Here is a 51772-nt window from a genome sequence, read left to right as displayed (position 1 = left end):
TATTTATCTCTCTCAGATCATCATATAGTTCATTTCGAAGTTTTGCATCGAAGTATCAACCTTCATCTCCTTTTTTGTAATAGACTAAGATATGTTGATGAAGGTAGATTCAACAATCAACACATGTCTTAATTATATCTTGCCAAATAGTAATCAAAATTTTTTTTGTTATAATTATTTGTGTTTTTGTAGTTAAGTGTTATGTTTCTTTTTCATTTTTGACTTATAAATTGTTATTTTATTCATTTGGATGTGGGCCAAAATCCGTCATTAAGAGCACCCCTAAAAATCCACAATTAATGGGCCTACGGGATAACCAAGCACATGAACTAAATAGCAAATAGGCCTGACACATTCAGCTTTAGGCACCTGGAGCAAACAAGAAGATACAGACACATCAGACAAAGATGTCACCCCTGCATAAAGAGGTCGGTCGTTATCTCCTAAGGCAGACCTCCCTCCTAGGGGTGGGAATCGGGTGGGTTCGGGCTCACGATTTTCATGCACGGGTGGGTTCGGTGGGAGAGCAAGTCACCCGATCGGGATATCGGGTGAGTTCGGGCGGGTAAACATGAGCATGTGGGAGCCCGCAGCCCGATTATGCCCGAGTGTCCGTTCGGGCTTTAACGGGCTCGGGCAGGTCGGGTTTCGAGTTCCGTTTATATTAAACTAAATTAAAAATAATATACATAAAAAAACATAATTTAAAATATAAAAAATTAAACTAAATTTCATCCACTATATTTATTTAATCTCTACACAAAAAGTTACATCAAAAGAGATTTGTGTCCATTAGTCCATGAAATAAAAAAAAAATTATAACGTCACTGATCAAAGATCATATCATATGTAAACCAAAAAGAAAAAATAAATTATAAGTCTCTGATTAAGAGATCATAATCACATGTTCATGAAATAAAAGAAAACACTAACCATTTGGTGGTTGTGGAGTGGTGGTGTTAATGTTACAGGTGTAGTGGTGGTGGTATGCGGTGGATCGGTTGTTGGGGAGTGGTGGTCGTCGGCGGTGAGTGACTGTAAGTGTGAGTGAGGCGGTTTTAGTTTAGGTGTCGTTTGGCAACACTAAAATAAGTTACATTTTTGCTTATTTAAGTAGAAAAGTCAAAAAGTTAGTTTGGTACGCAAAAATTACCGACTTCATTTAAGTTAAAATTTGACTTTTTTTAAGTTAAAATTTTTAGTTTTAGACTTCAAAGTAAAGTAACTTTTTTTTAGACATGCATGAATTTTACTTGACGAATTTTTTTTGCCTATCTTCGCTCCACTACCACAACTAAACTTCTACCATATCATTCTACTCTCACCACCACCACAACAATCATTGCACCTCCCCCACCACCCTACCTCAACTACCACAACCACACCTTAACCACCACCTTCGTACCACCACCATACACCACTACACCTCGTCAACAACCACCTCGTATCTCCACCACCACTACCATCACCACCACCACCGTACCTTCACCACCACCGTACCTTCACCGCCACCACCACCACAGCCACCACCATACCTTCACCACCACCACGGTACTTTCACCACCACCACCATACCTCCATCATTACCACCTACATATCTTATCCACCACCTTTACCACCATCATCATACCACCACCACCATAACTTTGTCATTATCACTCACATACCTTATCCACCACAATCACCGTCGTGTCCCAACCACCACTGTATTTGCACCATCACCGCCACCGTACTTCCACCACCACCATACTTTCACCACCATCGCCACCATCATACCTCTACCACCACCGCTGCCACCATTATACCTCTCTACCACCATCACCATCAAACCTCAACCACCACCACACCCCATAACCATACCTTCATGGCACCGCCACTACCACCAATATCACCACTACTTCGTATACAAAAGTAATCGCGTAAATCATAAATAAATTCAATTAAAATCAAGTATCTCTATGAGTAAATAACAATTATCAAAAGTATATTGAGTTACCAAACTAACTTTTTGACTTTTTTTTACTTATAAGTAACATTTTTGTCAAATATACTTCTGAAACTTTTTTACATTTTTAAAGCAAAATAACTTGTACTACAAGCAAAAGTACTTCTACTTTTGTTGTCAAACGACACCTTAGAGAGAGTGGCCTTTAGAGAGGGTATATATAGGTTAGATATTTTGATCAAACGATTGATGATTCTTAGTCGTTGGATCATAAAGGGATTAAAGAAATATGTCTCGGGTAGCGGTCGCGAGTATCAGGCGCGAGTATTGGTCGCGAGTACCGGTCGCGGGTAACGGGTTTAGGCCGCGGGCGAGTAAGAGTTTCGGGCGATCGGGCTTGAATTTCGGTCGAGCAGATAGGGCTTGAATTTCGGGCGGTCTGTATGGGTTGGACCTCGGGTAAGACCTCCTACCCGATGTTCACCTCGCCCGCCCAAAATTTCGAGTCGGGTAAATCCGACGACCCGCGTCGGATCTCCTTCTGTCTCTGGGTCGCCTCGGATCGGGTGGTTAGGGTCGAGTTTCGGATTCTCGGACCGTTTTCCTGGCCTTACTCCCTCCCATATATCTGTTGTAGGCGTTACTGTAATTCAAGATAATAGTTGACCGAGAATATCACAAATATACTTATTAAAAGAAGGTTACGTAATCTGTATTCATGGTGCCAGCTTCATGCGTTACCCCATTAAAGACGACAGCTCGCCACCAGGTGACAGTTGATGGACCTAGAAAGTTTCCTAAATAGGTCTACACCCGCAAGTGCACGGGTGTCAAGTTATAATATTTCCGGAAAGACCGGTTCGTTCCTCAGAGACTAGTTAAACTTATTCTAAAACTAGGAAGTAATAAGATTTTTCAAGTGTTTTCATATTGATTTTAAAATAAAATATATAAATGATGTAGAAACGCAGCGGAATTAAAGAGATGAAATAACTAAATAAGAACAATGAAAATAAAGATCAAATAACTCTAAATACTCAACTTTATTAAAACTTCAAAGGGGTTTTTCTCTCAATGTGAGAATAATAGACAAACTAGATATCCTTTTATAGGATTCTGGACTTTCCTAGATAGACTTGAATTAGACTTTCCTAAATAATTAAAATACTGCAACTGCCTAAATAACTAGACTCAAATCTGAACCTTTCCAATTATTGGAAATATTAAAATAACATAATTTCCTAAACCTAAATTATCTAATAATCATACTAAAATAAGGACTTCCTAAATCTACTATCTCTGGCCGGTTGGTCCATGACCTGGTTCGGTCATGGAAAAAGTCTCCACGCCGGATGCCCCTGCATCAGCATCCCCTTCCTTCAAGAGGTTCGTCCCGAACCGTTTGTGAAGAGAATGTAGTTCCTCCGATCCATCTTCAATTGGCAATAACGTCACGATCTTCTTTTTCCATGGAAATTCATAAACATTCAAACGACCACGGTAAGTGGCATCAACATCAGATTGCCATGGTCGTCCTAATATGATGTGGCATAAATCCATATCGGTGACATCACAATTAACTGTAGACAAATAAGAAGAACCAATAGAAAGATTAATAGTACACATGTGATCAACCCGTGTAGTAGTACCCGACTGAATCCAAGCGGTTTTATACGGGTTTGACTTAATCATTGTAGGCATACCCAAGAAATTGACAAGCTTTGTAGAAATTAAATTTTCTACACAACCATTGTCAATTACTATAGTACACACTTTATTCAGTACTGTTCCCCGTGTAACGAACAAATTCTTTCGTTGAGATAAATTCCTCCCGAACGGTGTAAAAAGAACTTTCCGAGTTAGTAACATAACTCGATCACCGTTGTCTGGAGTAAGGTTAATACGTTTCAACTGTTCTTCATCCGAATCAGAATCTGATTTCTTCTCTATAATATTTGCTTTACCGCGAGAGGGGCAAGCATTAGAATAGTGTCCCGTTTCATAACAACGATAACACTTTACTGGTGGAGGTTTTTTATAAAGATTTTCAGCTACTGATTTAGTTCCCTCCTCTGATTGCTTTGGTTGATCTAACTCATTCGGTAAAGTTCTTACCGATTGACTTCTAGTACTGTGTCCCCGAAAGATGGAACGAGAATCTGATTCAAAAGATCGAGCTACACTGATACATTCAGATACGGAATTGAAAGACCTTAAATTAACCAAATCCTTAATATCATTCCGAAGTTCGTCTTTGAATTTTTCCACTTTCATTGATTCTGAATCGGGGAGATTAAGCCTTGTGATTAGACGTTGGAATTCCGAAGCATATTCCTCAACTGAACGTCTTCCTTGACGGCAACGCAAATAATCAACACACAATTGGTTCTCATAGTCCGGAGGGAGGAATCGGGAGAACATTAATGGTTTAAGCTCTAACCAAGAAGAGATAGGAGGTAGTTGTGATAAACGTCGATTTTCGGATTCCTGTTTCCACCAAGTTAGAGCAGTTTTAGATAAATAACCAGCAATACAACGTACCTGTTCAGTACCTTCCACTTGCATAACATCAAAGAAGATCTCGAGTCGTGAGACGTAATCTAAGAAATCTTCGATATTTATTGAACCATCATATGATGGTACTTCCATTCGAATACGGTAAGATGAATTTGGATGGGGACAATCGGTTTCGGTTTGTTGATGGTGGTGTTCGAGATTGGTTTTAGGGGTTTGAAAAACAATCGGTTGTCGTTGGGTTTGGGTGTTTGTACGGTGGAATGGTGTGGTTGGTTCTCGGGTTTGGGTAAGGGTTAGGTTGGTCTCTCGGTTTTGGGTGATCGGTTGGTATGGGTCTCGGTTAAGTGGATTTGGGTGAGGATCGGTTTGGAGATGATACGGTAAGGCTGGTTCGGTAACTTGGGGTCGAGTGGTGTTTGGGAGTTCTCGGAGTTGATAGGGTTGGTTAGGTGGTGGTGTTGTGTCGCGAGTTTGGGGGTAATGGCGGTTGTCGGGTTGTTGGTTTGGGAGGTAGGGATGTGGTTGGTATAGAGGATGGGTGTCGGTTCGGGTGAACGGGTTTTGGGTGTGAGGTTCGAGATACGTTGGTGAAGGACGTGAGGGACCAATAGGTTGGGATTGTTGTTGGTGTCCACTGTTGGTGTGTTGGTTGTTGGTTGGGATACGGTGTTCGGGTGATGTCGAATAGTGGTGATGTTCGGTTAGTAGGTAGGGTTCGGTTTGTGGTCGGTTTTGGTTTATGGTGGAATTGGTGAAGGAGAATGATGATGGTTGTGGGGTGTGGGGAGTGGTTGAGTGTGGAATGTTATAGGAGGGGTATGTTTTTGGTTTTACTGTAGGAGTCGTTGGGTTGTTTGTGATGAAGGGTGGAGGTGTAATTGGGCAAGGATTGCTAATGGTGTGACCGAATAGGGGTATGTTGGTATCGGTAGGGAAGCTTATAGGTGAAAACCGGTTAGGGTGTGAAGTGGTTGTGAGGATTGGTGGTGTATTGGAACCGATAGATAACGGGTTTGAAGTGTGGGAAGAGGGTTGATTGATACACATACCTTTGATTTGTTTTGAAAGATTGTTGATGGAATCGGTGAGTTGATCGAAACGTTGATCGATTCGTTCGAATTTTTCTAATGTTTCCTTCTTGTACTCCTTGAAACCTTCTTCCAACTTTTTACCTGCAGATAGCCCTTCTTTAATGTTGTCCCATTCAGATGAAAAGGTTGGTGTTTTCTCGTTAGTTGGTGTAGCGGTGATAGTAGTGTTAACCATGGTGATGAAAAAAAAATTTCTTGCTCTAGATACCACTTGATGTAGAAACGCAGCGGAATTAAAGAGATGAAATAACTAAATAAGAACAATGAAAATAAAGATCAAATAACTCTAAATACTCAACTTTATTAAAACTTCAAAAGGGTTTTTCTCTCAATGTGAGTATAATAGACAAACTAGATATCCTTTTATAGGATTCTGGACTTTCCTAGATAGACTTGAATTAGACTTTCCTAAATAATTAAAATACTGCAACTGCCTAAATAACTAGACTCAAATCTGGACCTTTCCAATTATTGGAAATATTAAAATAACATAATTTCCTAAACCTAAATTATCTAATAATCATACTAAAATAAGGACTTCCTAAATCTACTCTCTCTGGCCGGTTGGTCCATGACCGGGTTCGGTCATGGAAAAAGTCTCCACGCCGGGTGCCCCTGCATCAATAAAATATTAAAACAAATAAAAAGATGAACTCAAATGGGGGGAGAAGTCTAGGGGTTTCGGAATCTACCACATAAAATCATCTTTAGAACAAATAGTTAACTAGTCAATTCTCCCTTTTTTGTAACTCGGAATTTCAGATAATGAACTATCTTAATTCCGAAAGATGTTTTCATTTAAAACCAATAATCTATAACAATGTAATTGTTTATTTCGAAAAACAAATCTCTAAACTATTGTTTATCAATCAATAACATATATCATCAAAGAATCTAATCTAAGCATGATATATCAAATTTAAGAGTATAAACAATGAAAAGAAAATCAATTCTAAAAATTAAAACAATTTCAACTTTGAATCACAATCAAGAGAATTAACAAAATAAAAATATGTCTCTAAAGGTTCAAGTATGAGTTTCACCCTAAAACCCTAGATGGAGAGAGTTAGCTATTCATGTTGAAAGAGATAAATACCTAAACATATATAAGTAAGAGAGTAAAGAGAATCAACTTTTCTTGCTGCTTTTCAACCAAACAGACCCTAAGGGAAGAGTTTTCCTTTTGTTTTACGATTTTCCAGGAAAACAAACCAAACAGACCCTTAGGGAAATTGATATTCTCATCTTCTCGGAAACGATTTCCCTGTGGGAAAATTATTTTCTAACTAGTTTTCTCGTCTTCCTCAACTGATTTCTCTCTCTCTCTCTACTGTTTTCTCTTTCTCTTCTCACTCTTTCTGTTCACTCTTTATTCCAATCAAGAAGATCAAAATAATAATGAATTGAAGAAGAAGAAGAAGATTGTATTAGATGAAGAACAATGAAAACAATTCTCTCTCTCTACAAAGGTCTCTCTCTGTTTTTGCTTCGATTTTATCTCTTTCTCACTCTACAATTTCTCTCTGATCTTTATATTCCTATAAACTATTGACTCTGTTATTCTCCTTTCTCTCTCTCTGTAAAATATTTGTTGAAGTTCTTGAGAAGAGGAGAATGAACAAAGCTTAGAGTTCCTGGTTTTGCCCCCAGCCGAGATGAGATTATGAAGAATATCTCTCAGTTTGTATAAAGAAAACCAGTCCAACTTCTTTGTGTATCTCCCTTCAAATCTTCTTCTGAACTCTTTGAAAATATCTTTAGCCGAATCCTCCTAAAAGCAGTAACTACTAAATTTCCAGCCATGTCTCTCTAATATCTCTGATGAGAGAAGAAATCCCATGAAAGTTTCTCCACTTCTATCACTCTCTCTCGAAATATATCCATCTCTCCCTCAATCAAAAATCTCTCTTTCCTTCTTTGTATTTTTTTTTTGTTTCCAGCTTTCTTCCCTCTATAATCTCATCAAAATCTTCTTTAATTTCTCTCTCTATCCAAATATATGCAGCCCACCTTCTTCCTCTCTCTCTACTGTTCACGTTTCTATCTTCACTCTCTCTCTACTGTTCACGTTTCTAGAGAGTAGAGAGAGAATATATCAGCATATCCCCCTAACTCATGTTCTCTTATTTCCCTTTTTAATTTCTCTTTTTGAAAATAGAGTGAAAAGATAATGGAGAAGCAACTCAAAAATCTTGGGAATCAATCGGGACTATGTAAATCTCTTAATCAATCGGGACTATTGCTGGCAAGTGGGACTGATCTGGTGCTTCCGGACTATGTAAATGAAGGCGCAACCGACCTAGCAATGATGCCACGTGTCCCGTATCAGCTCTGACCGTTAGATCAAGTACTACGTGTACCGGGAGTTTTGTAGTATCTTGCACTGCATTATATGGAATTGCCGCCTGAAATAAATGTCAAAGATGACCCGCATGTTACAACCAGTGTACCGAAAATTATTCCATCTCCGTTGGATCGCCCGTCACGTGTCTCCTAGCTGACGTGGTCAATTGATTCCTTTTTTTATCCCAACTTTGACTAGCTTTATTTTATTCATCCGGACTCCGATTTGTCTTCTGTTTTTGCCGTTGGGTTCGTATTCGATTTTACTTCTCATCCGAGTATCAACATTGGCCGGAATTTCCAAATGACCAAAATGCCCTTTTGTGTGTCTTTCTCCCGTTTTTATCTACTTTTCGCGCTCAATTCCCTGGAAGAAACCTGAGCAAGAGAAAACACACAATTCATCAAAGTAACGGCTCAAAATAGGCTAAGGAACCCAAGTTAAAAGAATCAGATGGGGCATTTTCATATCTCATCAACAGTCATTCAAGATGACAGCTAACCGAGAATATCCCGAATATCCTCATTAAAAGAGGGTTACGTAATCCGTATTCATGGTGACAGCTTCATGTGTTACCCCATTAAAGACGACAACTCGCCACCAGGTGACAGTCGACCACACGACGCTATAAAATGGTTGAGGAAAGAATGATACAATGATTGGACAATCGATTAATAATTCATATAGCCTTACTTTCTCTCGGATAACAATGCAAACATATTTCTCTCTCATACATCACATCAAATATTCATCTGAACGAGCACCGTTACTGTCTTGCATCCACAAAATACAACACTTTATTTTCTGGAATCAAGCATTTACTTACTCTCTCATATCCAATCCTAAAGAGAACAATCGATTACTACTTCCTCGTTCTTACGCTCAAAAGGAGGTTGACCTTACTTTACCAAGGAGGCGGCCTATCTTCCTCTCTCCTAACAACTAGTTTACCAAGGAGGTTGCCTATTTTATCTATCATACATAGGATGCCTACTTTATCTCTCTTACAGAGGCCTCCTACTTCATCTTTCACACGGAAGATCACACTCCTAAGGGCCAACTACCACTATTACAAATGATTGTTCTTGCACATACAAGGTCGGTCACTCGTTGAGGCAGGCCTTCCACTTATATCCTCAGCACAGACCTCACCAGGGTCGCCTTACTCTATACGTTAATGACATACTTCATGAGTTGTCATAGTCTCTCTAGGCAAGTCAGTCTAACCCGTAGAGATCGACCTCCGACCCCTCAACGAGCCGTGTCATACTCGAACCATCCCGCTCGACGGTAACATTCCAAGAACATCATTCATGTGTTTATGATCAACATGGATAACTCAACACTATGTTCACTCTAAGAAATTCTCTATTAAAGTTGTATAAGAAAAGGAGAAAAATTCAAGATATTCAATACAAGGGAAGAAGTGAGTATATATAGTGAACAGAGGAGGTGGAGAGTTTAAGTTTGGCGAAGAGGTGCACCTAATGGTAAACAATCCCAAACCCTCATTTAACTTCATCCCAAAGCAAGGATGTAATTGGACATCTTATCATCCCTTTTAATAGGGTGTGAAAGAGGTTAGTCAACGGGTGAGTATTATGCCCGAAAGCCCGAACCCGATCCGGAACGCCCGAGTCCGAAAAGGGAACGTTAAGCCCGAAGCCCGGCCTGCCTTAAGATAGTGGGCGGGCCTAGGCTACTTTTGAAAAACATCTACCCGTCTTTGAAGCCCGACTAAGAAACCAGTTTGTAGGCACCCTCAGCTATGATCCGTGTGATAGTGGGTTTCTTCTTTTCCTCCTATATCCAACGACTAGAAAATAAAGATCCTTTCACCTTGACCGTTGGATGTATGATCTTGTGTTAGATCTATGTATGTTGTTTCTTATATGTATGATCTTGTGTTAGATCTTTTATTGTGATGAGTTGCATTAAAATTAGTGAAATTATTTCGGCTCAAATTTATTTTTTTAGTTTTTTTTGTTGTGAGTCAGCCCAAGACCCGATTCGCTCGGCACCCGAGTTACCCGCCATTGGGCAGTGCACATGGCGTGCTTTGTGCAGAAGATTGAAGTTTTAATCCAGCCCGCGTCCTCCCGTTTAACTAACTGGGCATTGAGTAAATTAGCCCGAAACACCCAAGCCTGAAACACCCGAGCCCGTAATATTGGTGCCCATGGGCGCCCAAGCCCAGCTCGTTTCCCACCCCTAGGTTAGTCTATCCTCAAGACACACATCACAATTAAGTATATGGCTCTATCCTCAAGACACACATCATCATTAGTCTATAGGCAGCCCTAGTGCCTCTAGCACTTAATATGGACATCCAAATATGTAACAAATAACAATTTTTTTTTAAAAAAAAGAGGAGTATTCTTTTCCAAAATGAAGTTATATTCTTTTTTCTGGAACAAAAATATATCACTTTCTTTTCCAACAAAAGAATATCACTTTTGTTTCGAACAAAAATAGTACTTTTTGTGGGAAACAAAAGTTTTGTTCTTTTTTTCGGAAACAGAATTATTATTTTATTTGTAAAAAAAGAGTGTTTTTGTTTCCAAAAAAAAGTATATAATAATTTTTTTGGAAACAAAATTACTACTATTTTCTTTTTGGAAAAAGAAATACTATTTATATATTTTTTGAAACAAAAATACTTCTTTTAGTCTTTTCCTGATTGTTTAGTATGTAATTGCTACACAAGGAGGATTTGGGAATTTTCATAGTGTTTTTGTAATAGTTAAGTAAAACCTCTTGGTCTCCTTTAATCTCTTTAACCCCCTAAGTGGTGTAGGGAACTGTATTACCTGAGTGAAGGTTGAAGGTACTACTTTAATTACATGTATTCATGACCTACCCAATATCATGTTGTATGAGGATGGAGAACCCAGTAATACAAATCTGGTTGGCCAGTTGAGTCTTCCAACATACAATGACTGTGACACTTCATCTAAAGTATTTTTGTCAACACTAAAACCAATGGGTACGGTAGACCGACGATATATGTTTGCCTTGTCTAAACCGATACCATGTAACGGATGTAAAAAATAATACATTAGTAGATGATCCATTATCGATTACATTTTTTTTACCAGGACATTACCAATAGTAATAGATAGGACGGGAGCGTCATGGTGAGGGTTGACGAGTCATATGACTTCGTTGCCTACGAAGTTGATGATATAATCATTGCAAGTTGGTGATGGGGCATCGACTGAGTGAGTTATAAGGTTGTGAGCTATCGTTGCGCTTCTTTTAGGAGCAGAGTGGCTTACTCCACTTACTTCAAAACATCTAGTGATCATCAAATATGTCCTTTTCGAGTTAGCTCCTGTGACACTTTGGGTTGCACTTCCTTGAGTGCTAGCGTCTTCTTGTCTGTTAGTATGTTAGTGAAGTGACCTCTTTTCAAGAGCTTTGTTACCTCCAAGATAAGGGATATACAATCTCTAGTGGTATGCCCGTGATCTGAGTGAAATTCACACCACTTGGAGTTACCTTTTTTTATTACTTCGAGTTTTGATTTTACTTGACCATCTCACTGTGTTGCCCATACCTTTGATCATGGCTATTACTTCACTGGGTTCTACATTATGGGTGTATCTGGAATTCTTGTTCTTGGAGGAGCATGAACCTTTCGTCAGTTCGTTATTGTGGAGTATCTAGAGGTGTCCATTCTCCCTTTGAGTTGGTGGCATTGGCGGGTACGGGTCTCTGTTGTTTATGTCATCTGGCCTTTGATCAGGTCTACTGGGTTGTCGATCACTAGATTAGTCGTCATAGGAATACCTCATTTTTTTAGTGGGCTTTATTTTCTTCCCACCTTATCTCTAGCCAGGCTCTAGATAGTGCGTTGTCTCAAGTGGTACAATCGAACTTGGTCAACTCCTTGTATAGTTCTCCATTATGGATGAAACTTTTCTAAAAGCATATAAGTCGTCTCGGGTCATACAATCAAACTTGGTCTAGGGTGGTACAATCGAACTTGGTCTAGGGTGGTATCATCGAACATGGTTTTTTACTTCTCATATTGAAGAAGTTTTCCACGTTAAAATTCTTTGTCTTATTTACTTTATGCCTTCTCAAGTATTGTTGTCATTGTCATTTATACTTTTCTCATAGGTTAACACAAGTGAGGGGAAATATTATTCCGTTGCACCATTGTGCGATATTTTTTTTCCAAACAAGTGGTATTAGAGCTTGAAGTTTGAGAGTTTGGATTTGAATAACATCAGTTATTGGTTTATTAGCGTTACCGCTGGCAAATACGGGAAGAATGATAAGTTTTAATGTCCAAATTATCATCTATGGAAAGGAAAGATAGGATATTTGCAGGGTCAGCCCTCACATTTTAGTGGCCCTAAGCGAGTTGTTGAACTGTGGCCCGTGTACCTTTTTCACGATATTTCTACGAACTTGTACAACTATTTACAATCTTTTGGGTTTATTGAGGATGATTAGTGTTGTATTCAATAAAGATAGTCCTATCATCTATTCAAAAATCACCTCATAATAATCTTCTAAGCCACCAGAATCGGGCAATCTACAAATCATTTTTTTAGATTCCTTTTTACTCAAACATTACGTTTGAAAGATAATTCAGTTATGTCTGGGCTGCTTCTTTTCGTTTCACCAAATCAATAATTTTATTGCATTCCTCTATAAAATGTGGTTCATAATCATCATTTTCATCGATAATATTAGTGGCTACCGAAAACACAAATATATCATTGATGATTATGTTATCTCGATTCCACACTTTACCATTACAAGCAAACTTTATAGATGTTTCTTTATTTGGAGATAACTCATGCTCTTCAAGAGCTCATGCCTCTTCTAGGGCTTCACCCACTTCTAAGGGTTAGCTAACGGTGTAGCTTGTTGATTTGTTGTCTCTTCTGAAACATTACTTGCTTTTGGTTAGTTTTTCTTCTTTCAGGGAACTATATATTTAGAACCGATTGGTCACCCACATTTCAGACGTGTTTTGGATGATTCGTTTGGTACAATATTTTTATCCTGACCTTCAGGGACATTTGTGGCATTTTATTAGGAATCTCTTGACGTTGTATTATCCTTTGTACTTCAACTTTAAATTTATTAGTACGTTGATCAACATGAGACAAATTTGGTGTAAACCAAGATAATTTCTTTTTCCTAATATTTGTTTCAGGCAAATTTACTCCCCCTAATGGCAGGAATACTGTCTTATCAAAATGACAATCTACGACACCTACGGTGAAAGTCTCACCGATCAGAGGCTCGAGATATCGAATAATGGAAGGTGTATCAAAACCAATATATATTCTCGGTCGGCGTTGAGACCCAAACTTTGTGCGTTGTGGAGTTGTAATAGGAATACATACAACATATCCAAAAATGCGAAAATGAGAGATATGTTAGGTTGTCGGCCCTGAACATATTGCAAATGTGAGTAACAGGTAATTTAGTCCTCATCAACATTGGTCTCGCAATCAGTTCGATATGCTTAATGAATGATTCAGCTAGACCATTCTGAGTATGAAGATGAGGTACAGGATGTTCAACATTAATTTCAACTGATAGACAATAGGAATAAAAAAATACTTAATGTAAATTCTCTTACTCCATCTAGACGAATTGATTTGATCGGATAATTATGAAAGTGAGCTCGTAAATGAATTATCTGAGCTAGTAGTTTTGCAAACATGTGAATCCGAGTCGAGAGCAGATTAACATGAGACCATCTAGTTGATGCATCGATTAGTACCATAAAATATCTAAATGGTCCACACTACGGGTGTATAGGGTCACATATATCACTTTGAACCCTTTTCAAAAATTTGAATGACTCGATATCTACTTTTGTTAGGGATGGGCGAGTAATAAACTTTCCCACTGCAAGTAAAATCTCTATCTATCAGAAATTTCTGGTTCTGAAGAAGGTGTCTCTGAGAATTTTGTATTATTCTACTCATCATGGTAAAACCTGGGTGTCCTAGTCGATCATGTCAAATCTTAAAAGTATTTGGATCATGTAACTTCTGGTTGACAATGACATATGATTCAACTGTTTTAATCTGTATAAGATATAACCTAGAAGAAAGAGCTTCTAGTCTTGCTAGAACACGCTTCTAGCATGATATACTCGAGGTGATATATAAATATTCTTTGTTATCCTCAGACCCAGTTTCGATGTGATACCTGTTTCGGCGTATATCTTTGGAGCTCAACAGAATCTTAAGCGATCAGGTTGAGTACAAAGTGTCATCAATAATTAGTTTAGTACCACGAGACAATATTATAGTATCTCTTCTGGAGCTTTCTATAAGGCTTGATGAGCCGGCAATAGTAATTGTATTTGCCTCAAATAATTTTAAGATCGAGAAATATTTTGTATTTTTAAGTATCGAATTTGTGGTCTCACTGTCTTTTAGACATGTAGGTATCGTCATCACTTTTAGATATGTTTCTTCCTAAATCCATACCTTTCATAAAATTAAAGAATATAATAGATTAGATTGGTGATTAAATGAGCTCAAGCTCATAGTGTAATGTATGAGCTTGAGTTTCCAGCCGTTGATCATATAAAATCAACCCACGCCAGCTGCCATCTCCTCAAACAACAAAGGCACAAAAGTCCATGTAATTACAAGCCCGCCCCGGCTACATAAATTTGCTCCCTCTTTTACTTTTTCTTTCTGTTGAAAAACTCCCTTTTGAATTTATTTATTTTTTGGACAAAACTCCCTTTTGAACTTGATCTCAAGATTCAGAGTAATCGTATAATCAATTTTTTACTTCGAAATTTTGAACTTCTGATTTGTGAAAAAGAAACAACTGTAATTAGTTTTAAGATTGGTAATACTTAAAAAATTTAGACAAAATAAATCTTCACCTCTTAATTCATTCATCTAGTTATGATTCTTAAAAAATCCTAATCAACTATAGTTTTGGTGTCATCCTGCTCTCAAATTCCATTAAATCATGTAGAGAGAGATAAACAAGTAATTTTAGGAAGTTGAGAGATAAAAAGAGATGGAAGTACACAAGATCCAGAAAATAAGAAAGTAAGATCATCTTCTTTCTCATGTTGCCTTCTTCACTTTTTCCGTATTCATAGATATGGAGGTTTGCCATAATAAAAGCGCTATAAACTTCCCCAAGAAAATAAAGATCCTAGAAAAGGATAGAGAGGAGATTGGATTCTCTCATTAGGTTTCCACAGCAAAATTTTCTAATTTCAAATGGGGAAGAAAGCGATTTTAGGACAAACCCCCTTTTGCTTTGTGATCTCTCATCATCAAATTTGCTGCTAGATTCAACTCCAACGCTTGCTAGAGTTTTGTCTTTACCTCCAAGACCTAACAACTTCTTTAATCACCCAATATGGCAATGTTGTAATTAAAGTGTTTTCTATGGCTTATTAACTGATAGAATTAGGCACCCTTTATATTTAGGTGAAGTACAATTGTAAATATCTAGGGTTTGGTTGATCCAAGGAAATCAATGGTCACAGGCTCAAGCTCATAATTCTCTCTATCATCTTGAGCTCATTTAGGGGGTAGTGGATTGGGACTTTCACAGACTTTTGTAGACAAAATGTCTCGTAGACATTTCAAGACATTTCGGATGACTTATTATAGACAACATGTCTTGGTGGACATATTCAAGACATTGAGTTTGTAGACAAAATGTTTTTATAGACATTTCGAGACATTTGATCCATAGACAAAATGTACTGGGGATCAAGATCTTGAGTCCATTGACAAAATGTGTGTAATGCATATTATATTTGTACTAATCAAAAATATATTTTTCGACTGTCATAGACATCTGTGAATATTTGTGGACATTGGTAGACATTTGGTAGACATTTATTATTTTAATATTATTATTATTGTTTAATCACATGAAATAATATATTTATACTAACAGTTCAAAAATATATTTTCGACTTTTGTAGACATCTCTGAATATTTGTGCACATTGATGGACATTTGGTAGACATTTATTATTTTAATATTATTATTATTGTTTAATCACATGAAATAATATATTTATACTAACATTTCAAAAATATATTTTTCGACTTTCGTAGACATCTATGAATATTTGTGGACATCGGTGGACAATTTATTATTTTAATATTATCACTATTGTTTAATCACATGAAATAATATATTTATACTAACATTTCAAATATATATTTTTCGACTTTCGAAGACATCTGTGAATATTTGTGGACATTGATGGACAGTTATTATTTTAATATTATTACTATTATTTAATCACATGAAATAATATATTTATACTAACATTTCAAAAATATATTTTTCGACTTTCGTAGACATCTATAAATATTTGTGGACATTGATGGACATTTGGTGGTCATTTATTATTTTAATATTATTGTTGATGTTTGATCACATGATGAACTTCAAATGTCTCTTGTTTTTTTAAACATTTTGGCCTCCAAATTTGTCTCAAATCCTTCACAAAATCTATCAAACTATAAAGTCTATCAAAGTCCGCGGACATCTTGTCTATAATTGAATGTCACAGGCATTCAGAGATTTGTAAATGTCTAGATTTGAATGTCTCAGACATTTCGGGATTTTCAAATGTCTTGATTTGAATGTCCCAGACATTTGGTGGTCATTTATTATTTTAATATTATTATTGATGTTTGATCACATGATGGACTTCCGCATTGAAAATGGTGGTTTTAGTTCGAATTCAAAAGATGAAATAGCTAATCTCTCGAATAGTACTGCCGGTGACAATGATCATTCCTTTCGGATTTCAGCATTGAAAAGTACATATGGTCATATCTAAGATGGTGATGAAGAATCAAACTGAATTTTACTAGTATTTGCCTATGAAAGCAACTTCGTGAGTTTGTGTAGTTAGGGTTTTTGTTACCACTCTTCTTCCGTCTGTGTGTTCATTCTTCGCTGGAACTCAAAGCTTCCATTTAATACAATAGCAAAATTCTCCCTTCTCAGGTTTCTCTATTCACATGATTCGTTTATATTGATATGATGAATTTGATTAAAATTCTAATCTTGTTAAGAGTAGATTTTGTCTATTTAATGACAGAAATGCTTATTCACAAAGATATTTGACAAGTTCATGCCCAAATGATGTAGCAAGTTCCTGTTGAAAATTTGACTGTTGACTGAATCACGACCGTTAAAAGATGAACGGCTTATAAAAAGAACCGTCCAGATTCAGTCAAATTTTCATTTAAAACTTCCCACACTATTTCGGCGTAAAATTTGTCTTTGTGAACCTAGATGTTATATTCTTGGTTGCTCGATATCCATTCCCCCTTGTGGGACTATTCTCACAAAAAGAAGACTGATTTTATTTCAACTTATAATTACATAAAGACCATACCAACAACCATAAGGCAAAAGCAAACCAAACCAGATTAGCAACATCAAGATGCTTACCCCCAAACTTAAAACACACAAAACTTCATCAAAATAAAGGATATCAAGAGATAATATAACCAAACCAAAATCACAGAAGACGTTGATCCTGATATTATAGCTCTTTTTACCGGTAGTTTCGGTAGATAGGACTGTACATACAACTCTCTGCATGCTTGACAAGATCCTGAGGGCGAGGGAGACGGGTAGCCACTCCTACAACGTAGAATGCATAGATAAATCAGTTCTAGATATTTGAACAAATACAAACTCCAACAAATTCTTTCTGATTCTCAAAGAAAAACAAGCAAATAGTCAAAAGTTCATAAGGAAATTGCTGGCAATATATGTGAAAGAGAGAATCATCATATTAATATGCAGGGAATCAATTTAGAATTAACTTACCGAGTTCATATGCTTTAGCAGCTACATTAGCAGCAATATGTGCTGATATCTTCCTGATATTTGAGAATGGTGGGTAAATCAGCCCCTTATCAAAGTGTTCTTGGGTCACCTGTCCGGCCAAAGCTTCCGCTGGAAAATACAACACAAATCATATATCAACTATGATAAGGAGCAGATTTGAAATAATGGTTGTGAAAAAACCCTCATAGGCCTGGAGAAAGAAACAAAGCAACACAGTGCGAGACAGGTAGTTTACATGCTTTGCCAAAACCCCCGGCAATACATGAAACTTTGGGGTTTAAGATATTTTGAATTTTACTCGAGAAATAAATGCATACAAAAACTCAAAAGTATATTAGTAAATTAGTCATAAATATAACTTAGATTCAGATATTTTAAAGAAAGCAAACACCACTTCAGTCTTTTTTGGGAGAAACGAAAATAATTAGCTGTCTTACAGGCTGCAAGAAGCATGTCATCGTGCACGCGGATAGCACCAGAGATCACCAAACCAAGACCAAGTCCTGGGAAGATGTAAGCATTGTTTGCCTGAATTAAAATAGAACACCATATAAGCAAATATTAAGGTCCAGGTTAATGCTATGACCGAAGTATCCAGGATGCCATTAAATAAGAACTCATATGTGAACTTCAAACCTGGCCAGGCACAAATAATTTCCCCTTATACTCGACGGGGTCAAATGGGCTTCCACTAGCAAAAATTGCACGGCCCTGAAAGATTCAATACAAGAGAGTTATACATGGGCAAAGGGTACTCTCATGAGCAAGAGTTGTAAGAATAAAAAGTATACGGATTTACCTGTGTCCATGTGTAAGCTTCTTCAGCTGTACATTCCGATTGTGATGTTGGGTTGGATAGAGCCAGAATCACAGGTTTCTGCATGCAAGTAAGTTGGTGTCAGTGCTACGAATTTCTTAATAATTTGAGTTTGTAATTCTTAATCCGTTGGATAAAGAGATATATACCTCATTAATGGAGGCCATGGTCTGAACTACCTCCTTTGTGAATGTTTTTCCTACTCCGGAAGAGCCAATTAGTACTGTTGGTTTGATTGCCTTGACAGCATCTAATAGTCCCTTAACAGGTTCATGTTCATGAGCCCACGGCTTCTTAAAGTGTTGAAGCGACTCTTTACGAGAGCTCACAATCAACCCCTGGAGGAATATTAACATCAGAAAACGAATAATACGACAAAGAACAACGGGATGGAGATACAAATCCTATCTACAGCCTTGGCGCAAGTTGTTGAGTTATTGGGTAAATTTTACCTTTGAGTCCACCAGCCAAATCTTCTTTCGAGTTTCCTCCACTGGAGAATTTGTCTGCAACAAGAACAGAATACGCTCTCTCACCAAGTTAAGACTTTCTCCAAGATATGTAATTCCAAAAAGAAAATCAAGGATGACATTTTAGCTTTTAAGTTTTTACCTGTCTCGACATTTCTAGAGCTATGAGTTCAGCTATACCAGTTCCAGCCTGAAATTACGAAACAAAATGATAAGATCGTATGAAGTATCAAACTGAAGCATCCATGGACCCACGAATAAGCGGTAATAAGAACTCACCTCACCAGCACCGAGGAATAAGAAGGTATGATCAGCTAAGGTTCCACCTACTGATTTCAGCGCTGCAACAATCCCCGAAAGTACAACAGATGCAGTTCCCTAAATTAAAAGAAAAGAAACAATTAAATGACTTCTCAAGGTAACTTAACGAATCAAGAAATTCAAACGCACTAAAGTCGTAATGTACCTGTATATCGTCGTTGAAAACAAGATGGGTTGTTCCATATTTTGCAAGTAGATCAAAAGCATTGTGATTTGCGAAGTCTTCAAACTAAGAATTGAAGTCAAATGACAAATAAGAAACAAATTATGAGGATTGTATGAATAAACTTCATCGATTACGTAACTATGAAATTTAATTAATAAATATCAGTGAGGTTACTAACCTGTATGAGGACTTTCTCCCCATAGTTTTGTTTAACCGCACTCATGAATTCATGTAAAAGGTCTTTGTATTCCTAGATCATGAAGTTCCAAACCACATATTAGTATTACAGAAATAAATCATTTATGCAACAAAATATCGTAATTCATGGTACAAAATGAAGGGTGATTTTCAGGTAAGTTCTATTTTACCTGGCCCGTTGCTCTCTTTTGCCTGAGCCCGATGTAGAACTCATTCTGCAGCAACTTTTCGTTGTTTGTACCAACATCAATAGTTACAGGCAAGCACTACAAAAACCCATAACAGAAACTAGTTAACATTATAAAATTTGAAAATGAGCTAACACCAGTGCTTCCTTGTAAGAGTATACTGTTCACACAGAGATAGTCAGTTTGGTCGACATCTGCACTGATTTGGAATTTCAAATAAATCGAACTGAATTATATAGCAAATGCTTACTGAAGAGGGTCGGAGACCTCCGAGAGCGGTGTAGAGAGCAAGTTTGCCTACCGGTATCCCCATTCCCTAAGAAGATATCAGACATTTGGTGTGATTGAGCGTTAACGAGTACTAAAAGCTAACAATAATTAAAGATAAAAAGTTGAGACAATTTTGTAAACAAATCACCTGGCAGCCGAGATCGCCTAGTCCCAAAATCCGCTCTCCATCTGTGACAACAATTACTTGAATATTCCTCTCAGGCCAGTTCTTCAATACCTCAAGTATCTTGCCCCTGAAAAAACAAGGCAGTTTCTTTCTAGTTTTAATCGAAAAATATGCAAATCAAATGTGAAACAGAAAATTGAATCAGAAATTCCTACTTTTCCTTCAAACTGATGTAAAGTCCCTGAGGACGTCTAAAGATGCTACCATATTTCTGGCAAGCTTCACCAACAGTGGGGGTGTAAACAACAGGAAGTAGTTCCTCGACATTATCAACAAGAAGTTTGTAGAAAAGCCTCTCATTCCTCTCCTGAGAAACATTACAAGAACATAAAATGATTAAATGAAAAACGAAAAAGTTAGTCCCTGGACTGAAAATAAACCACTATTTACTCATAATTGAAAGTAAAGAATACCTGAAGATCCATCATGGCCATATATCTTTGTAATGGAACTTCATATTTGCGAAGACTTTCCATCAGTTTCTTTTCCTGACGACCAATTCAGAAACAGTGATAACAATAAGTGATGGTAAAAGGAGAACACGGGACTGTCTCTATATTTATGAAGATACGCAATGACGATAAAAGGGTTGCTCTAAAGGGTTCGAACCCAAAAGAAAGTGAAATTAAGAAGTTACCTGAAGCTCTTGCGTTAACACGGTTGGAGGAAGAAGACCTCGTAAGTAATGAGCATCTCTCTCCTTTTCAGTAAAGGCCAGTCCTTTGTTATGATGCGGATCCCTCAGCAGTGAACACCCACTATACACAAAATCAAATTTAGACGATATATAACATAAATAACAAGTCAATCATGGCGAATTAAGTTCCATTCAATTGGGTTTACAGTGGCAATATATTACGTTAACTGATGTTTTCCGCAACCATTAGAGAACCATTTCATAAAAGCTTCCCAAACACTCGATTTCTGGCAAACCTCCATTATATTTTCAAGCTAAAGTTAGATCGACTTGATCAAGAAAGATCGATATATATAACGAAAACAAAACTACATGGAAGAGAATGACTGGGTTTCAGACTATATATAGCCCAAAATAAAGAGAATCAAACAGAATATCAATCTCTTGTACTGCGAGCAAAGAACAAGAAAAAGGAAAGGAATAAAAGGGGTCAAAAAGAAAGGATTAACTTTGCTTGCTCAATTGATCAAGCTCGATAAAATCGAATTATACATGAAAAAAATACATGATGAAAGAAAAAGGAACATCATATAACCAGATAACTCTTCTAAATAACTAGATTTCACTTTCTTAACTAAAAATTTCATAAGTTTAACAAAAACTCAAGAGAGTCAAGACAAATAAATCAGATAAAACAGATTCACTAACTGAAAGATATTCAATCAAAAAGTTCAATTCAGAAAAGAGATAATCTGCCTTCCCCACATAAAAGAAAAGGGTAGTTGAAAAGTTAACTTCATCTTCTTGTATGACCATGGAAATGATTACCCTAATGAATTTAACAATAACCAAGTAGATAAATTCTACCTTCTCTCTTACCTAGCAATTGAGACAGTCCAAGGGGTGACAAGCTGGTCCTCTGTGGCATGATCTTCCCCATAAACATCTTGAACTCCACCAGCAACACTGGATTTTGGGTCCAGGTCAAGAACAGAAGCACCATCTCTCATCTCTTTCAAAGTACTTTCCATTAGAACCCTAATTTTTCTCTCTCCTTCTCGACTGTTGCAGCTTATAAGATTCACCACTGCCGATGCTGAGATTTTCCTCTGCGAATGGGATAAACTTGAAAAGATACTAGATTATGATCTTTCTATTGAAAAATGATAAAAACTAAAGCTATCCAACTACCAACTTTTATACTCCCCAAGAAACATCAAAATCAATTTTTTTCAAAGAAAAAGAAAGTTTCGGCTCTCTAGTCTTCTCTCTTTAACCAAATGTCAGCAGCAGCCACGACCACCACATCAAAATTAAAAAATTCAATTCAAAGAAATACGACATTATTTAACATTTTATGATATGGGTTTTGTTTAAAATTACTAATTACAATGTGGGTTTAGTTTACAATTACCAGAAAGTTACTTCGATTCAGTGTGATCATGGCGGAAGATGTGTTAGAATGACAGACTCTACTGGTTTTCTTCTCTCTCTCTCTATCCACTCTCTGTCATCCGAGTTTAGCTGTTGGTATTGCCCGAAAGAGATAGTAACATCCAACCGTTGATTCATCTGACATGGATTCTTTGCTTTTAATTAATCGTCCAGATATTTTTGGCCTGACAAACAGTTTGTATTACCCTCTTGGATATACCACATTTGTCCACTGAATTCCGGTTCCCATTTTTTAATAGAACTACAGGAGAGTTACATAAGTAAATAAAGTTATACACAAAATTTGTTAATGTCTCATGAAGGGAAAGGAATAATAAGACAAAGACAAAATGAAAAGATCATCAAAATCGAGAATGAAAAGACCTAAAGGTCATAAAATTTATTGAACTAAAACATAAAGCATCGCCGCCGCTATTGAAAAACCGTCGCCACTACGATGAAACCACCGTCACTACCAGGAAACCACCATGACCACCACCATCACTTTCGTTCAAACCACCACCACCCCCCCCCCCCCCCATACACCACAAATCAGACCACCATCACTATCGTTCAAACCACTGCCACCACCATATATCAAAAATAAAACCACCACCATATATCAAAGATAAAACCACTACCACACACCGCGACCACCACCACAACAAGAACACAACGACTTCCATAAGAGCAAGAACCGCGACTACCACCACAACGTAAACTGGATCTGTGAAACTCTAGAATTTTTTTACAGAGGGGAAACAAACTTTTATTAGAAAGGAAAAGGGGGATCCGGGGAAGTGAGGACTTTTCGCCGGAGAAAAAACAAAGATCTCTGGAAGTTTTCTCTAGATGGTTATAGACACAGAGAGGGTGAGAAGCAGAGATAATAATGAGTTGAGAGAAGGAGAGTGCAGGAATTTAGGATAGTTCGCTTTTGTGGGTTTGTTACCTTTTTTTAAGTTGTTTTTTTGTTGAAACATTGAGGAAGTTACTTATGGGATATCGAAACACCCACACATCTTTATCAAAGTCAAAAATATATCTTTAAAATATTAATAAAATATTTTATTTCATATGATAAGACAATAACAATATTAAAATAATATCCATCGATTGTCCATCAATGATGATGATGATGATGATAGAATATCCACTACACACTTTGTCTGTGACTCAATATCTTGAAATGTCTCCAGGACATTTTGTCTATAGATCAAGTGTCTTGAAATGTCTGTTAGGCATTTTGTCCATGAACAAAATGTCTTGAAATGTCTCTAAGACAATTTGTCTGCGAACTCAATGTCTTGAAATGTTTTATTGTGTCTATAGATAAATGTCCTGAAATGTCTTAAAATATCTTAAAATGTCTACGAGACATTTTGTTCATGAATGTCTTTCTAAAACCTTATCCACTACCGCCCCCCTTAACTGCTAATTTTTGGAGTAACTTTCTTGTATAATAATAGATAGGTCTAACACAACTGGACAAATAATGAACATCTAATTTCATTGTGGATTATTTAGATATTGATTTCCAATCATTTAGCGATATTAGGACGATGCACCCAGTCAGAAATAGAAGAAGAATCATCCGGTCCATGACCAAACAAAATTAGTTCTATAATGTTTTCAAACCAGACCAAATCCGAAAGAGATGAAAAACCCTCAGATCATCCAATTCGCCACCCTGACCTTAAGAAAGTTATGACTACACCGACAAATTAAACTGTGGAGTCAATCAAACTCCTTAAGGAGGCTCGGGATCGAATCAATGTGAACTCTAGTTGTTATTTTTTTTTGTAAATAGCCATACAAACTCTTTTTTTTGTTGTTGTTGTTGAAACCCACTCTAACAACACTATTTCTCTATATCTCTATATATTATTATTCTTTTGTCACCCACTAACAATAATGGTGTCAAATCAAGAGCGAAAATACTTATTATAATGGTGAAATTCTAGTTTTTTTTAAAGGAAGAGCCGGAAGAAATCTACATAATGGGGATTGGATTTGGGGGGCCATTTTGGCACCTCAAAAGCCTAGTCAAATGAAACTTGAGCCACATTAAGCCGACTCCTTTTACCATGGTAGACAAAACCCACTAGTACTACCCGGCCGGGTGGGATACTACACGTCGCAAAATAAAAAAAATAATACGAGTAAAAAATGGGGCAAAGAAGAATAAACGTTTCAAAGCAGCAAGGAAACCGTAGCAAAGCTACGGCACTTGAATCATTCGCGCGAAAATCTTCCTAAAGGCTTGTATTACTCGTTTCATTCTCGTTCTTCTCCAGCACCACCGACCGACGCCAGTCTCTTCTCCCCAGCACCACCGCCACCTTTCTCTTTCTTAGACGCACTGCCACCATGACTCATTCCTCTCTTTCCATCATTGGTCTCTCTCTCTCTCTCTCTCTCTCTCTCTCTCTCTCTCTGTCTCACCATTTCCCCTCTATATCAGGTTATGGGGTTCTATCTTATTTGTAATGGAAACATCTTAAACATTGCGGGTTTCGAATGAAAACATTTTAAACATTTAGTGATTTCTAAATAGAAACATTTTTAAAATTAGGGGTTTCTAGTGGCAACATCTTAAAAATTAGGGATTTGAGTAGCAATTTATTATCTTTTTTGTCTTATCATGCTTTAATAGGCATTTAATACTAATTGATACTTGTTCATGTTTAGGTTCCTCGAAAGGGTGATTATCAACAGAAAGAAGGTTTAGAATTTGGACAATTTTATGAGGTATAAGTTGTGCCAATCTATATGAGTTCATTAGCAGCTCTAGGGCTTTACCTCATTGTTCTTGATTTCTTGGAATATGAGTTTCCTTTGTGAATTTAGAGAAACCCTAGCTTTTATCTTTATTTTAAACATTGGAAGCCTCTATTAAAGCTTCCATTGCCTAGTATATCACATTATCACCCTTAATCTATAATTTTATCTTTTGTACTCAGCTACAAGCATTTGGAATCAGTTGCCGATGACTAATTCTTGCGAATTAACTCTCCTGGTGCAAATTAGCTTCAGGTACATACTCCACGACCTTACACATGTTATGTTAGATGGATACTCAGTTTTTTGTATATTATTCTACGCATATCCATCAACGCTCTTCCCTAAATATGATTTACTTGTTCATGAATTTGTTTCGCTAGCTTCCACACGATAATTGCCAGTAATTACGCTTACCTAGTTACCTCTGTAAATTTCAACAACAAAATTTGTTTGTAAGGAGTAAATCGCAATTTTGTTATTAACTTCAAACAAGAGTACGTCAAAACACACCCCAGTACCACTAATAAGTTTCGAACAAATTAGCTAATGATAATAGGTTAAACACCCAGCCCGCACCCACTAACAACCTAGTGCTTTTGGCGCTTTACTTGATTCGGCAACATTTCTTCTTTTTCCACCTTTTCAAGCCTCTCTTCCTTCTTCGACTTTATGAAGTTCAATTTCTTCACAGTTTCAGTGTAGCCCGCAGGAAGTACCCAATTATGAGGATTAACTACAAACCAGACATCAACTTCACCTTCCGGAGCACCCAGGGTAAAACTAACATGACTCTTCATTATCGCACCATCGAGAGACAAAGCCCCGTCAGTTATACAAGTTGAGGCTTGTTGCATTTGTTCTCTGGTTTGATATACTTGGACATGGCTGAAAATATTGTAGAATAAAGTCTCTCGGAGGCCATGACCACTAGCTGTGACATTATGCACATTCTCAATGTCTAATTTGATCATATTCACAGCGTAGCCAAGAAATCCCCCTGGACAATTTCCACTTGGTAATCTTGGCTTCTCAAGATCAAGTTTTCTTTGTGGGTCATCAAGTACAAAATTACCAACATAGGGAACTAATTGTTCAAGACAAATGACATCAAACCTTCCATTCAAGTTCTTCCCAAGTACTCGTGCAAATCCATGAAGCCCAGTGTTTTTATTGATGATTCTGTCATTCATCCCGAAATATGTTTCAAGAGATTTAACGCCATCATATGTCTTGCATACAATTGACATCATCACGTTTTGTCCAACATACTTAGCCAACATCTTGCTAAGGTTATGATGATCCACTTTACCTAGCATTGCCACAATACCTATGACGTCCTTGATCCATGGGAATCCAGTATCATGTTCAGTCATGCGTTCTCTAGTTATCATCTCAGACATGAGTATAGCAGCTCCAGATTCCTCACGTTCCATTATTTGATTGAACACTGCATGTTCCCCAAGGTGTTGCATTTCGTATGCAGCCATTTGTTGTTTGCTTGCAGTATCTGCTTTACCGGATGACTAATACTAGTCAAGACTAACTTTCATAGAAGGAAAAATTACATTGAAACTAGAACTCTTTTTATTATACATGACTGACAAACATGTACAAGCCAGGCAACAATAACAAATTCTGATTAACTGTTCTTTAAACAGGTTAAAAGCACAGCAAATAGAAAATGAAAGAAATTTATATAAAGATAACGAATATATGGATCTTTTGTATTGCCTAACTTGTGTGTTTTGAAAATTTAGGGCCAGGCTTGTTTAAGGTAAGGAACTAAGGATACATTTGGTTTGCTTTTAATACTTCCTTTTTCAAAAGCACAAACATATCGTTCCCCATCTAAGGTCCAAATAGAAGCTACTTCACAAAAAAAACGAGTATTCTTTGTATTAGTTTTAGCTGCAACATTTGGTCAGATCGCAAACTGGACTATGTTGACCTAGTATGTTTCTGTGGGGACAAGGAGGCCGAGGCGGGCAGGTTTACCTCCCATCCATCTGTTGGGGTGAGGAGGGGAAATCCCCGAATCAATAAGGGCACGGTGTGATTCCCATTTTGTGCCCAATTTGGAATATGCTCCACTTTTTATTTCGCGATTATATTTTATCACCTTTAGTTGGATCTTGAATTAGCTTACTTCATTTCCCCCAAATCAAACACATAAAAAAAAGACTTGAAAAAAAAACAAACAAAAAAATGGAATTAAACAAAAAATATCTTAAATTAAGTTTTAAGGTGAGAGTGGTGGAGTGCTAACCCATCGTTTGCTTCTTCAAATGAGAAGTTCTGAAAATAATGAAATTTCACATTCAGATTTGTTTTGTTAATATATGAAGAATAAAGATAAAACGTCTAAGGCGTTAGAAAAAAGAAATTAGAGGAGGAATCCTCAACAGAAAGTATGCAAAAGGAAAAGTGAGATACCTGCGTCAGGCGAGCTTTCAGAACGGGGAAATGATAAAAGAACAAGAATCAAGTCTGAGCTCCAGGATTGAGAAAATGTAATAAGGTTTTTATTGATCAATGGTATTGGGTATTTATAACCTCAATATTGGTTTGCTGTTATAGTAAAAACGTCTATTATTAAGAAGTGAAGATTATAAATGCTCATTATTCAGTATTAATGCTCATTAGTCAGCATGACACGACATATGCCAAACTATTGCGGGCGATGATGTGCATGAGTTAGGCATTAATGTCGAATATCATAGGAAGATTGTGCAAAGACGGGCTATAGGCAGCAACTTTTTTTTTTCGAGTAAACAATTTATTAGAAAACCCCAAACAGCGAAGTACAAAATTGGAAGACCCTTAGAGACCAGATTTGCACCTACATGAGGAGATCCATAAAATACCTCAAAACAAGAGTGATATCCTCACTGAAGAATAATGTCGTAGTTTTTGATGAAATATTTGAAAATTCGTCTCCTATAGCTCTCTAAAACGGGTGGCCTTGTAAGTTGATATTGGATTTTAACTTGTTTAGGTAGTATAACCTCTTCGAACCCTTATTCTCTCCAAAAGTTTCTTAGGTTCCTTTGGCAACCATGTACCCCAGATAATCGCAAAGAGGGACAACTGCTCCGTGATTTTCTTTTTTGTGTTCCACATGAAACAACTCTAAGATATGAAATTTTGTTTCGTTTAGCCTCTAGCTTTAGGTATCATGACATGTTTAGAAGATCGATAAAATTCTTCTATACCCACTGTAGAAACTAATAAGGTAATAAAAGCAAGAGGAAAAGGAAACCCAGAGAAAGAGCAAACCGACTCAAAAGAGGAAACCACTATTCTCCAAGATTTCTTTATTATGTGCATTTAAGGAATGAAATTTGGGTTGACATTTCAATCGATAGATTTCAAAATTTATTTCCCTGACAAGGCATTGTTAAGAGAAACTTGGTTAAATTTTGGTTTTGATGAAAAATTCGGTAGGCATGGAAAATGGAGACCGAAATATTCCGCAATTTGATTCCTTTTGTTTATTTAGTTTCTAAATATCTTTAGTTTCCATATACTATGAGATACATCTATATAATAAAACAGAAGGGGTAAAACGATGACTGGGACAAATATCCTTTTCTAATAAAGGATATTGCCTAGAAGCCCTTCCCAAAATTTAAAATATAGTCCTTAGAAATAAAATAACATATTTTAAAAAAATAACCGTCTCCTTAGAAATAAAATAACTAATTTAAGAAATAAGGAAACAAAAGAAATTGCAAGTGTTTAAGAAAAGAAATTGAAATCTTTCTCTCACAATAAAATAACTAATTTAAGAAAAAAAGAAACAATAATTAGAATACTAAAAAGTTGGGTTATTCAAAATATAACAATAATAAATATTGAAAGTCAGGTGGCATGTTTGGGGAGAGCGTCTAGAGCAATACTATGGGGAACCTATAGAAGCACTGGGTTAAACGACATAAACTTACATCCAGAGCAAGAACATCCACTAGTAGAGGAGGAAGAAGTTAGAATTCTATCTCCACTAGTAGAGGATCCAAAATTTACATCCAGAGCAGACCTAATATCAAAGTTAAACTTGTTAAGGAGATTTTATAAACAATGGGTAAAGTTGTTAAAGACAATCTCGCGAAAGGTAATTCACAAACGGTTAGAGGCAATGTGGTCTTGAGGACAATGCCCATCTCCTTTCTTCTCCTGCAAGACTTAACCTCTTACCACTCCAACCAAGGGATGTTGGCACTTAGACTCCCTTGTTGCTCCAATATCCAGAGCAAAGCTATGACCAAGCTGACCTGGTTGTTTTTAGAGCAAGAACATAGCTTAAGGCACCTAAGATACTCATGCCGACCTCTTAGTTCTAGGTTTAATTGATAAATCCTTTTGTATTCACCTCCGTAATGACTAGACAGAGGTTGACTCATTCGTTTCTTGGTGTTTCTTTGATTCATGTACTCGATTTACCGATGTCCAAGATTTGGATCATCTACATGCTAGGGTGATAAGGAGTTCTAATAGGTGTCAGTCGAACGAGTTAAATTTCTTTAACACCTATTCAACATAATGTGATTGACTTAAGGAGATCATTTTGAGTTCTCTTAACTTTAACTAAAAAATGACATAAACTTCTCCCATGTTTTTCATCGCAATTGTGATGACTGAAAATTGTTGGTGTCATTCACATCATTTTGGGAGGTAGACTTTAAAAAGAAGAATTTGGATCATCATCATTCAGGGTTATATGGAGTTCTAACAGATGTCACGCCAAAAGAGTTAAATTTCTTTAACATCTATTCAACATAATGTGATTGACTCAAGGAAGAAGGAGAAGAAGAAGAAGAAGAGAGATACCAAACATCCTTTTCTAATAAAGGATATTGTCTAGAAGCCCTTCCAAAAATTTAAAATATAGTCCTTAGAAATAAAATAACATATTTTAAAAAAATAACCGTCTCCTTAGAAATAAAATAACTAATTTAAGAAATAAGGAAACAAAAGAAATTGCAAGTGTTTAAGAAAAGAAATTGAAATCTTTCTCTCACAATAAAATAACTAATTTAAGAAAAAAAGAAACAATAACTAGAATACTAAAAAGTTGGGTTATTCAGACTATAACAATAATAATATAGAAAGTCAGGTGGCATGTTTGGGGAGAGCGTCTAGAGCAATACTATGGGGCACCTATAGAAGCACTGGGTTAAAATTTCGTCAAATTTAATAAATACAACTGTTCGTGTCCTAGGGCACGGGGTATACCCTAGTACATTATAGATAAGATGCAAAAGGTGAATCACATCAATACATAGAAAACCAATGATATCAGATTCTTTTATGGGATCAAGAACAGGTTAATTTGATCCGTCGTTGCTATTTTGAGGATATTTTAATAGTTGTATTGATCGTTCATGTTGTCGATTTTGAATTTTCCAAGTTATCTTGTGATCACTTTCATCCGGTAGCCGTGTTGAAAAGAAGTATTGTCAAAGATTACTTTTGGTGAAGTTTAGTTGAAGATTCCTCATTATGTTGTGATTAAGCTTCGACTTTCCTCGACGATTACAGATGCATCTTAATATTTCCTGCAGTCGTTGTGATTTATTTATTATCGCAACCTACTTCTCTCTTTGCTACTTTTTAGCATTAACTCCTAAACCGAGGTATACTTCGATAAGGTGGTTACATCCAACAAAAAATGATTTCTACCCAATCAAGATGGGATGTAAGACAGTTTGTGGACCTTGTTTGCATCAGCATGGTGAATGCTCCCTTGCTCAAGGTCAATTCAATTATCATGGGTTTACCACATGATAATATTTTTGACGCTCATGAATAAAATTTCTTAGGTCGACAACCATTGAATTGAGCATCTCTTTTCTTGAAAGTAAATTATATTATTTATAAGATGCGATTTCATCATCTTCACATATATTGTTCAAGTGTGGTGATTCAGAAGTTTCGCGAGTTATCCTTTTTTCGTTTCTGCAATTTCCAATTTTTTTTTACGATTCAATTGTCAATCAATGACCTTGTCGATTTGTTCGAATTTTCCAAGAATATTCTTGTGACTACTTTTATCATCATATTCCAACCAACCACCATCCATCGCAAAGAGGAAGAATAAGAAGACCAATTTTGCCCAAAATAAACAAGCTTTAAAGAATCCAGATCAGCCGAAACCGATTTTGTGAGCTTTTTTCGTAGAAGCATGTCGGTTCTCTTGGACGTGATGTCATTCTTTTCGTTAAGTTGGAAACTTCGTAAAGTCCATGTTCACCTTTGCTTTATCATGCATGATCTGCACCAAACATAAGTTTTTTCGACAACCAATTTCGTGGTCGCCTCAACGAAGAGTATGTCAAAAATTCTCTCATGGAATTATTTCCCAAAATTAAACTTTCGGTTAAATCCCCCGTGCAATTGCAGGAGGGTAATTAGGTATAAGAGAAGCAAGACGGAAAGGGAACCGAGTGCAAGAGGAAATTGACTTCAAAGAGGAAACCAATATTCTGCTATATTTGTTTCAAATGTTTATCTTGTTTCTATATTCTAAATATATTTACTATATGTTTTTGAGATGTTTCTATATATGATAAGATACAGGTGGCTTATTGACTACTTTTCGTTCCACAAATTGTGCATTTATTAATCATTTTGAACCTGATGTACTGAAAAGAAAAAGGTGAAGACAATGCAGTCTATGTTAGAAGGATTTCCCTACTTATGATCTCATACTTGTTTCTTAGGAAGTTCTTTCATCAAGATTAATGGAAGTGGCTAACTCTTTATTTCCACTTATTACGTTGCATTTCTTTGTCAAAAACTCAAAAGCAATCTATGAAGATGACTTTTGCTTTTTTAAGGTTGAAAACCATACCCTCATGAAAAGCACATTTCTCCTTCCGTACTTGACCTCGAAGACAAGAATCTGTGAGCTTCAATAAGAGAGGTAGCTTCAATAAGAATCTGTAAGCTCTCTTCCATCTCCCATAAGATAAAGTATTTGTATGTATTGGGAGTATGGTCGATGTGAGTGTGGGTTTTCCATATAATTTAGTTGTTATAGGCTACTAGTTTTTATTTGCAAGGTTCCCTCTCTTCCAGTCAGTGTGTGACTATTTTCACTGGGATGAAGATATTCATAAAACTTGGATGGAGATATTCATAAACCAAATCTTGCATACACTTGTAGAAGGTATTTCATGTATTTCACTCAGGCTTGTGGATTGTGTATATGGAAAAAAATATCTGTAGCGTTTCCAGTTTTTCTTTTAACAACTATTTTAGTAGTTTCAGCCAGTATTATTTGATGATTTCAGTACATGCTGTAAGAGTTATCTGGTTCTTGTAGTTCATTCGATTAAAATTATGTTTCTAACCCGGTCAAGATCAGAGAGTGTTAGGCGTAAACATCTTGGCGATGATCAAATAAGATCGTCAAATACTACAAACCTGTCCTTGTTTTTCTTTATCCTCTCCTTATTGCAATATATATATATATATATATATATACATATATGTGTGTGTGTGTGTGTATTGCAAGATGTAAATACTTCGTCCCGGAAATCGCCAAGAGAAGAGGAAGTTATAAGCAAAGTAAGAAGTTCACCTTTTGTTAATCATTTATATGTTATCTTGCTCTCAAAAAGTTTAGTTTTAAGAAATGTAGCCCTCAAGGCGAAAAAAGTAAGTTTCAAGTCGGTTTCAGTGAAAGTAATCTTGATTTTTCTGACCTTTTATCCTAGGCTGCAAGTATCTGGAATAAGCTCCTCTCCTTCTCGCTGCTGGCCACCTCTTGAACTTCCTTCGTGCAAATGAGCTTCAGGTACATACTTCCATACCTTAGGCATGTTGTATTAGAAGGATACTCAATTTTATTTTATTTGTGTTATGATTTAATATTGTAAGGAATTTGTTGACAGTAATAAAACCTACCTCCCAAAACCTCAATAACCATTTTGTTCCAAGATATTGTTAATCAGAAAACAAGAATACATTAAAACATACTCAAGGACAAGTAATAGCTTTCTTATAAATTAGCTAATAATGCTAGATTAAACGCCTGATCCACTAAACGATCCAGGGCCACTAGCAACCTCTTGCTTTCTGTTCTTTGCTTGATTCAATAGCATTTCTTGTTTTCTGTTTTCTTCAAGAATCTGTTCCCTCTTGAACTTGTTAAAATTCAATTTCTCCACAGCTCTCATATAGCCCAGAGGAAGTCCCCAACGATAAGGATTAACTACAAACCGGATACCAACATCATCTTTTGGAGCACCAAGGACAAAAACCCCGGGTCTCTTGATTATCCCACCATCGAGAGACAAAGCCCCATGAGTTATACAACTACAAGCCTGTAGCATTTGTCCTCTTGTTTGATATACTTGCACACGATTGAAAATATGATAGAATAAAGTCTCTCGGAGGCCATGACCACTAGCTGTTACATAATACAAGTTTGCCACGTCTAATTTGATCATATTCACAGCATAGCCAAGAAATCCCTCTGGACACTTTCCATTTGGTAATTTTGGCTTCAAAAGATCAAGCCTTCTTTGCGAGTCCTGATGTACGAAATCACCAACATAGGGGGTTAACCTTTCAAGACAAATGGCATCAAATCCCCCCTTCAAGTTCTTCCCATATGCTTTTGCAAGTCCATGAAGGCCAGTGTTCTGATTTATGAGTCTGCTGTTTCTGTCATCGGATGTTTCAAGAGCTTGAACGGCATCATATGTCTTGCACACAATGGACATCATTGTGTTCTGTCCCACATACTCGGCAAAAATCTTGCTGAGGTTAGGATGTTCAACTTTCCCAAGTAGTGCAACTATCCCCACCACACCATTAATCCAAGTGAATCCAAGATCATATTCAGTCATCAATTCTCTTGTTTTAAGCTCGCAAAGTATTACTGCTGGGGCTGATTGTTCATGGTTCATTATATCTGCAACCACTTCTTCTTCCCCGTCATGTAGCATGTTGTGTATAGTCATTTGCTTGTTTCCTGCCCTATTTGTAGTACAGGATGCCTCGTACTTGCGAAGTTTAACTAGCATTTCAGAAATACTTGCATCTAAATTGGTCAGAAGTGCTTTCCGGAATTCCAGAGGCGTCTCCCAAACTTTTTCACGAAGCTGTACCTTCTCAGCATCTAATAGACCTAAATCATAAACCCGAATCGTTAAAGAGCTTTGAAACAATATTGAAGTTATCTTAAACTTTAGAAGTTATAATCATTCTAGTTGTACGAGCCTTTGAAATATTTACCAGCCAAATAACAATAACTTTTTAGTACTAAGTACTAACTATTCTTTTAAGATACAAGCAGGATATTAAAAGCTTTTATGGTGAGAATCAATAAGTGGAATTGGAAGATGACAAACAGAACAAAGGAAATGAAGAAAAATAATTACTTAAAGAAAACAAAAATATGCAAATGAATTTGTATTTAACCAATCTTTTGTATTACCTAACATGTGGGTTTTATTAATTTAGGCTCAGTGTTAAATAAAGTAACTAGGTAAGGATAGGTTTTATTTGATTTCTAGTACCCTTCCAAACGGTAATATTGTCTCATTCCCCATTTAAGGTCCAAATAGAAGGTACGCCATCTAAAACGTCAAGGATTCTCTATGGTTTTAGCCGTGACCTTTAATCAGAGTATCAGACCCTAAACGGAATGAAATTGACCTAATTTCTTTTGTACTGACTGCAACAAGGCAGAGGGTGGATGGGATTATCTCACCATTCCTCTCCTCCCCGGGTGCGGACGTAAATTCTCCTAATGGAGACAGGTTTTTCATTGTTTTCCTGTGGGGCCACGATCGACGTTCCACTGCCTAATTTTCATGCTTGTCTTGAAGTATCTATAAACTTATAAGTTTTAAAACTACGATAGGTTTATAGAGACAAATTAATACATAGATAAAAATATAAATAAGTAACAAACTATATAGAATACCGCATAAAAAAAGACTGTGTCCCGTCTCTAGCCTGATTTGGGGATGCACAGTTGACAGTTGTGGTATTTTTTTGATCCATCGTATACCACATTTAGTTGGATCTTGAATTAGATCACTTCATTTTTCCCAAATGAAACTCGAAAATTAAATCTTGAAACAAGAAAATTTTAATTTTAAACTAACTAAATATCTACTAGTTTTAAGGAGAGCTAGAGAGTGGAGGAGAACGAACCCATATTTGGTTTATCCATATGCGAAGTCCTGAAAATAGTGAGATCTCACGTTTAGAATTGTTTCTTTGATAGAAGAAGAAAACAGAGAAAAAATCTAAGCGGCTAGAAGAAATTTCAAGTGAAATCCATAAAAAAAAAGGAATAGTGAAGAGAGAGAGAGAGACCTGCGTTGAGCACGGCTTTCCGGAATGGGGGAATACAAAATAGAGCAAGAATCAAGTCTGAGCTCCTAGATTGACAATATGTAAAATGATTTTATAGGTCAACAAGTTGGGTATTTATAACCTCAATACTGGTATCCTGTTATAGTAAGAACATCCCGTTTTTGCGACGTAATTAAAGAGTATCAAGGCTCATTATTCAACATGACACGGTGTCTACTTAACTTCAGACTATTATGTAAACCTGTGAACCGCTATACATACTTGTTCTCAAGTAATGATGTGCATGATGTGGATAGTTACAGTTTTGAATGCTTAGGGAAGGCCTTGCCGACACGGGATATAAGGTAGCAACTTGTTCTTTTTCAGAGTAAGCAAAAATTATTAGAAAAAAATCCAAAATGACAAGTATTACAACACGAGAAAACCACAATCACAGTTATGTGAGAGGATCCTTAAATACCCTATACAAGAGTAATCTCCTCAGTTATGAATATTTGAAAGGATTGCGTATAAGTAGATAACCTATTCCTCGTAAAATTTGTAGGTTGCTTTGCAACCATATAGGCATAAATAATCTGGAAGGAAGACAGCTGCTGCCATGATTCTTTTTTGTATTCCCTATGAAACACTCAGATATAAAACTACCTTTCATTGAGCCACGAGATGTTTAGAAGGTCAATAAAATTCCCTCGCACTTGCAATGGATTCTAAAAAGATACACCGAAGGAATAGGTGGCTTGTTGACTCCTCTGACATTTGAAGCATTGTTTGTCCCATGTACTAGAGTCTGTACTATGTGTAAGTCTCTTGGATGCGCTTTGTGCCTGATCTAGTAAAATGGAGAGGTCTGGCGTAGTTTAGACATTAGAACATGCCAAGATTTGGAAAGGTCAAGTGTCTGAGGCACACTAATGTGTTTTGTGATCAATCCCACGTGGTAATTGGTGGGTCGGACCCTATTATAAAATTTATTTATACTCTGTTTTTATTGAATTATAGTAGTGGGTAAACTGAATGCTTTTGAATCTTCATTTTATCTTCTATATGTTTCAAAAGCTTGAAGTGATTTCCATTCATCTTCCAGGATATTCACAAAAATCGGGCTCTAGTAGATATTCACCCATTCAGTACAGAAAACAGTAACAACACGAAGCGACGAAGATAACTGCATTAGAGACTGGCCAGGATTGACAAGGGAGGTACAAAAAGCTCGAGCAATGGTGAGATCATATCACCATTTTCTGAAGCTCGAGCAAACTCATACATTCCTTTTTGATGGGCCGTCAAATAGTCAAACTTTGCAATGTTTACATGTCGTTATGCTAGTTGCCCCTAATATTACTGATTCATTGGAGGAGTTTGAAGATTTGCAAGGAAAGAAAAGTGATCAGCAGTTAAAGAGTTATTGATTTCATTATCGAAAAGAGAGTGGATCATAAACATCGTTTTGCCAAGATCTGAACAGGATTAATGGAGGGCTCATGTGAAGTATATTCAATCTGTTCTGTCAAAATTTGTATCTAGGTTTGTTGTACATATGCTGGGTCTATAAACTGGCTTAGGCGAACCTAACCTAACCCATCCGATTTTGTGAATTTCAACATTTTACAAGTTTTAGTTCACATTGTGTTTTTATATTTTGTCTATGAAGTAATTTTACTAAACATTTTGTTTTTGAAATGTTAGCATACTTTAAGAGGTATGATTCTCTGTCTCGAACCCTTGACCTAGAAGGTGGAAACTAGTTCGGTAACCACTCCAACCAAGGATTTTTTTACCGTACTGAACGTTTTAGTATAAAGTGATTATAAAATCGAACATGTGAGATCATGCCAAATACCCATTGTGTTTTTATTATTTCATTTGATAATTAGTTAATCTTTTGCAAATTTAATATCAAAATTATTTGTTTTACCTTAATGACTTAATCTTGCCATTAAATTGTTTTGAGAAGGGCAATATTTCTCTTCGATCGTCAAACAGAATTAGTCCTAACATTTGTTAATAAAAAATAATAATTTTGTGATCAAATGATCTTAACAATAGCAATCTTCCTCATTAATTTTCAAAAACATTTGATTTCAATATATATAACCAATAAATGTAAATTAAATAAAAACCTTTCTTAATATGTATTATTAGATTTTGTTATAAATGCTAATAGTCAAATTAACCCATTTAAGAATTATTAAATAGAAAATCATAAACATAAACATTCAAATTTAATTTAAATTGTGGAAGATTTGTTATAAATGGTAATTGTCTAAATCTATTTGATTTACTTTATTTTCTATCACTTGAAATTGAAATCCCATTGCTTCTTTCTTTTTCTCTAAATCATTGAATAAGACTCCTGCAAATAGTATCAAATTTTGAGTCAATTTCATTCGAAATTTCCAATTAAATATTTAACTTCATTTAAATTACTATTTTATCTTTAAATAGATTCAAAGTTAGACAAATTAGGCACAAATAATATGCATTATCTAGTACACAAAAAAATAAAAATAAAAATCCCCATTAATCTTAAATAAATGTTAACATCTCACAAGCATCAACTACTAAAAAAAATTAATCATAAAAAATACATAATAAAAATATTAAATGATAGAACTAACCCTCATAAACTCAATAATAAACATCAAACAATTAGTACTTCAAATGACTACCTACCCGGAATTTGACCGACAAACTAATCTCTAGCAAATACCCACAGCAAACTTCCGACGAGGGCTACGGCCATTACCGAATAATCAACACGAAAAGAGATTCCGGAGTTTGCATTTGGCGATGGTGAAGGAGCTTCAATGGAAAATGATTCAGGTGGTATTGAACCAGATTGATAGATAGGGGTAGTAGAATGATGGATACCCATGACATTGATTATCATTCTCTCTCCATTCTTGCAGTTATCAGGAACTCCACTTATGAAATAGATAAACCCTGGATTAGTTAGCTTAAATACAGTATTTCCCCCATTAAAGGATGAAACTGGAGCTGTTATATTACAGTGATAGTAACCATTTTTATCCACCACTAGAACTGAATCATCCCTCTGTTTGTACTCAAAATCTGAAAAAAAATAAATAAAAGAATTAGTATGAACAGAAAATGTAATTAGTCGAAAATTGATTATTAAGAAGCTTTAATAGAAGATCAAACAAGTAAGAATAACTAGTAGTTAATTGAATTATAATTTATACAGATTGAATCTCCAACTGTGAATCTCTTATGGGTAGCCCAAAGATTGTAAAAATCAGTATTGTTTGATTCGAGTAGTCCCCAAATTCCGGTTTCGCCGACTTTGAATGTAGTTGAGGAAGCTCCAACTAGTACAATGAGTACATTAATGGTGGTGACTAGTAGTAAAATGATTTGAAGATATGGAGAATTGGAAATAGCCATTGTTATGTTTTTTCAGTATTGACTTTGATTTTCAAAATCAATTTAGACTTTTTGCAGTTTGTGATTGATTTGAAGTGTGTGATTTCAGTGTCTATTTATAGTAGAAAAGTATTCAACCTAGAGAAAGAGAGAGGGAGAGGGTTAGTGGGTTTTGACTTTGGAGAAGACGTGGGGAATGAAAGTAGCGGTTATAGTTAGTTATAAGCAGTAGATATATATAACATGAAGAAAGTGGGTTAGTTTTAGGGCACCCGATTAAAGGTGTCTTATTCATAGTTACCGTGGGTGAACATTGAACAATATCCTCATAATGTGAATGGCGGAAATCTAAAACGGTTACTTCAACTCGCTTGTAGACGGTTGTTGTTGACCATTTTCAAGTCAATACTAAGATTGTGATATTGGTCAATGCAAATCTCTTTGACAAATTAACCTATTACTACTTGACTTCGACTCTCTCTTTTCTTTTTCTCTTTATAACAACAATGAAACATAGAATAGAATCGTGTATAAATTAGGACGACTTTTCAACACAAAAAAAAAACGGATGATGTTGGAGATACTGGTGCTGGAGTCTGGAAGTAGGGTGGATAAAAATGGTCTGGAAATCCGAAACCCGTTCCTAACCGCCCGATTCGAGACGATCCGGCGAACGAGAAGTACCTGACTCGGGCATACCCGACCCGTTATAACAGGTGGAAGTAGTCGGGACTCGGGTAAGGCCTCTTACCCGAGTCCCGACCCATTACACTCGCCCGTTAGACGACCGCTACCCGCCCGCCCGTTAGACGATCGATACCCGCCCGCCCAAAAATACACCCGACCCGACCACCCGTAATAAGGCTCTTCCCGACAGCTCGTCTTATTAATCCTAACCCATTAGTCAGGTTATATGATCCAACGACTGAGCATTACCAGCCGTTGGATCAAAATATCTTCTCTGTAATAAACCCCAAAACCCATCTTTCATTCTTTAGAAACCTTACTTCCTCCAACCATCCACCGCTACACCGTCCTCCACCTCCACCAGACCACAACTCTACCTCTACTAGACCACCACTCGGCTCCACCAGACCACCACTCTACGTCCACCAGACAACCACTCCATCTCTTGTTGGGTTTTGGTGTCACCTAGTGTTGTTAGCGTAATCTCAGACATCAAGTAGGTCTAACACTAGTTTCCAGGATTACATGCAAGAATTAAAGATGAACTAAAACGGAAAGAAAAATACCTTATTCGCTTTACCCGAACTTAGATTCCGACTCCTTTTCGGAAGATAAAGAGCTTCAAAGTGTAGCTCCTCTACTTGAGACACCGAGTAGGTTGACTTGAACTCCCTTCCTTTAGTCAGCTAAGACCTTGATGAAGGTTGAGAAGAAGAACTCCTTTCTTCTTGACTAGATAGATAGAATGAGAGTTTTTTTCTCTAAAATCCCTCTCTCTCTGGATGTCTGAAAGATTGATTTTCTCTTGAGAGAATTCCACACCTTTTTTGTTCTAATTAGTCCATATAGAGAGAAACCCTAATTGGAGTCATATTAAAACTAGGATTCAATATAGACCACTGAAAAGATAAAGTCAGAAACTTTTCTGACTGGAAAACCTAGAGGGAAGGGATTCTATCTAGGGTTTTCCTTTTCTTATGGCCGGCCAGATCAGCCCCCTTAATGGGCTTGGTCTGTCTGGCCCATGCTCCAGTCAACCATCATATGGCCGACCCCTTTTCTTGTCCGGGGCCTCCCTTTCGGGTTCGGTTCTTTTTATCTTTGTCCGACTCTTCCGAACCTGTTTTGGCCTGTTTAGTTGGCTCTAATCCATCTATTTGTCAAGTTCCCTCTGGTCAATTCTCTATGTTCAAGCCACCACTTTTTGGTGTAACCCGTTGTAGGATCCGCTCTATGTTAGCCGCGGATTACCGAAATGATCCGACGATCGTAGTTGGTTTCTAGCTAAGCACTACGATCCCAAATTCGATCAGACTAGACGATCTTCGGGATAAGGGTCATCATTATCCTATTTGCCAAATTGTACGCATTGCCATCTTGGTCGAAGGACACTCCTTCAGAAGGAATTTCCTTCAGACCGAAAGGACATATCCTTCACCTCTACCTTTCTTTATTTCGTTACAAACCCTAAGGCAGTAAGGCTTAGACCTTACTATTTGTAAAAACACCCCTTTACAAGTATCCAAACCACTCACCACTCACAGAGTCACGGTTCACCAGCCACCGCACCTTCTCAGCTTCTGAGTCTCCGACCATCGCACCTTCTCGGCTTCTCTGATAATCAAAATGGTTAGTAATTATCTAACCGAAGCTTTATAGATCCTAACCGAAGCTTTATAGATCCTAACCGAAGCTTTGTAGCTCTAATTCTCTAATCTTTTGATGTATAATATGGTTACAGACCTAAAGATGAAAGTTCGACAGATACGCCGATGATCTACGGATCAAATGAGGCGTTTTGAAGCTTTAAAACTTCACTTTAGGATCCAATTTTTTATTGTTTTTGTTTTTTATGTTAAACGATGTAATTTATTTTTTATTTTTTTAATGTTGATAGTGCATTGTGTATATGATGGATGATGATGAATCATGTACATCCATCTCTGAAACAGATCCTAAAGTTGGGATCTGTTTGATCAAACAGATCTCAACCATTTGATCTGCTTGATCAAACAAATCTCAACCGTTGGATCTGTTTAATCAAATAGATAATGTCTATTTCACAGATGAATCAACTTCGATGTAATTTTTGTTCTTTTTTAATGTTGATAGTGTAAACAATGGATGATGCTGATTCATGTAGATCAATCTCTGAAACAGATCCTAAAGTTTGGATCTGTTTGATCAAACAGATCTCAACCGTTGGATCTGTCTGATCAAACAAATAATGTCTGGTTTAGAGATGAATCAAATTTGATGTAATTTTTTTTCTTTTTTGATGTTGATAGTGTAAATGATGGATGATGATGAATCATCCATCTCTGAAAAAGATCCTAAAGTGAGGATATGTTTGATCAAACAGATCTCAACCGTTGCATCTGTTTGATCCAACAGATCATGTCTGTTTCAGAGATGAATTAGATTTATTTATTTTTTATTTTTTGATGTTGATAGTGTATATGATGGATGACGATGAATCATGTTGATCCATCTCTGAAACAGATCCTAACTTAAGGATCTGTTTGATCAAACAGATCTCAGCCGTCTGATTTGTTTGATCAAACATATCATGTCTGTTTCAGAGATGGAATAATGTTTATGTAATTTGTGATTTATGGACATGAACTTTATGGAGATAAACTAGGATGATCAAAATGAGTGTTCTAAACAGTTGGATTGTGATTTATGGACATGAACTTTTGATCGATGATGATATTTTCGACTCTTAAACATGAACTCGGCTGCATTGGGTTGACAATTTTTTTGTTGTTGTAGTTTAAACATAGGTCGATCTAACAGACATTCCAACTGAACAAGGTGTTTCTGCTTCTGTTGGATCTCCAGCAGTAGAAGTGGAAGTGCCAAGTTCTAAGGAGTCCTCTAAGAACGATCCAAAATCTTAGGTCTGGGTAAATTATACATTTGTCAATGTTGCTGATACTCAAAATCCGAACATCAAAATTTTAATGGCTAAATGTATATTTTGTGGTGTCATGAGGGATGCCAAATCTTCAAATGGCACCACCCATTTTAAGAGGCACACAACAATTTGTGCAAAGAAGTTAAAGATTGATCTATCTCTCTCAATCTAAGTTGACCCAAAATAAGAGACTTGGAAATTTGGCTTCATTTCAAATTAGCCAAGCAAGAGCTAGAAAGGACACCATCAAACTTATAATTCTTCGTGAATTGCCTTTGCAATTTATAGAGGATCCATTCTTTGAACATTACATAACAGACTCGTTCCATCCTTGTTTTAAATCGTTTTCAAGAGGAACGACGAGAAATGATATTCTGAAATGTTTTAAACAAGAGAAAGATGCTTTGAGAGATTGTCTTTTGAACGCTCCTGGTGGGATACCCCTCACTTCTGACATATGGTCTTCGAATCAGAAATTGAGCTATTTATCTATTACTGCTCATTTCATTGATCAAAATTGGTGTATTCAGAAGAGAATAATCTCGTACATTCTCCTAGACAAGTCACAAACTGGTGAACATATTGCAAGTGTCTTGCATGATAAACTTACAAACGATTGGATGATTTCTGAAAAAATCTTTTCTCTTTCAATGGATAATGCAAGTGCGAATACTGTTTCCGTATCTCGATTGATTCAATTGATTCCTCATTTGCCCTAAAGGGGTGAATTATTTCATGTTAGATGTTGTTGCCATATCTTAAATCTTGTGGTTCAAGATGGTTTGCAAGTACCTCAGTTCAAGGAAATACTTATTCAGTTGAAAGGAAACTTGGAATACACTGCTTCTTCTGAGACTCGAAATGCCAAATTTCGAGCCCATTGCGAGTCAAAAGGATTTGGGTCTAAGAAATTGCAGTTAGATGTGAACACGTAGATGGAATTCGACATATCTTATGTTGAAAAATGCATTGCCATATCAAAGTGTGATAGATTCTTTTTTGTCCGATCGATCTCCCCCTTATGTTATATCCGAGTTCGATTGGTTACACGCCGATATTTAATGTAAATTTTTGAAGCCTTTCTACGATGCAATTACTTTCTTTTCTGGGGTTGAATATTTTATTTCAAATTTAGTTCTTGAGTATTTGCTTGATATTGGAATGGTTTTTCATGATAACCTGAGTAATCCACTATTTTCTGAAATTATTTTGTCGATGGAATCAAATTTATTAAGCATTGGGGAGAGACCCCGGTTTTATTCGGCGTTGCATGTATTCTTGATCCTCGGACTATGATGAAAGTTGATATGGTTTTATCTAAGCTTAAGAACTGTTTTCAAAGTTCGGTTATGTTATTAAATGCTCTTTATCTCAGTCTGCCACTATGGTTAGTAAACTTCGCGAATTCGCGGAGTATACAACCACTTTGCATATTTCATGGCTGCAAACTTCTTCTACGATTCGTTCCTCCGAGCCTTCCGAATCTTCGGATCGGGGTGCATTTTGGAGAAATATTAAGCGGGCTCGAAGAGATCATTTGGCTATTGCTTCTGAAGAGATTTCTCGATATGATTCTGAGCCCGATCTTTTGGTAGATGATCTTGAAAAGTTCGACGTTTTGAATTGGTGGAGTGAAAATGAGAAAAGATACCCGGTTTTATCTCGAATTGCCCGTGATGTTATTGCTGTCTCGATTTCTGATGTTGCTTCTTAGTCTGCCTTCTCTTTGGGAAAGAGAATTTTGGGTGATTATCGAAGGAGTCTAACTCCGGAAAAGTTGGAGTGTTGTGTTTGTCTGAAAGATTGGTGGAAACCCCAACTTAATGTTAGTATGATGCAATTTGGCCCTTTGAACGACGGATTTCTAGAGCCGGTTCTCGAGAATCCACAAGGCCTCGACACTTACCAAGCTTGAGCATACACCTATAGCCCAGACTCCGGACACTCTCGTGAGCGTTGTGGGACTATCACAATCCCCCACCCTCAGCGAAGAGTCATCATCGGCTCTGATACCACTTGTGACGCCCCAAGCCCAGCAGTTGCCGATATTGTCCTCCCTTTCACCACCACCCTCGCACGGATGGTAGCAGGTTTTGTTATTGGCAAGAGCACCACAGACTCCCCCAAAAGGCCTCGGTACTTACCAAGCTTGAGCATACACCTATAGCCCAGGCTCCAGACACTCTCGTGAGCGATGTGGGACTATCTCACAAAGCTTTAAAATATTCAAATGTATCTTTAATTAAGATGGACAAGAAAATTGACCTAATATCTTGTATTCATATCATATACATACATATAACATGAGAATTATAAGTATATAAAATATTTTCATTAAACTTCCGTCAAAATTCTTACAATATCTTCTTAAACCAGTACGTCTTTCAAATTAAATTTGTTATATCCCAATTTTCTAGATAAAATATATTAGACGGTTTGTGATCTCCCTTAATGAGATTTTTTATTTCTATTTCCATAATTAGATTGGTGCAAATTAACTATATTATTCTCACCCAAATAATCAATATCATTTGATACCAAATCTTTTAAGAGATGTGATCTTCCGTATTAACTCAAACTTTGGAACTCTTGTCAAAGGGGTTCTCCTTAAGATGCTCTACCATGGTTTCTCCTTGAGCATTAGATAATGAGTTCATGGAATGAAGGGAGATAGAGAGAGAGGGATGAAGGAGACATGTATAGAGAAGCAAGGAGAGAAAATTTGAGAGAATGGGAGAGATGGATAAATGAGAGAGATAGAGAGAAAGACATAGAGAGAGGATGAGAGAGTATGCATATATCTGACTCGTTGCCAAATGACCAACATGCAGTCATGCCGACAACCACTTTTAGACATGAAGATTATTAAAGTAGAGAGAAATGACAAAAGAAAACAATTTGAAAAAAGGTAAAAGGGAAAATAGTTTGAAAAGAAAGGTAAAAGGGAAAATAGTTTGAAGAAAAAGTAAAAGGGTAAATAGTTTGGGTGAAATTGACTGCAACGATAAACACGAGGGTCAATTTTATAGTGGGTCATAACTAGCTAGTAGTGATGCCTATCCTGGCCGGACCAGACTTACCCAACCGGGGTTGAAATAGTCCCGGGCCGGGCCTCAACCCGGGTTGGCTATACAAGGGCCCAGCCAAGGACCGAGTATAGACCCAGGCCGGGACGGGTCGGCTCGTGTTTTATATAATTTTAAAAAAATAGAAATACCAAAATAAAAAAATATATTAATCTACCGTTTGTTTTGAAATATATAAATCTAAAGTTTAGAAATGATTTTCTTGAAATAATTTTTGGGAATGAATTTAGGGTGATTTTATGACAAAAATAAATATGACATGATTAAGAATTGATTTTGGAAAGATTTTGGGAATAATAACATTTGATTTACATAAATAAGTTTAGAAAATATTTTCTTGAATTGATTTTAGAAATTACTTTGTGGAAATAATTAATAGAGGGTGATTTACATAAATAAATTAATAAGTTTAGGAAAGAGTTTTTGAAAAGATTTTTGAGAAGTGATTTTAGAAATTACCTTTTAAAAATAATTAATAGATGATGATTTACATAAATAGGTTAATAAGTTTAAGAAAGATTTTTGATAAGATTTTGTGGAAGTGATTTTAGAAATTACGTTTTGGAAATTATCAATAGAGGATGATTCACACAAATAAGTTAACAAGTTAAGAAAGATTTTTGAAAAGATTTTATGTAAATGAATCTTTTAGGAATGTTATTGTTGGACAGATCTTTTCTAGAAGGAATAGAAACCGGGTCTTGACAGAATTTTATCTATTGAATTTTAAAAAACAAAGAAGGAAAAAAAACGGGTTTTGACGGGTCGGGCCGAACCCGGGCCTGGAAAAGAACCCGGGTTGTCTGACCCGTTTCTGTACGGGCCGGTCCCAGACCCAACTTGGGTCGGCCCCGTACCCAACCCAGGCCGGCCCGACCTTTATAACATCACTACGAGTTAAGGCCAAATTTTACAGTTGGTTATAACTAGGGGTTATATTACAATAAAGTTCCATGACACACAAATAAAATGGTGGGCCCGTGCTGTTGAGATTCAAAGTAAAAGCAAATCCAGTCCCAGCCCGTCTTAGGCACAAAAAATCACTTTTTCACCCAAAATTTTCAGCCTTAGCTCAGCCTAAAAAATTCAGCTCCACCCTCAGCCTAAAAAATTCAGCTCCACCCTCAGCCTCTCTTGAGGCCGAAAATTTGAAAATGAAATTTCCCAATTTACTTAATGAAGTTCAATTACAAAACATTGATTACAACTAATAATTGATAAAAAAAAAATTTTAAACTACTTAAATACGACTAAACAACAATAGAAAAATTAAAGATAACTAGAAGGGGTTTCTTGGGTCTTGTGGATGACCGTTGAACCAAGCTTCTCGCACTGCTATAAGCATTCGTGCACCATATTCGTCAAGAGACCTAACATCAATCCTCAATAAGTCTATCCCATATGGTCGGTTCTTGTGTTCCTTATCTGATTGTAGATACTCTTGTTGAACCCTTAGGGTCTCTTGTTGAACCCGTACAGCTTCCGTCAAAGTTGTTGCTCTCTGTTGGGATTCTTCATCTCTTTTTTCCCAATATCCCTCATTCTAAATTTTTGAAGCAGTAGAATGTGTGGATGGTTCTCCAACTCTTGCATTTGCTTTGGCTTGTTTACAACCAATTGGTCGTTCCTCCGATGGATTGGTATTAGAATCTCTTTTGTCGGATGTTGACTCTCCTGGCATGTCTGCCATCCACTTGTTGTGTGTCATCAAAATTTTTTATAAACATGTCGATTTAACTGTGAAGCGTATAATTTAATAAATTTAGTATTGAAATGGTCAAGGACGGATCCAAGATTTTCACTTAGGAGGTGCGGATTCATATACCTAAAGAAATTTTTTTTTTTTGCAAACACAGTAATTAATAAAATACTTATATTCATTAATTATATTAATACATCAACGATTACAAACGCAATTGACTTCTACGAGAGTTTATATTTTAAAATGTTCGTATAATCGACTCATTGTCAATTTCACTAAAAACTTCTTTTTCAATAAAGACTACTAAACTATCATTCAGCCACACATCACTCATCTTGTTTCTTAAGCGTGGTTTAACTAGCTTCATAGCTGAAAATGCTCTTTTAACATAGGCAGTTGCAGCCAATCAAGTTAGTGCTAAAGTGATAAGCAAATAAAATAAATGATATGATTTATCCCTCTTAGTTTCCACCAATGTTCTAGTAAGAGGTCCAATTCCCTATATTTGAGAAATTCATTCTGCTTCGTATCGTAAATGTAATTATCAAGCTGAGAACTAAGTAGCATAGTGTCAAGGCTACTGAAATCTGACGGATAAAATTCTGCAAGACGCATCAACTTACATTAGTCAAAAAGGGCAAAACCTAAGGGTGAAACCGGTGCGGGTGGACCGACTTTTTGACGTATTTGAACGGGTACCTATTATAACGGTCCGGTTTTTATATATAAAAAATCCCAACCCAAAGCCCGTTCAAAATAAAATAGACCACCCATTTGAAAATCGGTCTTTCGGTCCGGTTTTTTGGTCTAAACCTAATTTAAATTTTATTTCACGAAATATTAATAATCAAAGATTATATTGAGGCTAATATCATGCGCAAGAGATCAAACGAATATAATCCAACAATGACAACAATTTCGCGTATTTTTCTTTCACTCAATAGCGTATCGAAATAAAATTGAGAACAAAAGCAATTCCATTATAAGATATAACACTTAATTATCCATTAATATTTTACCATTAATTTTATGGATAATATATATGACATTTAATGCGGTACGGTTCGGGCCCCACGGGCTTGTTAGAAAAAGGACTGGACCTATAGACCAATTCAATAAAAAAAGACCGACCATTATAGATCGGGGTTTTTTGGTCCAGTTTTTTGTGGTCCGGTATGGTTCGGTTTTCACCGGTCTTTCGGTCTTTAGTTTCACCCATAGGCCAAAAACTCTAGATGCACTCAAACATGCCATACAACGGAGCAACTCAGTATTCTTCTAAGTGAAATGGGCATTTAATTCTTGAAGTTGCATATGAATAACAATATTGAAGATCTCCACTTGATAGACCATAAGTCCAACGGGTCAACTCGGCTTAAGGCAGCAGAACAGCTAAACCCTAAACGCTCCGCCACCTACACCCCTAACTAGGAGGTCGGCCAGGACAAGCTAAGGGGTACCAGCCCTGTTTCACCTATGGCACGAACGGATCAACTCTGGAATCTCTAAAGGAATGAGGGGGGCCCATGTAAGTTAGGTCGATGGCCCACGCCCTAAACTTGGGAGGCAAAAGCGCGCCAACAACTTACCGACTCAATTCGGGGATCTCCTTAAAAGATCTCAGTCGGTTAAAGATCTTAAGTGTTTAAGCAAACTTGGACTTCAAGAGTCTCAAAGGAGGAAACAAGATAACTACTAGGGAAACCTTAACCACAAACAGTAAGACAATTTCCTAACCGGTGGATCACAACCGCCTCATCTAGACCGTCTAATCACAGTCGGTCTACTTCAGCTTATAAAATGGCCCCTCATCGTCTTCCACAAGACAAGCAAAACACATGCACTTCACACTGAGTTATCTTAACTCGCCCCCAAAAGGTTCAATTAATATTCAATCTTTTACTGCAAAGAACACAGTCACCCTGACTGTCTTGAGCGTCGGAGCGGTTGTCGAATCCTTTGCAGGTTTTTTCCCCAAGAATAGGAGTTAGGAGCGGGAACAGGAACTAAAAGCAGGAGCGAGGAGCAGGAAGAAGGAATCTTAGGCCTCATTTGGGTAAGCATAATTTTTTAGCAGTTGCTTTTATTTTAGCACTTAATTGGAAGTGCTTAAATAAATTTAGTAGCATGCGTTTGGCAATGTCTCAAGAAGTGCTTTTCGCTAACTAAAAATTTAGTAGCATGCGTTTGGCAAAATAAGCTAAAATTGCTTTTATCTAACAATTACATGTGTGACCCTCCCTTCCATATCATGAAAACAAATTAATTAAATGACATTTGTTCAGTTTCACGAGGCTTATAATATATTTCAAAGTAATAAATATTCACTAATTGAGACTTGAGACTAAGTAATGGGAAAAATAATTTTTCTTGTAACTACATCATCACAATAAAATGAGATAATCAATATTCAACATTTCAAAAAGGAATGGTAAAATCATCCTTTACGCAATAACCACAAAAAGACTTATCTACTACCGAACAACTATGAAGAGGAATTGACGCTCAATTAATTATGATAAATAGTCTTATATACTCTCCAATTACGTGTAGTGTTGCCAACCGAGATGTCTTACATATAACATAAAATGAGAAATACATATTGTGAGCATAGCCACTTACTCAAACTTGGAGAGAAGCCTTAGAAAATTTACAGAAAAAATACTTAATGGTAAGGCCAACTTTACTAAACATATTATATATACATAGTACTACTCTTACACTTTTACGATATTACAAGTTGGGAAGTTTGAATTTTGGTTACAGGAATTATGATGGGTTTTATGGAAGAAAAATTTAGAGAGAGAGATAGAGGGAGGAAGTTGTAGACAGCTAGAGAGAGAAACTTGAGAGCCTATTAATGCATATGATCAGAGAACTTTAGAGAGTTGTACTTGGGACAAGTGGGTCCGTGACTCCGTGAACAGCTTCCCGCATAAGCTAATAGCAGAAGCCACAAATTGTGGCTTCTGCTTTTTATTAGAAAACTGCTTTTATGGCTTTTTAAAAGCCATAACTTATTCTTGCCAAACGAGAGTAAACTAAAAAGCACTTTAAAATTAGCCAAAAGCTGGCTTTTTATCGATTTTAAGCTAACCCAAACGCAGCCGTCATGCAACAAGTCCCGGTTTCATGCTAATTTAACGGAAGGTCATTTTTCGACGTCAGCAGTACGAACCATTAAGATCAACAACTTCAAAATTATATTTTTCACAAAAAATTGAAACATTCCAAACCAATGATGACCACTCATGGTCTCGTACATATTGGTTTCTAGCTTTTCAATTTAGGATAATTAAATTTAATAATTTTAAAAATAAAATAAAAATTGTATGAAGTTGGATTCGAACCAACAAACCTCAAGGTCACTCGCCCACAAAATCACACCGTCAATAACACTAGGCCGCACTCTAGTTTTTGTTATCTTTATACATGTATAGTTTAATATAGAGTTAGAAACACACACACACACACACACATATATAATTTAAAATGCCTAACGAGGGACTCAAACTCATAACCTTACTGTCGTGAAGACCTGTAACCTGTATCTTAACCACTAAGCCAAGGCCTTCTTCACGTCATTTGTATACATCATTAGATACATAATTATATATACATATATATAGAAAATTATTACTACTACTAATTTTTTTTTCGGAGGATCCAGGGGGTGTGGCCGCACCCCCTGGATCCGCCGCTGGAAATGGTAGATGTAGGATTCAGCTCCGAAGCATTGACATCTGAGAGGCATATTATTATGCCTCTTCTCTGAAAAATGTATACAAAGCATATTACTTATAACTAGAAAGCCTCATTCTAAACCATGTTAAGTTTGTAGGCATCAAGCTCCGAAGCATTGACATTTGAGAGGCATATTATTATTCGTCTGTCCCAATTCAATATGATAACTATATTGACTATTATTCGTCGTAACTACATGATCGGACCCGGTCTTTAGCCTAAGCTCGAAGAAACCCAACTCTTTTTGTAGCCGCACGGTGATCTAGGTACATATGAAGAACGGTCTTTTTTACTCACTATACGAAATGAAAATAACAGCTCATCGAGAGTCATGATGGAAATAACATTGCATCTTCAACCATGTAGCCTAAATCAGGTATGCCTACAAAAAAGAAAAGAACATTGGGCCTTAATTTATTATAGCCCAAACCAGGTCTCCATTGCACCAAAGAAACCAAAAGTAAAAAAAGTTGGAGGCTGCTTATAGGATTTGATCCCGCATCCTTTGAGATCCGAGTTAGATAGCACAACAACGAAGCTAACTTGTAGATATGTTTTAGTGTGGCATTCTAGTTATAAGTAATATGCTTTGTATACATTTTTCAGAGAAGAGGCCCTTTGGGAGAGGGAGGCTCGGTGCGATCGCACCCCCTCATTCACGCCCCTGGGAGAGGTCCAAACATTTGGAAGGTCCCGAGCA

At 36.6% G+C, this 51772-nt stretch overlaps 2 protein-coding genes, 1 long non-coding RNA gene and 2 pseudogenes across 9 annotated transcripts; 1 reads left to right on the top strand and 4 right to left on the bottom strand.

Annotated features, from left to right (window-relative positions):
• Positions 1–17225: 17225 nt before the first annotated feature.
• LOC147556663 (NADP-dependent malic enzyme) lies at positions 17226–23294 on the bottom strand. Of its 3 annotated transcripts, none has more exons than XM_086657590.1 (19): positions 22411–23294; positions 21876–22121; positions 20997–21117; positions 20773–20847; positions 20515–20666; positions 20321–20426; positions 20153–20218; positions 19885–19980; positions 19695–19766; positions 19496–19579; positions 19309–19407; positions 19172–19219; positions 19012–19065; positions 18709–18897; positions 18542–18619; positions 18379–18453; positions 18180–18270; positions 17722–17850; positions 17226–17532 (listed from the first exon to the last, which is right to left on the bottom strand). In XM_086657590.1, exons 2-19 carry the CDS (start codon positions 22025–22027, stop codon positions 17444–17446), a joined length of 1776 nt encoding a protein of 591 aa, XP_086513716.1. In that variant the 5' UTR covers positions 22028–22121; positions 22411–23294; the 3' UTR covers positions 17226–17443. The 3 variants fall into 3 exon arrangements, with proteins under 3 accessions (XP_086513716.1, XP_086513715.1, XP_086513718.1); XM_086657589.1 differs by having other exon boundaries at positions 21876–22105; positions 22411–22659; XM_086657592.1 differs by lacking the exons at positions 21876–22121; positions 22411–23294 and adding an exon at positions 21219–21806.
• A 1348-nt stretch (positions 23295–24642) lies between these two features.
• On the top strand, positions 24643–37362 carry LOC147556660 (uncharacterized). 3 transcript variants are annotated; one of them, XR_015233521.1, is made up of 7 exons: positions 24643–24828; positions 25122–25181; positions 25394–25466; positions 32051–32155; positions 32276–32382; positions 32933–33012; positions 36634–37362. It is a non-coding gene; the product is annotated as an uncharacterized LOC147556660 (long non-coding RNA). The 3 variants fall into 3 exon arrangements; XR_015233520.1 differs by lacking the exons at positions 32051–32155; positions 32276–32382; XR_015233519.1 differs by lacking the exons at positions 24643–24828; positions 25122–25181; positions 25394–25466; positions 32051–32155; positions 32276–32382 and adding an exon at positions 32681–32783.
• On the bottom strand, positions 25392–27414 carry LOC147556662 (protein DEFECTIVE IN MERISTEM SILENCING 3 pseudogene; annotated as a pseudogene). The gene has a single exon (XR_015233518.1). The product of XR_015233518.1 is annotated as a protein DEFECTIVE IN MERISTEM SILENCING 3 pseudogene (transcript).
• On the bottom strand, positions 33099–34385 carry LOC147556661 (protein DEFECTIVE IN MERISTEM SILENCING 3 pseudogene; annotated as a pseudogene). Its single transcript, XR_015233517.1, has one exon. The product of XR_015233517.1 is annotated as a protein DEFECTIVE IN MERISTEM SILENCING 3 pseudogene (transcript).
• A 689-nt stretch (positions 37363–38051) lies between the features above and the next one.
• Positions 38052–39020, bottom strand: LOC147556659 (stellacyanin-like). Its single transcript, XM_086663573.1, has 2 exons — positions 38753–39020; positions 38052–38621 (listed from the first exon to the last, which is right to left on the bottom strand). Exons 1-2 carry the CDS (start codon positions 38952–38954, stop codon positions 38242–38244), a joined length of 582 nt encoding a protein of 193 aa, XP_086519699.1. The 5' UTR covers positions 38955–39020; the 3' UTR covers positions 38052–38241.
• Positions 39021–51772: the final 12752 nt, after the last annotated feature.

Source organism: Eschscholzia californica, unplaced genomic scaffold, assembly GCF_041429995.1.
Source record: "Eschscholzia californica isolate CP2 unplaced genomic scaffold, dmEscCali1.0.p SCAF_2, whole genome shotgun sequence".
In the NCBI taxonomy this organism is placed as follows: domain Eukaryota; kingdom Viridiplantae; phylum Streptophyta; class Magnoliopsida; order Ranunculales; family Papaveraceae; genus Eschscholzia; species Eschscholzia californica.
The sequence above is the reverse complement of the archived record's forward strand: the minus strand, read 5'-3'. Positions and strand labels throughout refer to the sequence as shown.

Bases quoted from the DNA above. Each gene is read 5' to 3' on its own strand.
- LOC147556663 (XM_086657589.1), bottom strand. From the start codon at position 22,440: ATGATCACACTGAATCGAAGTAACTTTCTG. The intron at 19,981-20,152 runs GTAAGCATTTGC...GGGTTTTTGTAG, and splicing joins GAGGTCTCCGACCCTCTTCA to TGCTTGCCTGTAACTATTGA. The intron at 17,533-17,721 runs GTAAGTTAATTC...TCTACGTTGTAG, and splicing joins TGCTAAAGCATATGAACTCG to GAGTGGCTACCCGTCTCCCT.
- LOC147556659 (XM_086663573.1), bottom strand. From the start codon at position 38,954: ATGGCTATTTCCAATTCTCCATATCTTCAAATCATTTTACTACTAGTC. The intron at 38,622-38,752 runs GTATAAATTATA...ATTTTTTTTCAG, and splicing joins CACAGTTGGAGATTCAATCT to ATTTTGAGTACAAACAGAGG.